Here is a 71571-nt window from a genome sequence, read left to right as displayed (position 1 = left end):
TATGATGCCCGCTGCTTTGCTCTTGTTAGTACATGTTGTCCTGTATCACTGTACTTGCACACATACTGGTTCATTATGTCACAGCAGTATGCATGATAGCTTGCTTATCAATTATTTGCTCCAAATTATTTGATCTGTATGAATGGTTACATTAGTGTAGAATATATCCAATGCCAATGTTTTTTTAGCTCTGCATTGTTCTTGTAAGTACATGCTGTCCTTTATCAGTGTACTTATAATGATAGGTAGTTGTTCATGTACCATCACTCTGCAGCTTATTTTCCTTTGCCCTCCATTTTCTACACATCAGATCTATATTTACTCTTACCATAAGGTTGGTACTGAAGAAGTTTAGCTGTGCATTGCTCTTAGCTGTACCTTTTGCCTGTATCGCTGCACTTACATTTATAGCTACTTGGTTATGTAGCATCACTCTTCATCTTATCTTAAATATTCTCCATTTTTCGTATATTATTACATCTATATTTACTCTTAACAAAATGTAGAATAAAGGCAATGCTTTTGAAGAAGATTCTGTGGTAAACTTCTTGAATTGCCCCCCCCCCATCAGCATGGACAAGGCCTTTATAGAGCCTGTCTTCACCAATAATGTAAGTTTGTCCATCTCAAGCCTTCAAACTTTGTTGTATATATTTGGTTAGGCATGACTGCAATAGCTGTTTATTTTTGGTGTTTGCATCAAATTGCTTGTTTAAAGTTTATTATATGTAGTTCATAAACAAAAGTTCATCCTTTCTCAATTTAAGTTTTCAGTTGTACAACCAAGTTCCTTCTTCATACCATGTAAATTAAACTATACATAGCAAGTGATCTTCTTTTGCACTGCATGTATTCTTCTGTTCTTCATCTGTAATCCAGTGGTGTGGTGAACCTACCCACTACAGCACAATGTCATATTCTGCAATGTCTTGACTATGAAAAATGTCATATCATTCTACTATTATTTAAACCGTCTCTTTATTTGCCAATCTGAAATGGTATAAATTGACAGCACACTAACCATTGATACTTATGAGTTCTTGATCTATAATCCAGTGGTGTCGTGAAGCTGCCAACTCCTTCACAATGTCATTTCCTGCCATGTCTTGACCTGAACAATACCATATTGTGTTAATGCAAATTTAAACTATGCCACTTTATTCGTTAGTAAGAAATGTGATGAATTGTCAGCACTGATACTTTTATGTGCAAAACCTGTCATCTGTCTGCTTGTTTATCTTTCAGAGTGAGGAAGATATAAGTGTTGAACAAGCGCAGTCTCATCATCTTGCTCAGCTGCTTGTGCTGCAGCTCCCCAGCAGGGCTAACCTTTCTTGAACTCTATTAAAGTGCTGTCGGTTTTGTATATTATTTTGTCGGCATGTTTATTTGCACTGGTGGTGATCTTTGATGCCCAGTGTATGTAATCTGTTGTCTGCTTGTGCTTTATTATCATAGTGGCGAACTTTGATGCCCAGTGGATGTAATATGCCGTAATTTCTTTATTGTATAGTATATGTTTTTTCTTATTCACGATGCTACAGTTATTTTACTGTATATATATCCTGTCTTCGCAGTAAACCGGCCAAACCGTAAAATTACGGTACATAATCGGGCCGTCATGCAATCACGATGTAGGTTGGGCCTGAAACGTGCCGATCAGCTCACGGGCCGGCAGCAGCCCGAAATGAACGCTGGCCCATGATTGTGCGAATCAAATCACGGGCTTTTAACAGGCCAAAAAATTGTCTCGGTCCTTGTTTGGCCCGATCAGATATCGGCTGCGAGCAGGCCGGATGCAAACCGGGCCGTAGTTAGGCCCAGCTATATGACGGGCTTTTAACAGGCTCAAATTAATATAGGGCCGAAATGTTAAGCGGGCCCTTAACAGGACAAAACTAATATCAGGCCGAATTAATAAGTGGGCCTTTAGCAAGTGGGCCCAAAAGCATAGTGTCCAGTTGACGGGCCGAATCTGATATGGGCCATAATTAGGCCCAAAACCTCTTAAAGGGCCGGACCTGATCTGGGCCGTAATTTGGCCCAGAACGTGGTAGGCTTTTAACGGGCCGGATCTCATATGGGCCACTATTAGGCCGGAGTGTGGCAGGCCATTAATAGACCGTATCAAATATGGGCCGGCATTTGGCCCAAAACATGGCAGCCAGTTAACGGGCCGGCCTACTAGGGTCCTCAAAATCTTGTGGGCCTATAGCTGGGCCGGCCCATTAATGTCGGCAAAATCTCATGGGCCTTTAGCTGGGCCAACCCATTATGATCCGCAAGAATTTTGTGGGCCTTTACCTGGGCCGGCCTATTATGACACACAAAAATCTTGTGGGCCTGTACCTGGGCCGGCCCATTATGGCCCGCGAAATCTTGTGGGCCTTTAGCTGGTCCAGCCCATTATGGTCCGCAAAATCTCGTGGGCCTTTAGCTGGGCCGGCCCATTATGGTCCGCAAAATCTTGTGGGCCTTTAGCTGGGCCGGCCCATTTAAACTTGTTGGGTCGTACCACGTGTCGACGTATCATAGGCGCCTTCTGTCCAGTGAGTGGATGACATCTGTCACGACGATGAGCCGACACATGTTTCCTCTAGCCAATGATGATTTTACACGTGGAAAATCCCCATTGGTCGGGGTTGTTAATGGGTTATCGGATCCAAAACCCAACCCGATAGCTTAACGGCGTTCCGTTACGGTGGATGCCACGTGTCGGTCACCCTTGACAAAAGCACTTATGTGATGCGCGATTTATCGTCATGGAAGTGGACACTTCCGTGTTGATAATTTTGGTAATGTCATGGAACACTTCTATGACAACACAGGTATGACTATCTTGATTCTGTCATAAATTTGTCATGGATGTACATGCATGACAAAAAAAGCGACCTATTGTGACAAACACGTATCATCATGGAAGTGTATTTTTTGTAGTGCTTCTTCACAAAAAGAACACCACAACCCCATGGAGAAGAACTTGGTCGGATGAGACCCATACGCTCTTGAATATCGAGTTGTTTCTTCAGCTCTTTCAACTCTTCAGGTCCAAGCTTGTAAGGACGTTTGCAAACAGGTTCCGTGCCAGGCTCAAGATCGATGACGAATTCAACTGGCCGGTGCGGAGGCATTCCTGGAAGCCCTTCTGGAAAGACGTCTTGATATTCGCAAACAACCGGAATCTGCGAGATGGCATCCAGCTCGCCCTTCTCATTGAGAGAAAATAGTCGAATGGTATCATCCCTTGCGGCAAAGACAATTACATCCTCAGACGAATGAGTCAATTGAATCTGCCTGGCAGCACAATCAAGCTGAGCCTTGTGCTTAGAAAGCCAGTCCATTCCAAGAATAAGATCGATATCCGAGTTACCAAGGACCACTGGAGAGGATAGAAACTTATAGTCGCCCAACATGATAGTAACATCCGTGACGCAATTGTTAGATGTCATTTGCTTGCCCGGGGACACAATCTTCAACGGGAAAGGAATCTTTTCGGTCACAAATTCATGCTTGGCAACAAATGGTGTAGAAATAAAAGAAAGCGATGCACCAGTGTCAAAGAGAACTTTTGCAGGAACATCGTTAACAGGAAGGTTACCCAAAATGACATCTGACAAGTCCTCTGCCTGAGCTGCGTTCATCATGTTGACCTTGGCGTGCTTGGGATTATGCTTGACCACTGCGTTGCTAGCAGATCTCACAGGAGGAGGTGGAGGAAGATGCCTCTGATTGAAGCATTTGTTGGCATAGTGACCCTTCTACTGACATTTGTTGCACGTGACCTCCGAGAGCGGACGGTGATACGGAGCACTTGATCTTGGAGCTTGAGACAAAGTCTTGTTCTGAAAGCCAGGGTTGGGTGGGTGGGAAGATCCATTGCCACCTTTGCTCTTCTGCTGATAAGGGTGACGGAACGGAGGAGGAGGCAGCCAATACTTTTGCTGCTTAGCCACTTGAGTTGAGGAAGAAGGAGTAGCATCTCTGACTCGCATCTTGGAAGCATCGCACTTGAGTTGATCAGTCTCTTGCTTCATTGCCATATTGTAGAACTCATCGTACTTCTTCGGCTCAAACAGGATGAGAGCTAGTTGGAGATCTTCTCAGAGGCCACCCCTGAACTGATAAATCATGCTCTTCTCGTCAGGGACGTCTTGCTTGGCGAAACGAGCGAGCCTCTGGAACAGAATGTTATACTGGTAAAAAGACAAGCTGCCTTGCTTCAAGTTGCGGAATTCCTCATGCTTGCTCTCAACAACACTCTGAGGAATGTGATGAGCTTTGAAGTCTTGACGGAATTCATCCCAGGTAATCACACGGCCTCCTCTGGAATCTTTGTATTGCTGAAACCATTCTGCAGCTTGGTCTTTGAGTTGGAAGGAGGCAAACTTGACAAAGTCCTCAGGCCTGACGTTGCTGCACTCAAAATGCTTGCAGATATCCACGAGCCAATCATTAGCGTCTGAGGCCTCGACACAGTTGCTGAAGGTCTTTGGCTAGTTAGCGAGGAACTGGTTGAGTGTAGCAAACTGATTCTGATTGTTGCCATGGCCATGATTCCCTTGGTTGCGCTCTTGCAAGAGCTGCATGATCAGCTGCGTGTTTGCATTGGTAGCGGCCATCATAGCTTACCATGCCTCCGAAGGTGGAGGTGGTGGTGGCGGATCAGGATTCAGAGTCGTGCGCGTTGGAGGAGCCATCCTGGAGAGGGTGACATCCATTAGCATCTTGACAGACAAATATTCAAGCTGAAACAAATGGATCAAAATTGCAACATATAGTCTTCACATCCGAACAAAATGAACGAATGCATTCCAATCGACATGGTCACACTTCCATAAATTGAGAAGCCACTTAGATAGAGGTAGAAGAAATAAAGCAACAAGGTACGGACAAGAGCAAATACTTGGTAAGGATTACCCAATCACAAACCAAATATCCATGGAAGAAATACTAGAGCTACATGAATTCCCACCTATGAAACTCCCGAACCTTTCCGGTTATGCAATAAGGTGTTGGGGATACAGGGGAAGCATAATATCTCACCCAAAGCTAGCAAATCCTACATCCAGCTGTATCCATCCTTCAACACATAACCAAGAAAACTTCGGAAACCATTTACCTCAACCTTCGAAAAGCATCCATTATACGAGTTATGGCAATACTCCCGAACTCCCGCCCCTGTACTGGGTGGCGTCGAGGTTATCTCACCAACAACTGCATAAAAGAGATTTTCGATATCGGCGAAACTTAGGTATTCCAGAATCTCAACGATAAAATTGTGACGACAACACCTCGGAGCTCAACTCCCCGGGACACTGCCACAACCCCTAAATGTCAGGAGGCACCAAGAACAATGTTCTCGTCACAAAACCATCAGAACGATTCCAAGATACCCGTGTGATCCTAAATTTTTTTTAGTGAAATTTGAGAAGAGAAGGGTCAAAACTCTACATCAGGATGCCTCACCAGAGCGATGAAGGGACTGAGGAGTAAAAAGAAGTCCTACTCTCCGATATATATAAATCCTAAATGTCTCAAAACATTTTTCTAGACTCAGCAACGCTAACAATTCGATCAAGCAAGGAGCTCCTAAGGTCGGGGAAGGCTCTGATTACCAACTTGTAACGCCCTCGATGCGACTATATCTCCCACGTGTCGAAGCACGACATAGAGGCATAACCGCATTGAAAGCAATGTCACAAGTGAGGTAATCTTCACAACAACCCATGTAATACATAAGGGAAAGAGATACATAGTTGGCTTACACTCGCCATGTCACACAATGCATAAATATCATTACATTCATCCAAATACACTCCAGGTCCGACTACGGAACCAAAATGAAGATAAACCCCAATGCAACATAGTCCCCGATCGCCCCAACTGGGCACCACTACTGATCATCTGGGAAAGACACATAGTAACGACGAGAGTCTTCATTGAACTCCCACTTGAGCTCAGTCATATCATCTGGAGCGGTATCATCGGTCCCTGCATCTAGTTTTGGAAGTAAAATGTGAGTCACGGGGACTCAGCAATCTCACACCCTCGCGATCAAGACTATTTAAGCTTATAGGAAGAGTAAAAGGTATGATGTGGAGCTGCAGCAAGCGACTAGCATATATGGTGGCTAACATACGCAAATGAGAGTGAGAAGAGACGGCAAAAGCACGGTCGAACAACTATGATCAAGAAGTGATCCTAGAACAACCTACGTCAAGCATTACTCCAACACCGTGTTCACTTCTCGGACTACGCCGAGAAGAGACCATCACGGTTACACACGCGGTTGGTGCATTTTAATTAAGTTAAGTTTCAGTTTATCTACAACCGGACATTAACAAATTCCCATCTGCCCATAACCGTGGGCACGGCTTTCGAAAGTTCAAATCCCTGCAGGGGAGTCCCAACTTAGCCCATCACAAGCTCTCACGGTCAATGAAGGATATTCCTTCTCCCAAGACAATCCGATCAGACTCGGCATCCCGGTTACAAGACATCTCGACAATGGTAAAACAAGTCCAGCAACACCGCCTGAATGTGCCGACAAATCCCGATAGGAGCTGCACATATCTCGTTCTCAGGGCACACTCATATGAACACTACGTACAACTAAAACCAACCCTCAAGTTTCCCCGAGGTGGTGCTGCAAGTGGCTCTGTTTTGGACCAACACTCAAAGGAGCACTGGCCCGGGGGGTTTAATAAAGATGACCCTTGGGCTCCGGAAACCCAAGCGAAAAAGAGGCTAGGTGGCGAATGGTAAAACCAATGTTGGGCATTGCTGGAGGAGTTTTATTCAAGGCGAACTATCAAGGGGTTCCCATTATAACCCAATCGTGTAAGGAACGCAAAATCCGGGAACATAACACCAATATGATGGAAACTAGGGCGGCAAGAGTGGAACAAAACACCAGGCATAAGGCCGAGCCTTCCACCCTTTACCAAGTATATAGGTGCATTAAGATAAACAAGATAATATGATGATATCCCAATAATAAACAAGTTCCAACAAGGAACGATCTCCAATCTTCACCTGCAACTAGCAACGCTATAAGAGGGGCTGAGCAAAGCGGTAACATAGCCAAACAATGGTTTGCTAGGACAAGGTGGGTTAGAGGTTGACATGGCAATATGGGAGACATGATAAGCAAGTGGTAGGTCTCGTAGCATAGGCATAGCAAAAGAGCGAGCATCTAGCAAGCAAAGATAGAAGTGATTTCGAGGGTATGGTCATCTTGCCTGCAAAGTTCTCAGAGTTTCCTTGATCCTTGTAAACGTACTCAACGGGCTCCTCGATCACGTACTCGTCTCCCGACTCTACCCAAGCAAGAACAAAAAGCAAAAGGAACACAATCAACCACGTGCAATGCTCAAACAACATGATGCAAACATAGTATGATATGCGGGATGCGTTATGCGATGCATATGCATGATTTGGAAAGGAATGATTGAACCTGGACTCAACTTGGAAAACAAAGAGTGCCACTAGAAATAGGAGTTGATTTCGGTTGAAATCGATATAAAGATCATCGGAATCGGATGCACGGCTTGGAAATGGCAAGCAAAACAAATATGGCACTGGTCTGCGATTTACAGCAAGTAGTCTTCTAAATGCATCAAGAACAACATGCTACAGCACTACAACATGACAACAAAATACATGGCAGGGATCCACCCATGATGCTTGACAAAAGATGAACACTTAGCTACGGCTAATTCACTCAATAGCAAGCTCAAACAAGCATGGCAAAAGTGCAAAAGATTACTGGTTTCAGACTTAGTGAAATTATCAACAAGTCAGGAATTTAACATCAGGAAACAATGTTTAGAGCATGAAAACTACATGCTACAGGAACTTATCATGGCAAAGCAAGGCATGGCATGAAGCTACTCAAAGCATACAACAAAAGTCCCTTAGTGACCATGAGCCAAAAGGGATCAGAAAATACAATCGCAAGCATGTGAACATAGCAAAAACATAAACAGATTCAGACTTAGTGAAAAACTGGAACATGGCAAACAGATAACAAGTAGGCATGTTTACAAGCTCGATGCACTCACTACGAGGCATTGCATGAAAAACTAAGCATACACCCAGCAAGTAGACATGGCATGGAAGCTAGACATGGCAAGAACAACAACATAGCATGCACGGATCAACAACAACAAGCTCGGCAAAATCGCTAAACATGTTAACAAGCTGCCAGGAACATTTTATAGCAAAAGTAGAGCTCGATTGAGTCAAGCTAGGGTGCTCTATAAATGCAAACAAAGACATGGATGGATAGAGAACAACATTATCTACAAAACATCCTTACTGATCATGCTCAAAAGAGGCACGGATCACTAGGAAACAACATGAACATGTGGCATAAAAATAATGACAGGGCAAGGACTTGGTAAAATTCCAAGTCCCTGAAATCAGCATCATTGAGTAAGCTACTTTGCATGCTTGTGCTAGTCACCACAAAGATCACAAAAATACATGGCATACACCCCTGTAAAGATGACATGGCATACTTCAAAACACATTTAGAGCCCAGGATCATAGCATGCACACATTAATCATGGCAAAAATGACAAAAGTGCATTTGCTGAACTAGATCTGAAACTAACATCACATAGCCCTCTTCCAACAGCATTTTGGGCATCAAGATGAGCTCAAATGAAAATGAAGCAATGAGGTGAAATGATGTACTCGTCGAGACGAACATTTTGATATGCTACACGCACGAATCAGAGCTACAATGATGAAGTTATGATGCGTCAAAGAATGCAAAAAGTTAAAGAGCGAGAGGGAAAAGTCAACCGAGTGGACTAGGGTTTTCCAGATCGGATCGGGCCGGAACTGTAGCTGGCGCACAGAGATCGAGGATGGTTGGCCTTCCTCGCCGGAACAGGAGCTGCTAGCCGGAGAGGGGGTTGGATCCGGCCGGCCGAGGCGCTCCGGCGACGGGGGAGGGCACCGGACGACGAGGCGCGGCTCCCGCGGTGGTCGGCATTGGCGCCTGCGGTCGTCGGCACACGGGGCGGCGGGCTTCGATGGCGGCCGCAGCGGTTGATAATGGCGGCGGCGGTGGTCGTCGCCGGCGAACTGGGTGGAGCAGGCGGCGGCTCGGGCGGAGAGGAGAGGCGGCGGGGCGCGGCGCCGCGCGGGCCGGGAGGGCCAGATGCGGGCTGCGGCGGCGATGTGGGCGCGCCCACCACGTGGCGCTCGGGGATTGGCTGCGGTCGCCGGTGCGGGCATGTCCGGCCGAAACGGACACGTCCGGCGGCGCGGAGGACGAATTTTTAGGGTTTGGGGGAGAAGACCCGGGATTTGGGGAAGAGGGACCTATATATAGAGGTAGAGGGAGCTAGGAAGCTCCAAATGAGGTGCGGTTTGCGGCCACGCGATCGTGATCGAACGGCCTAGGTGATGGAGGAGGTTTAGGTGGGTTTTGGGCCACTTTGGAGGGGTCTTGGGCTGCAACACACACGAGGCCTTTTCGGTCCCTCGGTTAATCGTTGGAGTATCAAACGAAGTCCAAATGGTATGAAACTTGACAGGCGGTCTACCGGTAGTAAACAAGGCCGCATGGCAAGTCTTGGTCCAATCCAAAAATGTTTAACACCCGCACACGAAAAGAGGTAGAAAGGGACACGGGGGGACATAGGAGCGCCGGAATGCAAAACGGACAACAGGGAAAATGCTCGAATGCATGAGACGAACACGTATGCAAATGCAATGCACATGATGACATGATATGAGATGCATGACAAAGACATAAACACACGGAGACAAAAACCCGACAACGAGGAAATAGAATAACTTAGAACCAGAAATGGCAAGAGTTGGAATACAAATAAGGTAGTTACATCCAGGGTGTTACAGTCCGAGACAAGTGGACCGACTCCTGCCTGCATCTACTACTATTACTCCACTCATCGACCGCTATCCAGCATGCATCTAGAGTATTAAGTTAAAAACAGAGTAATGCCTTAAGCAAGATGACATGATGTAGAGGGCTAGAGTCATGCAATATGAAGAAAACCCCATCTTGTTATCCTCGATGGCAACAATACAATACGTGCCTTGTTGCCCCTACTGTCACTGGGAAAGGACACCGTACGATTGAACCCAAAGCTAAGCACTTCTCACATTGCAAGAAAGATCTATCTAGTAGGCCAAACCAAACTAATAATTCGAAGAGACTTGCAAAGATAACCAATCATACATAAAAGAATTTATAGAAGATTCAAATATTATTCATAGATAGACTTGATCATAAACCCACAATTCATCGGTCTCAACAAACACACCGCAAAAAGAAGATTACATCGAATAGTTCTCCACAAGAGAGGGGGAGAACATTGTATTTAGATCCAAAAAAGAGAAGAAGCCATCAAGCTACTAACTATGGACCCATAGGTCTGAGGTAAACTACTCACACTTCATCGGAGAGGCTATTGTGTTGATGTAGAAGCCTTCCGTGATCGATGCCCCCTCCGACGGAGCTCCGGAACAGGCCCCAAGATGGGATCTCGTGGATACAGAAAGTCACGGCGGTGGAATTAGGGTTTTGGCTCCGTATCTGATCGTTTGGGGATACGTGGATATATATATAGGAGGAAGGAGTACGTCGGTGGAGCAACAGGGGGCCCACGAGGGTGGAGGGCGCGCCTGGTGGGGGTGGGCGCGCCCCCTACCTCGTGGCCTCATGTTTCCTTTCTTAACGTAGGGTCCAAGTCTCCCGGGTCTTGTTTGTTGAGAAAATCACGTTCCCGAAGGTTTCATTCCGTTTGGACTCCGTTTGATATTCCTTTTCTTCGAAACCCTAAAATAGGCAAAAAACAACGATTCTGGGCTGGGCGTCCGGTTAATAGGTTAGTCCCAAAAAATATAAAAGTGGATAATAAAGCCAATAATGTCCAAAATAATAGATAATATAGTATGGAGCAATCAAAAATTATAGATATGTTGGAGACGTATCAGCCCACGCCGTCTCGCGCGCACACACCAATCGCTCCCGCCGCGGGCCGCGCCCCTGCACCGCGGTCGCCGCGCTCGACTGCCCGCCTTGCGCGTCCAGGCCGTGCCTTGGTTGCGCGCCCCGCGCACCAGGCCACGCCTCCCCGCTCACAAGCTGCCGCCGCTGCAGCTGCGTTGCCGCTACCGCATGCTGCTGCCGTCGCACTTCACCCTCATCGTTGTTGCGCGTTGCTGCTCCGCTGCTAGCCCTGGCCGCCGGCGCCCCTCCATGCCCGGCCGCCCGTCGCTGCTTCCAGCGGCTCTGGCGAGCCACCCCGCGCGCATCGCCACCGTGGCCGCCAGCACCCACGCCCGCGTGCCCCTGGGCGTGCGCCCGAATGGGGCGCGCCCGTAACCCGTCGCCCGCGCCCTGTATGGCCTTTGGCCAATGACACATGGGGCCCAACCCCACCCCCCAGAACGAAATTTAAAAAAGAATTAAAAAGAAAGAAATAATTAATTAATTAATTAATTAATTAATTAACTTAATTAATTCTGATTAGATTAACTAATTATGATTAATTAACCTAATGACTAATTAACCTAATTAACTACTGTTAATTAACTAAACAGTCTATGACCAGTGGGACCCACCTGTCAGGATGACCAGGTCAACTGCTGACGTCATGATGATGTCAGCAAACACTATTCTGGATAATGTTGATTTAAATAAATCCTAAAAATGATTTAAATCTTTTAAAATTAATATAAGATAAACCGTAGCTCGGATGAAAAAACTTTGTACATGAAAGTTGCTTAGAACAACGAGACGTATCCGGATGCGCGGCCCATTCGTCCGCCACGCATCCCTAGCATAGTGAACACGCAACTTTCCCCCTCTGATTCATTTGTTCGAAAATGCGAAACACCGAGTATATTTTCCCGGATGTTTCCCCCCTTCACCGGTATCACCTCATACTGCGTTAGGTCACCCCTAGAACCGCGCATTGCCATGTTATGCTTTGTGTTGCTTTGCTTGCTCTGCTATTTATTGTGTTCCCCCTCCGTTACTTCTTTCCGGTAGACCCCGAGACGCTGCCGGTACCCCCGATCGACTACGGTGTTGACGACCCCTCCTTGCCAGAGCAACCAGGCAAGCCCCCCCCCCCCCTTGATCTCTAGATACCGCCTATTCTTCTCTCTACTGCTTGCATTAGAGTAGTGTAGCATGTTACTGCTTTTCATTAATCCTATTCTGATGCATAGCCTATCCTTGCTACTATTGTTGATACCTTACATGCAATCCTAAATGCTTAGTATAGGATGCTAGTTTATCATTAGTGGCCCTACATTCTTGTCCGTCTGCCATGCTATACTATCGGGCCGTGATCACTCGGGAGGTGATCACGGGTACATTCTCACATACTATACAGGTGGTGACTAAAGCCGGGTCGGCTCGTAAAGTACCCGCATGTGATTCTGATGAGGGGGCTGAAAGGACAGGTGGCTCCATCCAGGTAGTGGTGGGCCTGAGTTCCCAACGGCCCCCGACTGTTACTTTGTGGCGGAGCGACAGGGCAGCTTGAGACCACCTAGGAGAGAGGTGGGCCTAGCCCTGGTCGGTGTTCGCGGTTACTTCAAGATAACACGCTTAACGAGATCTTGGTATTTGATCTGAGTCTGGCTACTGGCCTATACGCACTAACCAACTACGCAGGAACAGTTATGGGCACTCGACGTCATGGTATCAGTTGAAGCCTTCGTGACGTCAGCGATTGAGCGGCGTGCATCGGGTTGGACCGCGTAACGCAACTTCCTTTGTAATGGAGGTTGCTAGGTCTGCTCTCCGGCCGCCCACGCAACGTGCAGGTGTGCAATGGGCGATGGGCCCAGACCCCTACGTGCATAGGATTTAGACCGGCATGCTGACCTTTCTGGTGTGCCTAGGTGGGGCTGCGACGTGTTGATCTTCCGAGGCCGGGCATGACCCAGGAAAGTGTGTCCAGACAAAGGGGATCGAGCGTGTTGGGAAACGTGGTGCACCCCTGCAGGGAAGTTAATCCATTCAAATAGCCGTGATCTTCGGTAACAGGACGACTTGGAGTTGTACCTTGACCTTATGACAACTAGAACCGGATACTTAATAAAACACACCCTTCCAAGTGCTAGATACAACCGGTGATCGCTCTCTCACAGGGCGACGAGGGGAGGATCATCGGTTAGGATTATGCTATGCGATGTTACTTGGTGAACTTACCATCTACTCTCTTCTACATGCTGCAAGATGGAGATTGCCAGAAGCATAGTCTTCGACAGGACTAGCTATCCCCCTCTTATACCGGCATTCTGTAGTTCAGTCCACATATGAGACCCCCTTTTCCATTTGATACCAATGCATACATTTGTAATGTAGCTCCTTGCTTGCGAGTACTTTGGATGAGTACTCACGGTTGCTTTGCTCCCTCTTTTCCCCCTTTCTATACCCATTTGATGCGACCAGACGATGGAGTCCAGGAGCCAGACACCACCGTCGACGACGACTCCTACTACACTGGAGGTGCCTACTACTACGTGCAGCCCGCTGACGACGACCAGGAGTAGTTTAGGAGGATCCCAGGCAGGAGGCCTGCGCCTCTTTCGATCTGTATCCCAGTTTGTGCTAGCCTTCTTAAGGCAAACTTGTTTACTTATGTCTGTACTCAGATATTGTTGCTTCTGCTAACTCGTCTATGATCAAGCTCTTGTATTCGAGCCCTCGAGGACCCTGGCTTGTAATATGATGCTTGTATGACTTATTTTATTTGAAGAGTTGGGTTGTGATATCTTCCTATGAGTCCCTAATCTTGCTCGTACATGTTTGCATGTATGATTAGTGTACGGTCCAATTGGGGGCGTCACAATAAGCAACATAGAAGTAACTTCCAAAGGTTTGATAATAAACAGGTGAATAGGTACTACCTCATCTACTTCCCAAAACCCACATATTAATCAGATCCTAATCATGCAATTGTTTGAGGATTGATCTAATGCAATAAAACTGGGTAGTAAAGGGGTATGATCAAAGTGTTACTTGCCTTGCTGATGACCCGTGAAACCTAGAGACTCATAGTAGCACGCTTCGCACTCCGGGTACTCTATCACAATCAAACAAACATACAATAAGTAATCAAGCAAAGATGCCCGGGCGTTCGCTAAATAAGTAAACCGAAAAAACCGGTCTAAAATAAATAAACCGGAAAAAAACCAATCTAAAATTAAAAAACGCATCTAGGTTTTTACCGAAAAAATGAACCGGTCAAAGGAAACCGGCGGCAGCGAACTCCGGCGGCTCCGGTAAACTCCGGCGAGGTGGCGAGGCGGCGGCGCGGCTCCGGCGGGTCGGCAGCGGGCGGCGGCGGCAGGCTGGTGCGGCTAGGGTTTTGGCGGGGCGGGCTGGTGGGCTGCGGGGCTGCGGCCTCGGTGGCTTAGGCTGCGGCTTATAAAGCCCCGGCCGAAGGAATCCGGCTCGGGCACGGCCCGTAGGTCGGTTGATTTAAAAAAAATCCGTGTAGAAAAATAAGGAAAGGAAATACTAAACGGACTCCAAAAATCCTAAAATAAAATTTCCCCGTCCTCTAAAAATATGCCGGACAAGGTGAACATTTATTTGGGCCTCTAATGCAATTTCAAAAAACGCATATTTTTCCTAATTCAAATAAAATAGCGATAAAAATCCGAATAAAACTCTTATTTGATTTTAACATTAAATCTCCAATATTTATTTATTTTGAGGAAGTCATTTTATCCCCTCTCTTTTATTTTCATAAAAGAAATATTCAAAGAGAAATTAATTAAAATCAAACGATCCTCTTTTCAAAATTCGAGAAAACTCAAATATGAAAATAACGAAATCCCCAACTCTCTCCGTGGGTCCTTGAGTTGCGTAGAATTTCTAGGATCAAGCCAAAATGTAATAAAATATGATATGCTAAGATGACCTAATGTATAACATTCCAAATTGAAAATTTGGGATGTTACAAACCTACCCCCCTTAAGATGAATCTCGTCCTTGAGATTCAGGTTGGCTAGGAAATAGGTGAGGGTGATCTTTCCGTAGGTCTTCCTCTCGTTCCCAGGTGGCTTCATCTTCAGTATGGTGGCTCCACTGAACTTTACAGAACTTGATAACTTTGCTGCGTGTAACTCGGCTGGCAAACTCGAGAATCTTGACTGGCTTCTCCTCGTAGGTCAAATCACTATCCAATTGTATCGCTTCTAGTGGCACTGTATCTCTCAGAGGGATATCAGCCATCTCTGCATGGCACTTCTTCAACTAAGAAACGTGGAACACATCGTGAACTCCTGACAATCCTTCAGGCAATTCCAACTTGTAAGCAACTTCTCCCATATGTTCCAAAACTTTATATGGCCCCACAAAACATGGTACTAACTTTTCCTTAACTCCAAAGCGCTTCACTCCTCGAAGGGGTGATACACGAAGATACACTCTGTCTCTGACTTTGTAAATTGTCTCCTTGCGTTTAGAATCCGCATAGCTCTTTTTCCTGGACTGGGCTACCTTGAGTCTATCGCGAATCAGCTTAACCTTCTCTTCAGACTCTTTAATCAAATCTGGTCCAAACAACTATCGGTCTCCAACTTCATCCCACAACAACGGTGTCCTGCACCTCCTTTCGTACAATGCTTCGAAAGGGGCCATCTTCAAGCTGGCTTGATAGCTGTTGTTGTAAGAGAACTCTGCATAAGGCAAATTATCGTCCCAACTAGATCCATAATCTAGTGCACAAGCTCTCAACATGTCCTCCAGAATTTGATTGACTCTCTCAGTTTGTCCATCTGTCTGCGGGTTAAAAACTGTACTGAACTTTAGCCTGGTTCCCAAAGTTTCATGCAACTGATTCCAAAACTTTGAGGTAAACTGGGTTCCTCTATCTAATACAATGGTCTTTGGAACTCCATGCAAACATACGATCCTGGTCATGTATATCTTTGCTAACTTAGCACTGGAGTAAGTGGTCTTCACTGGGATGAAATGAGCTATTTTCGTCAAACGATCGACTATAACCCATATCGAGTCATAGCCTGAATGAGTCCTGGGCAATCCCGTGATAAAATCCATACCTAGGTTGTCCCACTTCCATTCGGGTATCGGCAATGGTTGTAGAAATCCTGCTGGCTTCTGATGCTCTGCCTTCACTCTCTGACATACATCACAAACTACTACATACTCTGCAATATCCTTCTTCATTCCGGTCCACTAGAAACTATCCTTCAAATCCAGGTGCATTTTAGTATTTCCTGGGTGAATCGAATATGGCGAATCATGGGCCTCCTGCAAAATCAGCTTCCTGATCTCCCGATCATTTGGTACATATACGCGGTCCTCGAACCATAAGGTATCATGCTCATCCTCACGAAATCCTTTAGCCTTTCCTTTGCTCATCCTTTCCTTTATCTCGGCAATCTCCTTGTCCATATTCTGAGCTTCTCCGATCTTATCCATCAAAGTAGACTGAATCTCCAATGCTGCTACATAGCCTCTCGGAACTATCTCCAAACATAGCTCGCGAAGATACTCTGCTAACTCCTTGGGTAACTCTCCAGTCATGAGTGTATTGACATGACTCTTGTGGCTCAACGCATCGGCTACTACGTTAGCCTTTCCGGGATGATAGTGCAACTTCATGTCATAATCCTTAATGAGTTCCAACCATCTCCTCTGCCTGAGATTCAACTCCTTCTGCGTGAAGATATACTTCAAACTCTTGTGATCCGTGTATACCTCACAATGTTTTTCAATGAGAAAATGTCTCCAAGTCTTCAACGCATGCACTACGGCTGCTAACTCCAAATCATGCGTAGCATAATTTAACTGATGGGGTTTAAGCTGTCGTGAGGCATATGAAACAACTCTTCCTTCCTGCATAAGCACTGCTCCAAGTCCTTGACGAGAAGCATCGCAATACACCTCATAATCCTTGCGTTGATCTGGCAGGATCAACACTGGTGATGTAACCAAGCGTTTCTTCAACTCCTGAAAACTGGCCTCACATTCCTCAGTCCATTTGAACTTGGTGTCCTTTTTTAACAACTCCGTCATAGGCTTTGCAATCTTCGAGAAATTCTCAATGAACCTCCGGTAGTATCATGCGAGTCCAAGAAAACTCCGGATCTCTCCAACTGACGTGGGTGCCTCCCAATTTGTCATAGTGACAACTTTGGCGGGGTCTACCGCTATTCCTTCTTCGGATATAACATGTCCAAGGAATCCAACTTCCTTCAACCAAAACTCACACTTGCTGAACTTGGCGTATAGGCGATGTTCTCTAAGCTTCCCAAGTACTAATCGCAAATGCTCTTTATGCTCCTCTTCATTCTTCGAGTAGACCAGAATATCATCAATGAACACCACAACAAACTTATCCAAAAACTCCATAAACACCTTGTTCATCATGTTCATGAAATAGGCAGGTGTGTTAGTGAGGCCAAATGACATAACGGTATACTCATATAGCCCGTACCTCGTGGTAAAAGCTGTCTTAGGTATGTCCTGCTCTCGAATCTTCAGCTGGTGGTACCCTGATCATAGATCGATCTTGGAAAACACCTTAGCTCCTTGCAGCTGATCAAACAAATCATTGATCATTGGCAGTGGGTACTTGTTCTTGATCATCACCTCATTCAATCCTCGATAATCAACAACCATCCTCAGCGATCCATCCTTCTTCTCCACTAGAATTACTGGTGATCCCCAAGGTGATGAGCTTGGGCGAATATATCATTTATCCAGTAACTCCTTAATCTTCTTAATTTCCTCTAAATCCTGTGCAGGCATCCTATACGGTCTCTTAAATATTGGGCCTGTGCCTGGCAAAAGCTCAATCAAAAACTCGATGTCTCTATCCGGTGGCATGCCTGGCAACTCTTCTGGAAATACATCTGGAAAATCCCTCACCACTGGTAGTTCCTCATGTACAACTCCTGATAAGGAATTTACTTGAGTCCTAATCGGCACATGTCGGGATACATACTTGATCCTTCTTCCTTCTGGGGTGGTGAGCAAAATCGACTTACTAGCGCAATCGATGTTTCCTCCATACACCGATAGCCAATCCATACCCAGAATCACATCCAAACCTTGCAACTCCAAAATTATCAGATCCGAGGGGAAAACATGCCTACCTATGGTCAATGGCATCTGAAAACATCCTTGGCTTGCCATATACTCTGCTCCTGGCGAGCTCACTAACATAGGTGTACTAAGAACTTTGGTGGGCAGCTTATACTTATCCACAAATCCCCTTGATATGTATGAATGCGATGCACCAGTATCAAAAAGAACGACTGCAGTAATGACTTAACCAAAAACTTACCTATTACTGCATCTGGCTGGGCTTCAATCTCCTCGATGTTAACATGGTTCACTTGTCCCCTGTTGAAAGGGTTGGGCTTCTTCCCAGAATTTCCATTGCCATTTCCATGCTTAGCTTCAAGACATTCATTGGCGTAATGTCCGGTCTTCTGGCACTTGTAGTAAGTAACGTGGCTTAGATCTTTCTTGGCGGGGGTTGCTGGGTTGGAGCGGTTCTGTCTGTTGCTTCCTCCATTACCATTCCCGTTCTTGGAGCCACTATGGTTGTGCAAACTCCCTCTAGTGTGACTGTGACCTCCATGGTTATGCTGAAGGGGTCCTCCCGAGTTCCGGGTAAAACGGGGTTTCTGCTGAGCTCCAGAATTATACTTCCCTTGTCCATACTTCCTCTTGCGGTTATCAATCTGCTGCTGCTTCCCTTCAATCATGAGAGCTCTATCTACTAACTCCTGGTAGTTATTGAAATTTGCCACCATCAACTGCATGCTCAGCTCATCATTCAGTCCTTCTAGAAACTTCTCCTACTTAGCTGCATCTGTAGCAACGTCATCTGGGGCATAACATGCTAGCTTACTAAAATCATCAACATACTGGCCAACTATGCGTCCTCCTTGGCGTAAGTTGCGAAACTCATGCTTCTTCATGGCCATAGCTCCTACTGATACATGGGCAGTGCGAAAGGTCTGCTAGAACTGGTCCCATGTAACATTGGCTATAGGATAGGTGATAGTGTAATTTTCCCACCATGAGGCCGCTGGTTCATCCAATTGGTGCGCGGAAAAACACACCTTCTCAGCATATGTGCATCCTGCAGTGGTTAACTCCCTTCCAATCCTGCGGAGCCAATCATCTGCCACTATCGGCTCGGTGCTAATGGAAAACACTGGCGGCTGCAACCTCAGAAAACGGGCTAAGTTGTCAACTAGGGGTGGTGGTGGTGGGTTGTTGTTGTTGTTGTTGTTGTTGTTGTTGCCTTGGTTCTGAACTAACAACCGCATCAAGGTATTCTGCTGCTGGATCAACTGAGTGAGCTCCGGTGGAAAGGTAAATCCGGGGTCATGTCTCAGAGGCATCTGAGGGTTTAGAGGGAAGAGAATAGAATAGAATGAGGTCTAGTGAGAAAACACTACCCATATGCACATGAGACAAGCACAATCATATCACTCAATCAATCAAGCAAGGGCATACAATCGGTCTAGAACTATCGTTACAAAAGTGCTCAGACTATACTATATACATGGTGGGATACTACTACTGATATGGTGGTCGACTAGAAAAATTGATCGGTGGAAGACTCCATAATATCCGCTCCAGCTTCATCAACATAGTCATCATCGCTATCGTCGGGGTCCGAGTCGGTGTCGTCGATGATGATGTAGTTCTCCGGGCAAGTAGAATCATCGTCTTATCCTCCTGGCGCGGGGTCTCCCATGAATATTCCTAGCTTCCTTGTCAGATCATCATTCATCTCCACTAGTATCGTCATTTCCTCCTCGTATCCATCGCGTGTAGACTCGAGTTCTTCCTCCAGCTCCGTGATCCTGGTCATCGCCTTCTTCAGATCTATCATGCCTGCGCACATCCGGTTCTCCTGGCGACGAATGTGCTGGTTTAACTCCTGGATGAAAGCTGCAATGGATCTATCCTTCCTGGTGCTAATCATATCCCATTACTCATCTCGATGCCCACAAATCTGGTAGATAGTATCCTTGAGATCCTTGTGGTAAACTTCTCCAATGCGTCCCATGGTGATGTGGGCTGCCATACTCTTTCCTAGACTCCGGGTTGGTGCATCAAAGGAAAACTCTATGAGCTTACTGACTGGCGTAAATGTCCTTCCTGGAACTTGAACTTGAATCATCCAGTGCTCCTCTTCTGGTAAAGTGGCGTTGTAAGTCCCGGTGAAGCTTGGTATTCCGATGTTCAGGTACCTAGTGATTTCCTTCAAGTGGCGTCCAAAAGGTGTGTCTTCATCTGGTTGTGCAAACTTGTTCCTTGTGTCCGCCATCCTAAAGAGTAGAAAATGGAGAGGAGTCAGAAATGAGAAGAGAGTAGTGATCTAGGGCTTTAGCTTAGTGGTCGTGTCCTATAGTCAACGTGTGCTATGACACCATCTTGTAGTGACCAGACCTCAAACGGTCTGATCTCTGTGCATCAGTGTCATCCCTGGATCGGTAATACTGACACGCACAGTACTTGAGGATTTATAATAGAGTAGCAATCACACACTTATTACATCGAATGTCTCAAAAGAGAGCTTATTACAATAAATATGGCTTAAGGCCATCTAATACGATAACAGTGGAAGGCTTGGAAGATAAAGTGAGTCCATCAACTCCAACGGCATCACTGAGTGAAAGACCACGCCCTAAGGCTCCTTACTCATCTTCTGAAAAGTCTGCAACATGATACGTTGCAGCCCGAAACGGGTCAGCACATGGAATATGCTGGCAATGTAACACAAGAGAGTAATGAATAGAATAATGCTATCACCACATGCATATATGGCTGGTGGAGGCTGTATGGTTAATATGTTTTGCGGAAAGCTAGTTTTTCCCTACAACAAAGGAATAAATTTTATTTAACTATCATGGTGGTTGTTAAACATTGAGAAGGTTCACCCAACTCAATCCCAATTAAGCATCATCATTAAACCCAATCAAATTATATTAAGAGTGATGAGATCCACATGATAATCCAAGAACTAGATACTCAAGATGTCCATAACCGGGGACACGGCTAACCATGATTAGTTTGTACACTCTGCAGAGGTTTGCGCACTTTTTTCCACAAGACTCGATCTCCTCTGTTGAATTTCTCTCACTACATGATGTTTGAGAAACGGATGACCGAGACACAGTCTTTCCAAAGAGGTCCCCTTAACCGATAGATAGGCCTGTACACCTACAATCCCCTACATCTGCTAGCCCATCATGGAAAGGTTTCCCACCACTTACTCAACTATGCCAGAGCCCATAATGGCATGTGGCTGCACACGGAAGTTTCTATCATGAATAATCTTATGATCCCTTTGAGCCTGGGTGGCAGTCCATAGGAGAATCACACGGTACCCCAGGATTTCCAAAAATACAGGCAACATTGGGTTCCCCAGGTGCCTCAATCCACCCAGATGTGTATTAAAGTTGCCACCTTAAGTTAACCATTAATTAACAATACTCACATCTGTCATGAATACACTCAAACCCAAACCACGTCTACGAGCATAGCGTAGTAATATAAGCAACGTAGAAGTAACTCCCAAAGGTTTGATAATAAACAGGTGAATAGGTACTACATCATCTACTTTCCAAAACCCACATATTCAGATCCAAATCATGCAATTGTTTGAGGATTGATCTAATGCAATAAAACTGGGTAGTAAAGGGGTATGATCAAAGTGTTACTTTCCTTGCTGATGATCCGTGAAACCTAGAGACTCGTAGTAGCACGCTTGACACTCCGTGTACTCTATCGCAATCAAACAAGCATACAATAAGCAATCAAGCAAAGATGCACGGGTAAAACTCAAATAAGAAGATCTAACCAGAAAGTTCAACTTAAGAACTCCGGTTTGCAAAAAGAATCGAAACAAATGAAGCAACAAAACTCAAACTGCGAAAGAAACAAGCTTCGATTACTAATCTGGACTAAAGTCAAATTTTACAGTAGCAAAAACTTATTTAAGTTGATTAAATAGAAAGAGGGCTTCGAGACAAAACTCTAGGCGCTTGAATCGCCTGATTCAGATAAACAAGCGAAAAGTTAAACTAAAATGAAAATCGGATCAGAAATCGCGATCGAAAATAATCACGAAAAATCTGAGAAAAAGAAAAACTGACGAACAGACTAACGAATGAACGTTCGCTGTCTGCGGTTAAACGGTGAAAACCGTTCATTAAAACGAACGAACGAACGGGCGTTCGCTAAATAAATAAACCAAAAAACTGGTCTAAAATAAAAAAACGGATCTAGGTTTTTACCGAAAAACTGAACCAGTCAAAGGAAACCGGCGGCGGTGGCGGCGAACTCCGGCGGCTCAGGCGAACTCCGGCGACGGCGGCGAGGTGGCGAGGCGGCGGCGCGGCTCCGGCGGGTCGGCGACGGGGCGGCGCGGTGCGGCGGCGCTTGGCGCGGGCGGCGGCGGTGGGCTGGCGCGGCTAGGGTTTCGGCGGGGCGGGCTGGTGGGCTACGGGGTTGCGGCCTCGGCGGCTTAGGCTGCGGCTTATAAAGCCCCCGGCCGAAGGAATTCGGCTCGGGCACGGCCCGTAGGTCGGTTGATTTTTAAAAAAAAAAATCCGCACAGAAAAACAAGGAAAAGAAATACTAAACGGACTCCAAAAATCCTGAAATAAAATTTCCCCGTCCTCTAAAAATATGCCGGACAAGGTGAACATTTATTTGGGCCTCTAATGCAATTTTGAAAAACACATATTTTTCCTAATTCAAATAAAATAGCGATAAAAATCCGAATAAAACTCTTATTTGATTTTAACATTAAATCTCCAATATTTCTTTATTTTGAGAAGTCATTTTATCCCCTCTCTTTTATTTTCATAAAAGAAATATTCGAAGAGAAATTAATTAAAATCAAACGATCCTCTTTTCAAAATTCGAGAAAACTCAAATATGAAAATAACAAAATCCCCAACTCTCTCTGTTGGTCCTTGAGTTGCGTAGAATTTCTAGGATCAAGCCAAAATGCAATAAAATATGATATGCTAAGATGACCTAATGTATAACATTCCAAATTGAAAATTTGGGATGTTACATACTGCTTGCCACCAATGTCTTATTTTGATTCGGCGGTATTGTGGGATGAAGCGGCCTTGACCAACCTTACATGTCCACGCACATGAGACCGGTTTCACCGACTGACATGCCACTAGTTTTGCATAAAGGTGGGTGGCGGGTGTCTGTTTCTCCTAATTTAGTTGAATCGAATTTGACTGCGACCGGTCCTTGAAGAAGGTTAAAACAGTAAACTTGATGAAACACTGTTGTGGTTTTATGCGTAGGTAAGAATGGTTCTGGCTAGAAGCCTGTAGCAACCATGTAAAACTTTCAACAACAAAGTATAGGACGTCTAACTTGTTTTTGCAGAGCATGTTGTGATGTGATTGTTGGGGAACGTAGTATTTCAAAAAAAAAATCCTACGATCACGCAAGATCTATCTAGGAGAGCATAGCAACGAGCGGGGAGACTGTGTCCACGTACCCTCGTAGACTAAAAGCTAAAGCGTTAAGTAACGTGGTTGATGTAGTCGAACGTCTTCGCGATCCAACCGATCAAGCACCGAACGCACGACACCTTCGTGATCTGCACACGTACAGCTCGATGACGTCCCTCGTACTCTTGATCCAGCTGAGGCCAAGGGAGAGTTTCGTCAGCACGATGGCGTGAGACGGTGATGATGAAGTTACCGGCGTAGGGCTTTGTCTAAGCACTGCAACGATATGACCGAGGTGTGTTTCTGTGAAGGGGGGCACCGCACACAGCTAAGAAATTAACTTGTGTGTCTATGGGGTGCCCCCCTCCCCCGTATATAAAGGAGGGGAGGAGGAGAAGGGCCGGCCTCAAGGGACGCGCCCAAGGGGGGTTTCTACTCCTAGTAGGAGTAGGTTTCCCCCTTTCCTATTCCAAGTAGGAGAAGAAGGAAGGAGAGGGAGAGGGAGAAGGAAAGAGGGGGGCGCCGCCCCCTCCTAGTCCAATTCGGACCAGCCCATGGGGGGGCACTGCCTCCCCTTGTGGCCCTTCTTTCCTTTCCACTAAAGCCCAATAAGGCCCAATACTTCCCTCGGTGAATTCCCATAACTCCCCGGTTCTCCGAAAAATACCCGAATCACTCGAAACCTTTCCGATGTCCGAATATAGCCTTCCAATATATGAATCTTTACCTCTCGACCATTTCGAGACTCCTCGTCATGTCTGTGATCTCATTCAGGACTCTGAACAAACTTCAGTCATCAAATCACATAACTCATAATACAAATCGTCATCGAACATTAAGCGTGCGGACCCTACGGGTTCGAGAACTATGTAGACATGACCGAGACACATCTCCGGTCAATAACCAATAGTGGAACCTGGATTCTCATATTGGCTCCTACATATTCTACGAAGATCTTTATCGACCAAACCGCATAACACCATACATTGTTCCCTTTGTCATCGGTATGTTACTTGCTCGAGATTCGATCGTCGGTATCATCATACCTAGTTCAATCTCGTCACCGGCAAGTCTCTTTACTCGTTCCGTAATGCATCATCCCACAACTAACTCATTAGTTACATTGCATGCAAGGCTTATAGTGATGTGCATTACCGAGAGGGCCTAGAGATACCTCTCCGAAACACAGAGTGACAAATCCTAATCTCGATCTATGCCAACTCAAAAAACACCATCGGAGACACCTGTAGAGCATCTTTATAATTATCCAGTTACGTTGTGACGTTTGATAGCACACAAGGTGTTCCTCCATTATTCGGGAGTTGCATAATCTCATAGTCATAGGAACATGTATAAGTCATGAAGAAAGCAATAGCAACATACTAAACGATTAAGTGGTAAGCTAACGGAATGGGTCAAGTCAATCACATCATTCTCCTAATGATGTGATCCCGTTAATCAAATGACAACTCATGTCTATGGCTAGGAAACATAACCATCTTTGATCAATGAGCTAGTCAAGTAGAGGCATACTAGGGACACTCTGTTTGTCTATGTATCCACACATGTACTAAGTTTTCGGTTAATACATTTCTAGCATGAATAATAAACATTTATCATGATATAAGGAAAAATAAATAACAACTTTATTATTGCCTCTAGGGAATTTTTCCTTCAATGATATGGTCAGGACATGATGTGATAAACGTTATTGTATGAGATGTTCATGTTTTGTAAGATATCTGGCAACCGGCAGGAGCCTTATGGTTGTCTCTTTATTGTATGAAATGCAAACGCCATGTAATTGCTTTACTTTATCACTATGCGTTAGCGATAGTTGTAGAAGCAATAGTTGGCGAGACGATCACAACGCTACGATGGAGATCAAGGTGTCGAGCCGGTGACGATGGAGATCATAATGATGCTTTGGAGATGGAGATCAAAAGCACAAGATGACGATGGCCATATCATGTCACATATTTTGATTGCATGTGATGTTTATCTTTTATGCATATTATTTTGCTTAGTACGGCAGTAGCATTATAAGATCATCCCTTAACTAAATTTCAAGGTATAAGTGTTCTCCCTTAGTATGCATCGTTGCGACAGTTCGTCGTGCTGGGACACCACGTGATGATCGGGTGTGATAGACTCTACGTTCACATACAACGGGTGCAAGACAGTTTTGCACATGTGGAATACTCGGGTTAAACTTGACGAGCCTGGCATGTACAGACGTGGCCTCGGAACACTAGAGACCGAAAGGTCGAACGTGAATCATATAGTAGATATGATCAACATAGAGATGTTCTTCATTGATGACTACTCCATCTCACATGATGATCAGACATGGTTTAGTTGATTTGGATCACGTATCATTTAGAGGACTTGAGGGATGTCTATCTAAGTGGGAGTTCTTACGTAATTTGATTAATTGAACTTAATTTATCATGAACTTAGTCCTGATAGTATTTGCATATCTATGTTGTAGATCAATAGCTCGCGATATAGCTCCTATATATTTTTGATATGTTCCTAGAGAAAAGTTGAAAGATGATAGTAGGAATGATATGGACGGGGTCCGTGATCTAAGAATTATCCTCATTGCTGCATAGAAGAATTATGTCCTTAATGCACCGCTAAGTGACAGACCTATTGCAGGACAGATGCAGACGTTATGAACGTTTGACAAGCTCATAGGATGACTACTTGATAGTTTAGTGCGCCATGCTTTATGGCTTAGAACCGGGATTTCAAAAACGTTTTGAACATCACGGAGCATATGAGATGTTCCAAGAGTTGAAATTGGTATTTCAGACTCATGCCCATGTCGAGAGGTACGAGACCTCTGACAAGTACTTTGCCTACAAGATGGAGGAGAATATCTCAGCTAGTGAGCATGTGCTCAGAATGTCTGGGTACTACAATCGCTTAAATCAAGTGGGAGTTAATTTTCCAGATAAGATAGTGATTGACAGAGTTCTCTAGTCACTATCACAAAGTTACTAGAACTTCGTGATGAAGTATAATATGCAAGGGATGACGAAAAACGATTCCCAAGCTCTTCGCGATGCTAAAATCAACGAAGCTAGAAATCAAGAAATAACAAGAGTTGATGGTTAACAAGACCACTAGTTTCAAGAAAAAGGGCAATGGAACTTCAAGAAAAATGGCAAGCAAGTTTCCACTCCTGTGAAGAAGCCCAAACCTGAAACTGAGTGCTCCTATTGCAAAGGAAATGGTCACTGGAAGTGGAACTGCCCCAAAAACTTAGCGGATAAAAAGGATGTCAAAGTGAACAAAGGTATATTTGATATACATATTATTAATGTGTACTTTACTAGTGTTTGTAGCAATCTCTAGGTATTTGATACTGATTTAATTGCTAAGATTAGTAACTCAAAACGAGAGTTGTAGAATGAACATAGACTAGTTAAAAGCGAGGCGACGATGGGTGTTGGAAATGATTCCAAGGTTGATATGATCACCATCGCACACTCCCTCTACCTTCGGGATTAGTGTTGAGCCTAAATAAATATTATTTGGTGTTTGCGTTCAACATCAATATGATTAGACTATGTTTATTGCAATACGATTATTCATTTAAGTTAGAGAATAATTGTTATTCTATTTACATGAATAAAACTTTCTATGATCATACACCCAATGTGAATGGTTTATTGAATCTCGATCATAGTGATACACATATTCATAATATTGATGCCAAAAGATGCACAGTTGATAATGATAGTGCAACATACTTGCGGCACTGTCGTTTAGGTCATATTGGTGTAAAGCACATGAAGAAACTCCAATGGACTTTTGAAATCACTTGATTATGAATCATTTGATACTTGTGAATCATGCCTCATGGGCAAGATGAATAAAACTCCATTCTTCGGAACAATAGAGCAAGCTAATAACTTATTGGAAATAATACACACCGATGTATGCGGTCCAATGAGTGTTGAAGCACGCGACGGGTATCATTATTTACTGATCTTCACAAATGATTGAGCAGATATGGGTATATCTACTTAATGAAATACAAGTGTGAAATATTTGTAAAGTTCAAAGAATTTCAGAGTGAAGTGGAGAATCATCGTAACAAGTAAATAAAGTTTCTATGATCTGATCGCGGAGGCGAATATTTGAGTTACGAGTTTGGCCTTCATTTATAATATTGTGGAATAGTTTCACAACTCACGCCACTTGGAACACCACAGCGTAATGGTGTGTCCGAACATCGTAAGTTCGTAATTGTACTTTATTAGATATGATGCGATCTATAATGTCTCTTACTGTTTTACCACTATCATTTTGAGGTTATACACTAAAGACAGTTGCATTCACATTAAATAGGGCACCGTCTAAACCCGTTGAGACGACACCGTATGAACTGTGGTTTGGCAAGAAACCTAAGCTATCGTTTCTTAAAGTTTGGTGTTGCGACACTTATGCCAAAAGGCTTCAGCCTAATAAGCTCGAACCCAAATCGGAGAAGTGCGTCTTCATAGGATATCTTAAGGAAACAATTGGGTACACCTTCTACCACAGATTCGAAGGCAAAATCTTTGTTGCCAAGAATGGAACATTTTTAGAGAAGGATTTCTCTCGAAAGAAGTGAGTGCGAGGAAAGTAGAACTTGATAAGGTAATTGTACCTTCTCTCGAATTGGAAAGTAGCTCATTAGAGAAGTCCGTTTCCGTGATGCCTATACCAACTAGAGAGGAAGCTAATGATGATGATCATGAAACTTCAGATCAAGTTACTACTGGACCTCGTAGGTCGAACAAAGCATGCTCCGCACCAAAGTGGTAAGATAATCCTATTCAGAAAGTCATGTTACTAGACCATGACGAACCTACGAACTATGAAAAGCTATGATGAGCCCAGATTCTGACAGATGGCTTGAAGCCATGAAATCTGAGATAGGATCCATGAAGGAGAACAAAGTGTAGACTTTGGTGGACTTGTCCGATGATCGGCAAGCCATTGAGAATAAATGGATTTTCAAGAGGAAGACGGACGCTGATGGTAGTGTTACTATCTACAAAGCTTGAGTTGTCGCAAAAAGGTTTTTCGATAAGTTCAAGGTATTGACTACGATGAGATTTTCTCACTCGTAGCGATGCTTAAGTCTGTCCGAATCATGTTAGCAATTGCCATATTTTATGAAATCTGCAAGTGGATATAAAAATGCATTCCTTAGCGGATTTCTTAAAAAAGAGTTGTATATAATACAACCAGAAGGTTTTTGTCGATCCTAAAGGTGCTAACGAAGTGTGCAAACTCCGGCGATTCATCTATGGACTGGTGCAAGCATCTGGGAGTTGGAATATACGCTTTGATGAGGTGATCAAAGCATATGGTTTTATACAGACTTATGATGAAGTCTGTATTTACAAAAAAAACGAGTGAGAGCTTTGTAGCATTTCTGATATTATATGTGGATGCCATATTATTGATCGGGAATAATATATAATTTTTAGATAGCATAAAATGATAGTTGAATAAGAATTTTTCAATTAAAGACCTCACTGAAACTACTTACATATCGGGCATCAAGATCTATAGGGATAGATCGAAACGCTTAATATGACTTTTACAAAGTATATACATTTGCAAAATTTTGAAGAAGTTCAAAATAGATCAGTCAAAGAAAGGGTTCTTGTTTGTGTTGCAAGGTGTGAAGTTGAGTAAGACTTAAAACTCGACAACGACAGAAGATAAAGAGAGAATGAAAGTCATTCCCTATGTCTCAGCCATAGATTCTATAAAGTATGACATGCTGTGTACCAGACATATTATGTACCTTGCCATGAATTTGGCGAGGGGTACAATTAGGGCTGAAAAAAAAGCTCGAAACTCGTGAGCTAAACGAGTAGCTCATGAGTCAGCTCGAATCGACTCGAACTCGAAGAATAACGAGTCGAGTCGAGCTTTAGTTTAAGATCGTTTATAAACCAAGTTAAATGAGCCAATCTCACGAGTACTCATGTAACTCGTTAGGCTCGGTACAAAAGATCAGTCACTCCCAATACAAAAAAAGATCAGCCACTCAGCGCCCTATGTCCCATGCGCACAACACAAGGGTTGGTCGTTGAAGGCCTAGTCACCTAGGAGACTCATGTGTTACAAGAAAATTGCTATTGTTTAGTGATATATATATATATATATATATGTGTGTGTGTGTGTGTGTGTGTGTGTGTGTGTGTGTGTGTTTAATATATACATAACCAATTTTCATAATATTTGACAGTTTTATGTTCATATTTTTAACAAGCTAAACGAGTCAGCTCGCAAGTTAAATGAGTCGAGCCAATCTTGAATTTGAGCTCGTTATAATAACGAGTCGAGCTAGCTCGTTAGCGACACGAGCTCTAGCGAGTCGGGCCGAGCTGGCTTGACTCAGCTCGAATTCCAGCCCTAGTTACAATGGTGATCCAGAGTAGATCACAGAACAGCGGTCAAAATTATCCTTAGTTATTCAAGAGAATTAAGAAAATGTTTCTCAGTTACGGAGGTGATAAAGAGTTCATCGTAAAGAGTTACGTCGATGCAAGCTTTGACACTAATCCGGATGACTTTAAGTCTCGATCCGGATGACTAAAGTATAAATAAGTATTTTTTTATTTCAAAATAAGTGTCTCAAATTTAGTATAACTTTGTATAAATAAATAAGTGTCTCAAGTTTAGTATAATTTTGTACTAAGTTTATTTTGGGACGGAGAGAGTATATATTAATATATAGAAAAATACGAAAGCCTGGCTCTGGCTCTTAACCGTTGGATTTGCTTGATCGGGCGGGGTATAATTAATGTGAGACGGTGTGGCCTCATTAGACACCAAAATACTGTAGCTCGTGGGACCACATGTAAGCCCTCTTCTCTTCCCTGCACTCTTCCTCGTCTCTCGCTTCGACGCTTTCCATGGCCGCCTCCCTCTCCTCCCCTCCCTCCTTCCATCTCCTCCCCGCCCCCGCGCCCCGCCTCTTCCCCAACCCCACAGCCACTCCCCGAGCAAAGCGCAAGAGCAATTGCAGGAAGCCTCGTCCCTTGTCCTGCTCCGCTGCCACATCCCCGTCCCCTTCCGCTTCACTCACCGCCACCGCCGGTGCGGCCAAGGCCGGTTCATGGAGGGACCTATGCAGCCTCAACGCCTGGGTGGTGGGCGACTACTACCGCCTCGTCTCCGCCGTCAACGCACTCGAGCCGCCTCTTCGGAGGCTTTCCGACGAACAGGTGGCGTGCCGCGTGGAACACCCCGCCCACGATTCCTGGTTCCCGATTGCTTTTCGTTGTGTGGGTGATGGATTTATGTGTTCGTGCAGCTGAAGGGGAAGACGGCGGAGTTCCGCGCGCGCCTGGGTCGCGGGGAGACGCTCGCCGACGTTCAGGCAGGTTGGTCTCCTTGCTGTTCCTGTTACTGTTAGTGTTGCACTGCAGCGTTCCCTTCGAGTTGTCGTCTGAGATGCGTTAGTGTGTGTTTGCTTCTGTCCAGAGGCGTTCTCTGTGGTGAGGGAGGCGGCAAGGAGGACGCTCGGCATGCGGCACTTCGATGTTCAGGTATACTAGCTTTGCTCTGTTAGGATGTTCAAGCAATGCACTAGTCTGTTTGGGGGTGATTGAGCTTCGTTTAATTGATGTTTTTGTGTTAGATTGTTGGTGGCGCTGTGCTCCATGACGGGTGCATTGCCGAGATGAAGACCGGCGAGGGGAAGACACTCGTGTCGACCTTGGCAGCTTATCTCAATGCACTGACTGGGGATGGAGTTCATGGTACTGTATGCATTTAGATTATTTGCGTTTTGCCAATCAAAAGTTCTGAGTTAAACTGTACCATTGAGTCTATCATGGCATTGTGCATGGATGAGCGCAATGCATATGCTCGTTCTTTTGTTCTTAAATACCACCATATTCCCCACCGTAGTTTGCTAAAATCATACTATTAAATAATTTATGCATGAGTATATATAAGATATTTTTGTTACTCGGATTATAAACTCTTGCCTGTGTTTGTTGATCCAAACAAAGATGTTTATTCAAGGTTGGTTTGTTGATATTATACATTGATTTGATCCACTTTCCACATTTCCATTGTTAAACCCTAAACAGGCATCCATGTCCTTGGTCCCACTTCTTCACATTTATAAGCACTGTAAACCTTTTTCAGTGGTGACTGTAAATGATTATTTGGCACAGCGAGATGCTGAATGGATGGGTCGTGTTCATCGTTTTCTTGGTCTAACTGTCGGTCTAATTCAGGTATACTTCTACATAATGCTGTTGTCATACTTTCTAGACTCCCTCATCGTTCTGGCTTGGAACCAGTCAGTTTTTGCGCTGTTACAGTATTTTTAGAGAAACGTATGATCGAAGGCAAACATTTAACCTTCTTTCACTCTTTCATCTGTGGCATATGCATAGGCGGGTATGAAGTCTGATGAGAGGAGAGCCAACTATATGTGTGACATTACATACACTAATAACTCGGTAAGATGCTCAGTAGAACAACAACTTTTAGATAGTTCTATAGTGGCTATTCATCTGAGGACCTTTCTTCTTGTAACTTGGTATTATATGTTAAAGTTGTCTTCATTTCAGATTTAAAGTAATACTAAAATAAGTTGTCTTTGAATCTTCTACGAGAATCTGCCTGTGAGCTGCAGCCATACTTGTTAATGAATCCTTTACCTGCTTATCTTGGTTATGTAGTACTTTATGGTGATATCCCAATATATATAGGTTCTCAAAGACTGCTCATAACCTACAGGAGCTTGGATTTGATTATCTTCGTGACAACTTGTCACGTAAGAAAGAACAGTTAGTCATGAGATGGTACATTCGAGGCTGTCCTCTCTCACTTTTTCAGAACTGTGATTTGTTTATTTGTTAATTTTCTGCGTAATACACGATTTGATAGGCCAAGACCATTCCATTTTTCTATCGTGGATGAAGTGGACTCAGTGCTTATCGATGAAGGAAGAAACCCATTGTTAATAAGTGGAGAGGTTTTCCTCGCTATTTTTTTGCTAACCTTGTCCCTCCTATGTCTGGCCTGTCAAAATGCAAGATGTTCACCAGCCTTTCTATCCTATATTAGGATAATAGAGAAGCAGCACGGTATCCAGTTGCTGCTAAAGTTGCAGATCTTCTCATGGAGGGTGCTGTGAGTATTTTCATGTTGCTTGAATTAAAGTTACAATGGTCATGGTTTACTAATATTTCCCACTAATAATCATTGTTTTGATTTATTTCTGCAGCATTATACTGTAGAACTGAAGGGCAATAATATAGATCTAACAGAAGATGGAGTTACTTATGCTGAGATGATTCTTGGGACCAATGATCTGTGGGATGAGAATGATCCGTGGGCAAGGTGCCATCACTGTATTTCTTTTCTAGCTTTTGTCTGCAAGGTGCCATCACTGTTTATTTATTTTGTAGCTTTCTGATCGGTGTAGTTATTCTGCTCTATGGATTTATTGACAGTCAACTCAGCATTTAATATACAGTTCTGTTCAAGTATTAAAATTGCCACGGGAGAGATGGCAACAACTGTGCCCATGAATTAGCCAAGCAAACCCAGATTAGTGGTAGGGGGGCTGTCTATATGGGCCAACTACCACGGGATTTGGCACTGCTGGTGCTATCTGATTGTAATGACCGTGATGATATTTTAATATAAATGCAATCTTTCTCCTCATTTTTTTTGCCTATCAGCAACCCAGAAACATCACAGTTCTTCCATGGTAGTCTTTCCATTTGGTTGCTTGTCACTTGTGCACGTTCTTTCCCCCTTTCACTGTATATCCAAATGGTTGTTTAGAATTAGTGTTACATTATGCAACCGCATGTGAGGTGCGACCAACTTACTAGCAACTTCGACATGCGACATGACTCTGACCCTAAACTTGTTGAGTGCTTCAGATTTGTGACGAATGCATTGAAGGCCAAAGAGTTCTACCGCAGGGATGTACAGTACATTGTCAGGAATGGAAAAGCTCTCATAATTAACGAGGTACTACTATATCAATTTCAAAATTGCTTATTTGCCATATAGGGTGACTTTTTTTTTGAACTTATATAGGGTGACTTGGTTCATTTCTTTTTAAATAGTAGACTGAAACGGACATTCCATGTTTTATTTGAGATCCAAAACCATTTTTCTGTTGATAATTATACAAGTAAGCTTATGGTCAGCTTCACAGCAGTTTGTTTTTGCTACAACATATCTTCTGTCGGTGCACTAGTCAATCATAATCCTTGATTACTAACCCCACCCCACCTACTGACTCCTTGAAAACCCGATAGAACATAGGAACATATGGTAGTCCTCTTCTTAGCTTCAGTTCACAATTTCAGTGGATCATGCTATCCTTGAAACCAGATAGAACATCGAAAAATATGGCATTCCTTACTTGGCTTCAGTCCACTAGCTATTAAATGGATCCAGTGCATGCTATTCTGTTTTGGGGTAAACTATGTAAGGCTATTACCATGGTCACATGAAGCTGAAATACGATGTACTCCCTCCGTCCGGAAATACTTGTCAGAGGAATGGATGTATCTAGACATATTTTAGTTTTAGATGCATCCATTTGCATCCATTTTTGCGACAAGTATTTTCGGACGGAGGGAGTACTCAATTTTTCCCGTGTTTAATAAATCATTTTTGCACCTGACTAAGGTCCATTCTTTTTATCATTCTGATCCTGCTGGGTTGCACTATTTCAATTTAGGGCCTGTTCGGATCTCCTCCAACTTCACAAAACTCCTCAAATCCAGCTTCTCTTCTCGTCTTCTCACTTCACGCAGCGATCTCGTTCCGTTCGGCAGCTAAATCAGCTTCCCATCGCGATTTTGGGCTGGGAGCAGTTGTTGGGCTGTCTAGGACCATATTGGGCCGGCTAGAACAAGCCCAAACGCCTGGCGAGGGGAGATATTCCTAGCGATGCGTGGCTCTTGAGGGCTGAATCGTTTTCTTTTGCGTGGCTGAGCGAACCGTTATGTTTGGCGGTGGCATTTCAGCTGTAATATGGGGGAACTCCAGATTCTGGTTTTGGTGGAGCTGGGTCTTCCTCGCTCCAGATTTTTACACTACAATCGATCGCTACTTCTCGAAGCTAGCTTCTGGCGGATATTTTGTTCGGCTTGGCTCCGCTCCAGAATTTGGTGAAGTGTGGAGCGGGAGGAGGTCCGAACAGTGCAAAGTTCTTCATGATCCTATATTTGACACTGCCTATTAGTCCATTACAATTGCACATTGGCATATTTGGGAAGACTTTGTTCTGAAACTATATTCCTAATTTTTTTTCCTCCAGCTTACTGGTCGAGTCGAACCCAAAAGGAGGTGGTCCGATGGTATTCATCAAGCAGTAGAAGCAAAAGAAGGCCTCAAAATCCAGGCAATCATTGACTTGCCCATTGTCAATTTGTACATATGAACTAATATAATTTTTCTTTTATTAGTCTTGTCATTGTTTGCGAAAGTGTTTGACAGTTTCTTGTATGCAATGCTAATTGCAATTCATCAGGCAGACTCAGTAATTGTGGCTCAGATTACGTATCAGTCTCTGTTTAAGCTTTATCCTAAGCTTTCCGGGATGACAGGTACTGCTAAGACAGAGGTACGATATCTACTTGGCCACTTCCTGGATAGTTTCTATGTTCATATTATTTATGCTCCGTTAATATTATCATATACTGGTTCTGCAGGAAAAGGAATTTCTGAAGATGTTTAAGATGCCAGTTATTGAGGTGCCCACGAATCTGCCAAATATACGGGTGGACTTACCTATCCAAGCTTTTGCGGTAAGGCTTCTGAGAAGTGAGATCATACCCAGTATTTTCCTTTGTTTATGATGACAAAACATTTGATGTCTACTATTACGTTTTGTAGACTTTAAGGGGTAAATGGCAATATGTCCGGGAAGAGGTAGAGTCTATGTTTCAATTGGGCCGTCCTGTTTTGGTTGGAACTACCAGGTATATTTTCCTTGCAACCTAGAAGAAATGCACTGCATTGCATATTACCAAACATAATACTCCCTCTATTCCCAGAAGGAGGGCGTGACATTTTCTGTGCAAAGAACAAGGTCCAAGGCAGCCTCGTGCTTAGCAAATTTGCCGATAGCCGGACACTTTTGCCCCCGGTAAATCGCCATTCGTTTGAGAACTTAATAGCACGCTGCGAACACCCGTAATCTTCTCATGAGTCGGGCTGCAACTAGGTCTCCCCGTTGTGTTTATTAGCAGAGTCAGGCATGCAAACATCCCCGCACGGGCTCGCTTTCCCCCTCCCGTGCGCTTGCCACACCATGCAAACAGATTCACACGCCCGTAATTTTGAGAGGAATTTCAGTTTCTGCAACCCTCGTACAGATACCCACTCCTCGTGAACACATCACTCCCAGCACCCCACCCCCTTCGATCAATCCACGCGCGTCCATGTTGCTGGTATCACTGAATGAGGAGAAGCTGCACAGGTACGGACTAAGAGCAACTCCAATAGCTCCGTATCCTTTAAAAAAACTACAGTTTACGAGAAGTTGAGGCAAAAAAAGGCCCCTCCAACAGCTCCCTTAAACCCGATTTTTTACGGGATCCCGTATAATTGCGCCCAACTTCCCTCACGTTTATGGGAAGATGACCTTCCTGTATAATTTTGGCAGGCAGGAAACTGCCTGAAACTTCACGAGTGGAACGACGGGCTGCCGCGGCGCCGGCCATCACCTCCGACGTCGGTGCACCACCGCTAGCTCCTATCCAGTCGCTGGACCCCACCGCCTCCGCGCCCGCACCCGTTGGCACCGCCGATTGCCGCCCTTCTCCACCGTGACCGGCCACCGTCGCTCCTCTCCTCCTCCGCCACCAGCTCGCCGTTCAGGCCACAACCACTGCGGCCAACGCCATGTCCGCTCCTGCACGACCAGCAGCCAACGTCTCCATGTTCGGCCGACCCCGCTGCTGCCGCGCTTCCCATGTCCCGCACCACTCTGGCGCTGTCGCCACGCCCCCCATCACCGTGTCACTGACATGCGGGCCCAGCTCTGTTTAATGGGAAACAGGAAAAAAAAGATTTTAGGGGAAGAAATTCTACAGGAACTGAGAAAAGTTGGTGTTAGACAACTTCCCCTAAATTTTACGGTCACCCCATAAAACGACTTTTACAGGAAGTTTTTTACAGGAGCTATTGGAGTTGCTCTAAACAGTGGAGAGATGCCAGTAGCATATTGTCACTGGGAGCAGCGATGCTGAAAACAGAGGTTCCTGCTGAAGTGCCTGTGGGCCTGATGGCAAAGCGGCATGCTTTGCTTGTGTCGCTTTATGCTGACGCCATTTTTCCCAAAGTGTCCTGCGTGTCAATCATTGTGCCATTGTGTTGTTAGTCGGCCATTATCTTGACACTGTCGGCCTCTATCAAAGCTAGCAACTTTCGCAGCAAAAGTCATTGTGTAATTGTCTGCTTGGGTATGGACCGGGCCTGATCGAGGTGTCCTTGAATCAAGTAGGCTGGGAGCACCATAGGGGCAGGGAGAAATAATCTATTATCTCAGGAACTTGGGTTTATTTTTTGCTTGCTTAGTAATGGTAATGATGCTCTCCTTATGAAGTGGACACGTAACAATACAGATATAATCAATCGCAATAATAACCTATCTAAACTGTACTCTCTTACGAAATGTAGGGTGCATTTTAACTATCCAATCCATGCTTTGACTAACAATTAAGCCAACAATGCATTAGGTATGTTATATAAACTTGATAACATTGGATTTGTATTAGAAAAAAACACTTTCTTGTGATTGTGATTCTGTAGCTATCAATAAAATAGTGTACAGAATTTACGGTCAAAGTTCAAAATTGATCAGTCAACATACGACCCTACATTTTGCAGAGGGAGTGGATAGGATACCAATCAATGAATCTTTTTCATAGGAGCAAAAATATTCATGAAAACATATTACTTGTCTGGGAGGAAAATCTGTCTAAATCTTCGATGGGGGCTGTCGCTATAATTACCTCGCCCGTTGGTACCATTCATGGGCATGGACACTTGATTTTACAGTAATTTCTGCATGTGGTATGTTTGTGGCATTTGGAATTAATGGCATATATACCTGTTGCAGTGTTGAGAGTTCAGAATACCTGTCGGATCTTCTTAAGTCTCGTAATATTCCTCACAATGTACTTAATGCAAGACCAAAGGTATGTATGTAAACTCCTGATTTAGTTTAACTTATTCTTCCATGTTTGGAGCTAATCGAATCGTTCTCGGCAGTATGCTGCGAGAGAAGCTGAGATAATTGCACAAGCTGGAAGGAAACATGCAATTACAATTTCAACGAACATGGCAGGCAGAGGGACAGACATCATTTTAGGTGGCAACCCTAAGGTTAGTATTTAATCTCTTCTCCTTTTTTTGGGTATTTAATCTCATCTCTTGATAGCTCTCTTCGTGTATATATATGTGAAAGCAGAAAGCTAGCAGAGACTTTTCTCTCCAGGGCTTGATCAGTTCATTTTTCTGTTCTTGGTAGATGCTTGCAAAAGAAATCGTAGAAGACAATGTACTTCCATTTCTGTCGCACGACACCCCAGATGTCGAAACTGAGGGGGAGTCCACATCCCACAAGGTGATTATTTTTGTGATTTTTTAGCCATCCTAAGACTCCAAAGGTGTTTCTCACTGTCACCTTTCGTTTTTTGGCAGGGTCTTTCCAAGATAAAACTCGGGCCATCGTCACTAGCTCTGCTTGCCAAAGCTGCAATCATGGGTTAGTAATAAGTGTTGGACTATCAGTGGTTGTATGTTCTATAACCTGTAACGAGGTTTTTTATTGCGTGGCTCACTCCCCCATGTATTCTTGTAGCAAAATATGTTCACAAAAGTGAGAGCAATGAATGGTCTTTTCAGAAGGCAAAATCCACTATTATGGAGTCAATTGAAATGAGTAATACAATTGGGTTGGAAAAACTACAAGAGTGTGTGGCTGAAGTGACTGAGATGTACCCTCTTTGTGATGCAATAGCACTTGCTTATGCCACTGTTCTAAAGGATTGCGAAATTCATTGTTTTGACGAGGGAGCTGAGGTGAAGACATTAGGTGGGCTTCATGTAATAGGAACTTCTTTGCATGAGTCGCGCCGAATTGATAACCAAGTAAGACACTCTTGATGCTGCAGGGTACACTCTGTTAGGCATGATGCTTAGGCTTGTTTGTCAGATGTGATTTGAAACTAAGTAAGTTTTAGCTACCAGGTCTTTGGGGGAAATAATTTCAATAAGCTGCTTAACGTGGGCACATAAATGTAGAATCAACTGGCATTAAATTACAAACAGAATCTATTAAGTTCTGTCTTATTCCGTTCTGTTAATTACATACATTTTACTGTAAATAAATTCAATTTTCATTTTATTTGTGCGCTGTTTCTATCTCTTTCATGGCTGCCAGAGTTCTTCAAAAGCATCACATGCAAACTTTGTGCTTTTGATGCAATATGTTGTCTGTCTTATTGAATTAGTGGATTTTGTCAATTCTTTGAATAAAAACTTGCTGAGAATATAGTTCTGTGTGATGAAATTTGTACTGCCACAGTTGCATAAAATCTGCAAGTTTTTTTCCGCAGTTACGTGGTAGAGCTGGCAGACAAGGTGATCCTGGTTCCACACGGTTTATGGTGAGGTATGTCTGTTCCTGAACAAAAAACACTTGTGTAACACTAAACTATTGTAGCTATTGTAGCATCTGATGATCCTTTTGCTTGCCAAATCTAACTGTCTCTAACTTTGGTCAACTAGCTTACAAGATGAAATGTTCCGGAAGTTTAATTTGGACACAGAATGGGCCGTGAGACTTATATCAAGGATAACAAATGGCGAAGACATAGCGATCGAGAGCAATGCTGTTGTAAAACAGGTCAGATTACATTTGTTGATGTGCTAAACATCGATACCTTTAGTTTTGGGATCACAGTGTATTGTCTTGTACTCTTGTTTACATGCATTACTTCTCAAAATGCAGCTTCTAGGCCTTCAAATCAATGCAGAGAAGTATTATTTTGGCATAAGGAAAAACCTTGTTGAGTTTGATGAAGTCTTGGAGGTATATAATTTCTCTCGGCCGCTATACTTCTATACTGTTGTTTCATTCCCTGACCGTTATGCTAAATTCCAGCTATTTTTTTTGTTTTGTTTTTTATAAAGTTTTAGTGGTCACCACAGAATACAGTTCATATTAAGGCCCTTTGATTCATTTAAACCATTATGTTTGTATCTAAATGAAAAAGGTTACTGTTTCTATTGTTCTTAGTTCTTAGTGCCGCAGCTTAATTTTCATACACGTGAGGGTTTAAATACTGAATTGGTTAATGTAATTTCTCCATTTCTTGAATTCCCTTGTTCATGGAGTATCATTCATATTTATAGGTCCAAAGAAAGCACATCTATAGCCTTAGGCAGGTGATATTATCAGGTGACTCTGAAAGCTGCAGTGAACAAATTTTCCAGTAAGTTTGGCATCCTTAATTTGAAATTTATTTAATAAAAAAATTTCAAATGAGAGGTAACGGACATATTCTAAGATACAACATTATTTTAGATAATATCTTAAGAGTAGAAATAATACATTATTGCTTATGCGGATTTAGGGTAACTTGTCAGAAGCATATTATCAAGTAGTAGATGATATGCTGATATTTAATTGTGAGTTTTTAGGAGTTCAGGATTTCTTTATCATGCTTGTACTCTGTTCCGTCCTTGTTGCTACCTTGTGTGTGTGTGTGTGCGCGGTGTGAACCTGATGGATTCGTGCTCTGGTGGTTTGCTTTATTTATAAAGCGGGGCGAAAGCCTTTTTCGGTACTTATCATGCTTGTTCTCCTGTGAACATGACATGCATTGATGCTCGAGCACTGCCCTGATAGGTCATAATTTCTTTGCTTGCATGCTCGCTTTTGTCTTAATTGTGAGTTTTTAGGAGTTCAGGAAATATTGATCTTGTTCAGAATGTTCACCTTTTACTTCATCATTATCACTAGCCAGCTATCTATTCCTCTTTATACAAAATGATTCAGTTTTTAAACTTAAATCATTTATCTCTGAAAGTTTTTACCCCACCAATTACATGCCTTCAATTGAAATGCTACTAGGTACATGCAAGCTGTAGTTGATGAAATTATTCTGGGAAATGTTGATCCCCAGAAGGTACTTTATCTTGCCCTGCTTTTTATATATCATTTTTAGAATTTCCTTTTGGTGTGCTATATGTCAGCTGTTCTGATTGCATTTCATTTCAGCCACCTAAAACGTGGGATTTGGCAAAGCTTTTGGATGAGTTTGCCAGTCTAGGCGGAAATTTGCTGACAGGTAATAAGCCTAAATATATAGTGAATTCATGTTCTTATGCAGTTAATTCTTCTGACTTTGAGATACTCTGCAGAAACATTCAAGGAGACCCAAGAGGAAGACCTACAATCATCACTTGAGCAAATACTTAGATATGGCTCTGTGGAGGTCGACAATTTTGTTCTCCCAAACATGCCAGTGCCACCTAATTCATTCAGGGGAATTCGTAAGAAAACATCTTCAGCAATGCGATGGTTTGCCATGTGTGTTGATGATACAACAAAGTAAGTTGTGATATAATCCCATATATGTTTTTCTTCAACATGGAGTTACACATTCGCCTCAGGGTATTCATTGTTTCTCTATACTTCATCTATGTGATAAAAATCCAGGAAAGGGAGATATACAAACATTATCAATCTTCTTCGGAAATATTTTGGGGATTTTCTAATAGCTACCTACCTGGAAGTGCTGCAAGAGTCCCGTTATCATGATGCGTACATTAGGGGAATTGAGGTTTGCTTCTCTTACGAATATGTTTGTGTTCTGTGTGGAGGTCAAGGTCATATTCTTTCTTGGGTACTTTGCAAGTGATGTTGCAATGTGCATAGCATTTACTCTGTTCTTATTTCAAGTTCCCATTCATTTTTATCCTGTGAAATTCTGTTTGTGAAAGCATATTATTTACCAACTAGCATAAGATTATAGTTAAAAATAAAGGATCTTGATTGTGGCCTCGTGGGAATGCATAATGGATGTAACTTCGGCATTACTTGACAAGTTATATGTTTCGTCACGACCATTTTATCTTTCTCTCAAGTCAACGCGTATTCTTATGTAATCATGCAACTCTGTTGAATTGAAGAGGGAAGCACTTCTGAAGACACTCGATATGTTGTGGAAGGACCATTTAGTTAACATGAACAAGCTTAGTTCTGCGGTAATTTCAATCTTTCCCTTTAGACTCCTTGATCACCAGTTTTCTGTCATTGACTCAGATTTTATAACTTTTTACTAGGTGAATGTCCGGAGCTTTGGGCACAGAAATCCTTTGGAGGAGTATAAGATTGATGGCTGTCGGTTCTTCATCTCAATGTTGAGTGCCACACGACGATTGACAGTTGAAGCCCTACTCCGTTACTGGTCATCTCCAATGGAATCTGAAGAGATCTTCAACACTGCGGATCAATAGCAGAGTAACATCACATCTGATGAATCTTTTTTCCAAAAGAGACTGCACACCCAGATACTTCTGATCCATGGCCAGTGCAATCTCATATTGTTGGAAGGTGTTTCCTGTCTAGATTGCTGGCTTGGTTCCTCATCAGTGGGGAAGTCTCTTAACACAGGCTTGATTGGGATGGCAGCCAGGTGACATTAGACTTTCTGCTTTCGTATGGATGGCCTCCCCCCGGAGTCTTAGATATAGGTTAGAAGACAATAGACATTAACCACTATCTAGCACGAGTAGATTACTCCAGCAATGAGTTAACTCTGTAGAAAACGCAACTTGATATAGATGAAGTGCAGACAGGGGATGTATATTACATAACTGGATCCAGGTGATGACGCACACATGAAGTGCTCATCAGTTTTTGCCCGTGACAATCAGAGCTTTATTATATGTTACAACTCCCAGGTAAAATACAGATTCGCGCACATTGTGTTGTCGTATCACACATATATTTCTGTCCAGTCTGTACTATTTTGTGAGTGAAACCTTTACCAAACAACTCATGTAGTGACACACTAGGCCTAAGGCCTCTCACTTGGCTATCATCTCTTGTCAAGTATGAATTGCATGCATGCGGGGTATCTGGCTTGTGGACACGGAACTCTTGAGGCTGTCCTAATGGGCAGGCAGCATTTGACATTTTGTCAAGTCGCTGCTTTCGATGATGATGACAAGGCAATCAAACCGAACCCACGGCAAATATTTCAACTCTCCAGATACTTTGCATGATAGAATCACTGTCAACATTAGTATATCGGCATGAGCTATTTGCGCATTGGCTACCCCCGAGGGTATTCGGCTTCCTTACATTCCGCATATTCCCTCTGGCATTCTATATTGCAAGTGTCGCGCGAGCAAGTATGGAGGTGGTTGGCACGAGTGACGCCGCATGATGGTAACGCAACGTGTCACGGGATCACGTATACGCAGCTACGCTGTCTTCTCTACTTTGGATCTTCCCGGCGTAGCTATCAGGCATGTGTTCATTTCACATAGAAAAAAGCAGTAGCAGAGTAGAGTACATATTTTCTTACCTTACACGCGTTTCATTCATTCGCGTGGGCGGCCTCTTCTCTTCCCCTTTTCCAGCATCGCTCTCAGGACGCGAGATGATCTCACGCCCTCGAGAATGCGTGTGACGTCAGAGGTGACGCGCGCGTGCGCCTCCCCTGTTGCGTGCGCGTCGTCTCAGTAACGCCTGGGTGTCATCCAACTTTATTTTCGATTTTTCTTTCTAGGATGGGATATTGGGATGGAATGAATGGGGTGATCCTGTCGCGTGTCATTCGTGTTGGATGGCAAGTGCCACTCATCTGTCCATCTGAATCTGACCAGCTATATCAGAGTAGTAGCGGCTGGGGGCAAATTTGCAAATTTGACCTGTGAACAAAATCAAATCACAGAATGAACTGCTCGTGAAACTATTTCACGCGGCTGACCTTTTTGTGTGACGCCCGATACGAAAGTGTCACACTACATTGTGCAACGCCTCACAGATAGGCGCTACACGCCTGGCCAACGTTGCACCCCAAACTGCCTAAAAATTGCTAAGTCATTGTGCAGAGTCTACGAGCTAGGCGCTGCACTGTATAGTGTGGCGCCTAACTCTCAGATGCTGCACTAGCTAGGCGCTGCACTATACAGTGTGGCGCCTAGCTCTCAGGCGCTGCACACTGACTTAGTAATTTTCGGATCACATGGGTGCGACGCTGGCCAGGCGTGTAGCGCTTATCTGCGAGGCGTTGCACAGTGTAGTGTGACGCCTTCGTGTCGGGCGTCACATAAAAAGGTCAGCCGCGTGAAATAATTTCACGGGCAGTTCATTCTGTTATTTGATTTCGTCCATAGGTTAAATTTGTCAATTTTACCGCGGCTGGGTTACCTTGCCGTCGGGGAATTTATTGCACCCACAATATATGTGTGGTCTGTGGTGTTGCAGCCACAGAGCATGGTGAAGAATCTGCACCGCAGTGGACTTGGACCGAGACCGGCCTGACCGATCGTGTCCTGGCGCTGGGGCACACGACTACTACTGTACTACTCCTATATATCATCAGACCCATCATCACTCGTGCCGCCTAGTACAGTGTACTCGTAGTATGTTTTATCATTCAAATAAATAATACGGCATACACTTATTCTCGGGCCACTCGGCCACGAATGAGTTCACTTCTATATACAGTATGCACATAGCCCGCGATCATGTGTGCCCCACCCGCAAAAGAAATGAAAAAGAAAGATCTTGGTTTGAATTTTCCACGTCGACTTATCTTGTGGTCTTCGCCGAGGCTGGCGCATCAGTAGCTGCTGAACGAAGACCACGACCGCATACATATGGTCAAATACTTTGACATTCCCCCACGACTAGTAGTTTCCCCTTGCTCAACTCAACTGAAGTGAACTGGGCATTTACGTTAGGCTCTGGTTTAATCCTTCTTCTCTTCTTTATTTAGAGAAGAATGGTGTTTTTATTTGAGATATACAGGAGATACATAGATGTTGACGCAAATGCATATACACTCATCTATTGCAAACGCATGCATGGATATCCTATCACTCGTCCATGAATGGTATCGACGAAGTCACCACAGATACCTCGCTATCGACAAGAATGTCGCCTCCCACTGAAAAAATAAACCGCTTTAGCTTTAGGAGACACACATACGTCAAACATGAAGTTTGATCCTTGGTGGGTTGGGGGTACAACCACCTTCCTAACCATCCAACCACATGTTGAAAGAGTACTCCTACTTTGTGAAAACCCTACTTTAAAATATCATGGTCAATTGGAGAACTACCTCGTAGTGAGTATAGCTACAAGTACCAAGAAAACACTTCGTCCCTCCCATCGCTCCCGCTAGCGGCAGGAGGGAACCTAGCCGCCGCCTAGCTCTCCCCTCCTCCATCGCATCTCCTCGCCGTTGCCGGTTCGCGTCATCGGGCGAGTCTGACCAACTTGGGCGACGGCAGGGCCCCTTCTTCCTTCTGCGGGGATGAGGTGGCATGGGCACAACATTGTGTGGGGCTCTGCGGCGTGACGGCGACCACACTACAGTGATGGCGGTGGCAGGTGGCGGCAATGAGGAGGCTGCGTGATGGTGGTGTGGGACTGGTGGCGACGACTACACGTATCTAGTGGTTGTGCTCCTGCAAGCAACGCGGGGTGACGGTTGTGGCCTCCTTTCTTATGGGTTCAAGCTGGCGGCACACGGGGCTAGGCGGGTGCCGACCATGGTGCCTGTTGCACGCGCGTAGGCAGTGACTCTGGCCTTGGGCTCGCGCTAAGGGCATGGCCAATGCATAGCCCCAGGGTGATGCCTCACATGCCATGTAGGATCAGATAACAGAAAAAGTAGGTTCGGATGGGGAAGCAGGATCCTCTTCAGGAGGCGGGTGCTTAGAGAGAAAAAGTGTGGTCCGGTGCATAAAGTTGAAGTGGAGAGGAGGGATGCATGTGTAGTGATAGTCATTTTCTATTCTTTGATGAGGTCCACTAATAGTAGCTTGCATTGGAGAGAAAAAAATCAACACATATGCCTCAAATTACTTTTTGTCATGAGGCACCTGTATTCATATGCCACCATTGTACGTGCCCTAAGGGCGTGTCAGATCTAGGCTCTGGGTGAGTCAGGGATTTAGTTCCGGATAGGTGAGGTAAGGCCCAGCCCGGGTGGTGCACATGGGCGGTTAGGTGCTTCTTTGTCCCTCTTGTCGCTTCCCCGAGCGAAAGGAGGGAACCCTAGCCGCTGTCGTCTAGCTCTCTCCTCTTCCTTCCCTTCTCATTGTCGCCATCGATGCACGTCATCAGGTAAATACTGACTGACGTGGGTGGGGCCCCTTCTCCCTTTATGTGTGAGGTGGGGTGGTGCGGGGCGGCTACTTAAGACGGGGGCACGACCTTGCGTCGGGAGTTGCGGTGCATCAGCTACCGTGCTTTGGCAATGACGGTGGCAGGTGACAGCGAGGCGGTGGGCTGCAAGATGGCGGTGCGGGCCTATGCTGGCGATAATTGCATGGATTTTGCGTCCGTGCTTCTGCAAGCGGGGTAGTTGGCGATAGTGGGTGACAGCGAGGCGGTGGGCTGCAAGATGACGGTGCGGGCCTATGCTGGCGATAATTGCATGGATTTTGCGTCCGTGCTTCTGCAAGCGGCGTAGTTGGCAATGGCGGCCTCGCCTTTTCTTCTGGGTTTAAGCCAGTGGCGGGTGAGGCTGGGTGGGTGCTGGCCGTAGTGCCCACTACACGCACTTCGGTGGTAGCTTTGACCTAGGGCTCACGCTCGGGATGGGCCAGATCTTTGCCCAAGGCGGGTTGTGCTGTAGCTGTTGGTAGGTCATTTTGGTCCCGGTCCGGGTCGTGCACGAGGGTGGTGAGGTGCCTCTTCGTCCCTCCCATCACTTCTACAAGTGGCAGGAGGGAACCCTAGCAGTCGTTGTCTAGCTCTCTCCTCTTCCTTCCCTTATCGCCGTCGTTGGAGCGCGTCATCGAGCGGATCCCGATCAGTGTGGGTGGCGGTGGGGCTCCTTCCCCTTTCCACGCAGAGTGGGGTGGCATGGGATAGCTACTTCACATGGGGGCACAACGATGTGTGGGGCACCGTGGCGCGATGGCGACCGTGCTTTGGCAACGATGATGTCAGGTGGCAGTGACGCCAAGTGCCGCTTGACAATGATGTGCGCATGTGCTGGCAACGGCTACACTGATCTAGCGGTCATGCTCATGCATGAGGCGCATGGTGGCGGTGGCGGCCTTCTTTCTTCCGAGTTCAAGCCGGCGGTGCGTGGGGTTGGGCGGGTGCCGGCCATGGTACCTGCTGCATGCACGACAACGATTCTGACCTAAGGCTAACACTTTGGTGGGCCAGATTTGGGCCCAAGGTGGGTTGGGGCTGTAGCTCTGGGTAGGCGAGATTGTGCTCGGTGCGGGTGGTGCACGGAGGCGGTGGGGTGCCTCTTCTCACGGGGCGCGATGACTTCATGATGGAGTTTGGGCAGCGGCCCGCGATACGGGACATCACGATCGAGGCCGCTGAAGTGGCTGGAGGTGTCAGCTACCTGGAGGGGCCTCATCAAGATCTAGAGTTGCCAAATCTGATGGGACGCCGATCACTGCTCTCTTTGGTGGTGCTTGCCTACAGTTTGTCAGCGACACGAACCCTGTCGCCGATGTAGTGGTGGGGTGTTGCCCCTCTATCCGGGTCTGGATCTCCCCACGCGTGGGCTGATGCCCCTTCACCGGGCGGCCGTGTCGGTGACTTTGGCCTCCATCCGGTCTCATGTCATGGTGGGGGCTCAGAGGTTGGGTGGGAAGTGTTTGCTTCCCTTCCTGGTAGGTGGCGTTAGCGTGTTTTGGCGGTGAGTGGTGCGACTTAGGATGCGAGGACGTTGGCCTCGGATGGCTGGCTACCCGACGGCTCTTCGTCAGGCTCCATGGTGGTAGTGGTGGCTTCGTCTCTTGGTCGTGTGCGCGGCAAGGGGCCAAACGACTGGTGGCCCTGGCTCGTTCTCTTTCGCTGGAAGTGGCGACACCCAAATCTGATTTGGATGTGCTGGACTTTATCGCAACGGTGACCAAGGTGCTTTGGCACTGGAGCCGGCGTTGATCTCCCGAGCTATGGGTGAAAATCCTTGTCGGCCAGACTTGATAGAGGCAATGCTTCCCATAGTTACCGTCTTCGGGTGTTGTTGTGGAGCTCAGGCCCGCCGATTGGGTCGCGACTATTTATTCAAAAAAAAAATATGTGTTTGTTTGGCGGCGTCTTTGTCTCGTTTTAGTGCCTTTGTTCATCTTTTCTGGTGTGATTTCTTCTATTGTTCGATGTTCTTGATCAATCTTTTAGGGCTTCCTCTTTACTATGTTTCGTCCAGCCATGTACTTTAATTATTGCTTTATATATAAACATGACAAAGGCCTAGTTTGAGAGTATAGATAGAAGTAGTGGATTATGATCCCACCCACCGTTGGTTCATATTCTTGTGCTCAATTACCCCCACTATTCAAAACACCAATCTAAGGAAGGATCATTTTTTTCGCGAATACGCAAAGTTTGCGTATCATTGCATTGATAGAAGGAATAGAATGAGTACAACGGGGGTACAACACATAACACGAACGCAGACATGCGTGAAATGGTGCCCGGAGCACAAGGAGAGGGGTGCTCGGCCCAAACAAAAAAGGAACAACACAACTAGAACCAACCCAACCCAGGCCAAGAGCGACAATGCCGAACCAGCGATAAGCCTCAACATCGCCAAGCCAACACTGGGGACACCACGAGCGAGCAAGATAGCGCCTTCAAGAAGGAAGACGATGCCGAGACGTCTTCGCCATCCGGTCCAGAGCAACCGAACCTAGAGTTTCCCCCGAGCTTGAAGAGGGACGCAGCTGAAGGCCATGACAGCCCCTTCAAGAAGGAAAAATGACATCCACGAGTGCCGTTGCTGCCAGCACCGGCATGCCGAGCAAAGATTTCTCCCTGGCCTGAAGCTGAGCAATCCCATAGCCGCCATGTGTGGAATCTTGAATGAGGAAGTGTCGGGTGGTAGGTGCGATATATGCCAACGGGTGGCTTATCATTGTGGGAGCCAGTAAGACGTCGCCGGTGCCTGGAAGCGGGATGAGGCGAAGACATGCACGCCGGCAAATTTTACCCAGCTTCAGGGCTCTCCATGGAGATAACACCCCTACTGCTGCTCTGTGGGGTCTCCGCATGATCACTAGATGAATGAGTGGCTACAAGATGCTCCTTGAGCTGTTTGGCGAGAAGAAGAAGAAGGGCACGGCTAGCTCTCCTCTCCTCTCTATGTGGTGTCTAAAACTAGCTCAGATCAACCCTTTGCATGGGTGCCCCGGGGGGTTTATATAGGCCCACCCCCCGGGGGTACAATGGTAATCCGGCTGGGCGTGGGCCCCAGCCGTCTGTGTCTACGCTCGCCGGCTTCTGCGCCGGCTGCTGGGTCCCGCCGGCTGGTGGGTCCCGCCGGCTGTCGACTCCTTGGTCGACAGGCAGGCCCCACTTTCAAGGGCCTTGTCGGTGGCTGGTTACTGTTGCCTCAAGCCTGGTGACGAGGGCTTCGCCGAGGTAAGCGTGGCTACAGTGCCGCCGCCCGGTGGGCGATCGCTGTACCTCACCTCGTCTTGTCTCTTTAATGGGGCGTCTCCTTCGAGGGAGGAAGCAAGCCGGCTGTGGGGAGCCGGCCCTGTCTTGGGCCGACTGGGGGAGGCCTAGCCGCCTTCGGGTGTCTCTCTGCCTGAAGGGGCCCACCGCCCATGGGCCGCGCTGACAGCCCGTCGTGGGTGACATCAGGGTCAACATGGCAACAGTGTTGCGCCGGACGGGTCATGGCCACCCCGTACGGCGCACTGTGCTAGGCGTGCTCCGGGATTCGGGGGTGACAGGCTTTACTGTAGCCACGCCCCGCCACATCGCCGTTATGTGGACGCAGACTTCGAGGGTACGATCTTGACCGCTTTGTGGGAGTCGGCTTCTCGCGGCGGCTTTCTTCGTGAGGGCTAAAGCCGGGCCACCTTCCGATAGTCGGCCTGGGAGACAGCCGGCAAGGGGAAGGCGGCCCCACGTCTTGGATTCTTGAGGGCCGGATCGGCTCGCAATTTTTTCAGAAGGGCCAGGGGGAGCCGACTAGGCTACCCGTGGTCGTTTACTCCGACAGTAGTCCCCGAAGCTGATCAAGCTCTAAGGCTGACAAAGGGACGAGAAGCTTGGTCAGCTTCCTATCCTGAGGAGCCGGCTTTGCTTATGCGCGCCGTCTTTGGAAAGCTCCGTATCTTGTAGGCGGGAACGTGGGTCGGCCTGCGAGCTGACCGCGCGCCACCCTGCGGGCCACGTGGCAAGGAAAGCCTACCAACGCACGGGCGCGATGGGACGCCGCCGCAGGCCTGGGCCCGCCACTTCTAGGACTCGACCCAAGCGCGGATCTTCTGCGGCCCACAACGGACCGCTCGCCTTCCCGCGGCGGTTTCATTTCGTCATCAGGGCGCAATAATCATGGGACGTGGGGGAGTGGGCGCAGTTGATCCCACGTTCCCCCACACCACGCCTCCTCGGCTCCGCCGCGCGGGTCTATAAGTAGGGGGAGGAGAGGGAGCGGCAGAGGCTCACATGCTCTCCCTCGCTCCACCCTTTCTCACCTTCCTTCTCCTTCCTTCTGCCGCCGCAGCGACCCATTGCCGCGCCGCGCCGCCGTCGGACCTCTCGGTTCCTTCGGTCCCGCCGTAGCGGGGTTGTGCGCGTCTCCGCCGTCGCATCGCCTTGTTCCTCGCCGCGTCGCTCCCATGGCGTTGTCGAGCTCGTGGGACGGCTCCAACGTCCACGAGGACCACGTTGAGTTCCTCCGCCGGACGCGGCGTCTGCCGGGCGAGAACTACGTGCGGGTTCGTCGTGCGCCGGCGAGGGAGATTTCACCGGCACTGGAGGAGGGTGAGCGGGTAATCTTCCGCTTGCACAGCCTGCGCGGCTTCGGCCTCCCGGTGAGCGGATTCCTTTGCGCTTTTCTTGAGTTTTACCACCTCCAGCCGCATCACCTCACACCCAACGCGGTGATGCTGCTGTCGGCTTTCGTCACCCTGTGCAAGGGCTTTCTTGGGGTTCTCCCCACTCTCGAGCTCTGGGGAGAATTCTTCCAGTGCAAGCTCGGCACCATTGTCGCGGGCGTGCCCGCCCCCTGCGGAGCCTTCATCGCCATGAGGCGGACGGGCGAGAACAATCCGTTCCCGCCCATCCCGCTGATCCAGTCGGTGAAGCTCTGGCGGAAGTCCTATTTTTATGTGAAGAACGTCGCCCAGCAAGGCGACTTCGTCAACCTGCCGGCTTACGTAGTCGGCCCGCCGGCTGGGAGGCAACCCTCGTGGGGCTACCGGGCCAGGTCGTTGTCTCAGGCCGGGAACACAGCCGTCGCCCGGCTCCGGGTGATGATCCAGTCGGAGGGCCTGACCAGAACCGACCTGGTGGCCGCCTTCGTGGAGCGCTGAGTACTTCCACTCCAGGGCCGGCCTCACATGATTTGTCAGATGAGCGGCCGCTTCGAGCCGTGCCGGCTGAGCACCAGGGAGATGCCTCATGTCGAAGTGTCTTACATGGTGAATTACATCTCCAGCTGCAAGCTCGCCGAGGATTGGCGATACAGCAAGGGGCCGTATTCTCGCGCCAACCCTCCGCCTGCTGTAAGTTTTTCTTCTTTTCTTCCTTTTTGTAGCCGGCCTCATGATGGTCGACTACTGATCAATTGGTTTGTCCTCAGCAGAACCCTCTTCTTCCGCCGATGGCCGGGGCCGCAGGGGTAGAGCGCCAGCTCCTCCCCGACCGCATGGTGGACGACGTCGATGATCCGGATCTGGGAGCGGCCGCCATGGAAGATGCCATCGTGGGGGAAGGCCACGAGGCAGGCGGCGCGGGGCTCGGGGCCAGCCTCGAGGACTGGGCGGATGATGACGAGGTCGAAGTCGTTCCGCACCGCCAGCTGGCGCTTGATCATCAAGGCGCGGGCCCGTCTGCCGCGCCGGCTGCCCGTGGCGGCGCGCAGAAACGCCGGGCCGCGTCGACCTACTTCGGTAGCCGGCCGAAGAAATCCAAGGGTTCGACGGCGGCGACCAAGCGGGATGAGGCGGCCATGAAGGCGGCCCGCTTCCGCAAGGCGGTGAAACAGCCACAGGCGATCTCGGCGTAAGCGTTAAACGTCTTGTATTTTTTGTTGTCCTCTTTGATTGAGGCTCTTCTAAACTTTTCTTTGCTCGCCGGACAAGGCACCGCTTTCCCTCGAGTGAGGTCCTGGCGGCTCCGTAGTTGGGCCGACTGAAGGGTCCTCAGGCTCCCGCCGCGTGGATCCCCGTGCCGACCTCATGGAGGCCACGGAGCGGAACGCACGGGAGGCGCGGGAGGAGCGGGAGGCGGCAGAGCGAAGGACCGCCCAGGCGGCGAAGGAGCAGGCCGACACGGCGGCCAAGGCCCGGGCGGAGGCGGCGGCCGCGGAGAAGGAGGCGGAGGCCTTGCGCAACCAGCCTCCACGGCTCGTCGTTCCCCTCCGCGCCGTGGGCCCCGACATCCCCGTGCCCCCGTCGGAGGAGGTCGACCGAGACCCACCGATGATGGAGAGGAGGGAGGACCACGTGGTCTTCGTGGAGGAGGCGCCGCAGACGGCGCCGACCGGAGCCGGCCAAAGCGGCCAACCAGCCGCGGCGCCAGAGCAGCCGGCCGGGGGCGAGCCGGAGGCAGGGGCCGGCCTCGAGGTGTAGCCGGCATTTCGCCGACGCGCAGGGGGAGCTACCTCCGCGCCGGAGCCGCACAGAGCTGCGGGCGCTAGTCAAACGGCAAAGGCCCTGGAGGCGGCCAGCGCCAGCACGTTTGAGTGGATGCCCAGCGGGGGGACGGCCGAGCTGAACACGGCGGCCCAGGAGGTCCAGAACCGGCTTCAAGCCCAGGCCGCTTCACTGCAGCGATATACCCAAGAGTTCCTCACGACGCGGGCCGTCATCCGGGTGAGCCTTCTGGCCTTGGTTGTTTTGCTTTTTTGATTTCTTCCGTGGGGGCGCGTCAGCGCACCCACTGGGTGTAGTCCCCAAGTTCCGAGTCGGCTGCTGAGCAGGCGGCTTGGAACTTACTAGGTCCTGACAGCTATCTTATTCTTGCATCCTGTCTGATCTTCCAGGAATACCATAACCTCCGTGCTGCTGCCTTCAACTCCCAAGCTCAGGAGCTGGGCCAGAAAACCGAGGACCTGACCAACAGCCGGAGTGTGTGCTTTGTCTCGTTCATCTCCTGTGGGGGCGCGTCAGCGCACCCATTGGGTGTAGTCCCCGAGATTCGGGCCGACTGCTGAGCAGTCGGGTCGGATCTTCCCTGACGACTTCTTCCTTATTGATTTTTCCTTTGTCTTCATGCTTGCAGGAGCCAATGCCGACTTGAGGGAGCAGCTCAGCGGGGCCCAGACCGCCCTTCGTGCCAAGGAAGTCGAGTGCAACGCCTTAGTCCTGGAGCGTGACCGCCTGGCCAAGAAGTTGGCCGACCAGGAGGAGAGCCACAAGGCAGCCCTGAAGAAGGTGCAGGACAGAAAGGACGCCCTCAAAGCTGAGTTCGAGACCGAAGCGGCGGGCTGGGCTGAGGCAAAACAAGCGCTAAGCGAGGGCTACGGCCGGGTTGAGGATCTGATCGATGGTAAGCCGCCTTCCTCACTCCTTGCTTGCCCCTTGCCCCCTGATTTGTGTTCTGACTTGTGCTGCTTTTTGTTCTTTGTGCAGACTACTTCCCCGGCTACTCCGTCATTGCCACCCAGACCATCGAGGCCCACCGCGAGGCGCGCCGGCAGGCGGGGGCTGAAATCGCGCCGGACGCGAGCCGGACGCTTGAGGAGCAACTCTTGGCGGTCCAAGCCCGGCTGCAGCCGGCTCACTGCATGCTCCGCCGCCTCCAGCGCGCCGGGGCGCAGGTGTTGGTCGCCCTCTGGCCAGGCGAAGCGATTCCCCGTACCCCGAGTCAAACTGCCGACTGGCTGGAGGTTGCGGTTGGCCGCTTCGAGGCCTGGAAGGCATCGGCAGCCCGGCTTGGAGCTGGGCGGGCGCTGGAGTTTGTCCGAGCCTGGTATCCCGGGCTGAACCTGGACCAGCTGCACACCTGGCGGCTGGAAGCCGACCAGGAGATGGAGGAGGTGCGGCCGGCTATCGCTCAGCGTGCCTCGACGATCGCCGAGTGCACTGACATCAGCGCCTTTGCTCCTGAGATAAATGACGACGGCGTTGCCCAGCCGGAGGAATGGTTCGGGCTGGACCCGGCAGAGGGTGAGGACTCGGCGGAGGAGATCGCTTCCAGCGATGAAGGTGAAGACGACGAAGGAGAGGAAGGCAAAGACGTCGAGCCGGCCGGTGAAGCGGCCAGCCAGCCTCAGCTTGACCGTGCCTCCAGCAACGAGGCGCGTGCTAGCGCGCCCTCTGCGGGAGGTGGTGATCATGCCGAGGCTCGCCAGCCGGCCACTCCTCCAGCCAGCACTGCCGTCTCTACCGACCTGCCCGACTCGCCAGTCGTTCCCTTGGCTTAATCTGCCGTCCTTGCTTTTCCTGCTTGTTACTCTTTGAACAATTTTTATTAAACTTGCGCAGTTCCACCCACTGGGGGTGTATTCAAACTATGTTGAATGCTGGCCTTTCGAAGGTCTTTTGTATAAATATGATCGTGTGTGTGTTTGGCTTCCATTCGCGTATGCTTTTTATCCTTAGGCTGTTTCCTTTGCCGCCTTCCCCTAGCTGCTACCTTCCCAACCGGCAGCTGCTCTGCAGCCTGTGGCTAGGGAAGAACTTGGCTATATTTTTTGGGGGGGGAAGGCAAGTACTCGAGCTTTCTTAGATTGAAGCGAGGTGAATGGAAGCCGGCCGGCCGGCTACTCTGGTAGTCGGTCGGTGGCGGGAGAAAACCGGCTTTTGTTATCTTAGTCCGTTAGTCCCTAGCCGTTTTTCATGTGGGCGTCCTTTCCTGCCTTTAACTCTTGCCAGCCGGACAGCCGGTTCTTCGAACTGCGACTTTTGGCAAGAGAAGGCTTGGGTGCCGGCACACTACTTGTCTGACCGCGGGTAGGACTTCTAATATAACTCAAGGCGGCCAGTCCCCGGGCCGACTAGTCGAACCCGGTGCCGGACGAAAAAAGTGAATGTAACGACATAATTATAAGCATGATACTCTTCACTCATAGATAAAAGATGGCAGTCCCCGAGTTCTCCTCGGGGGGCCTATTGTCTCGTACTTAGTACAAAAGTTAGCGTGATACATACTGCATTTCAACTGTAAAATCTTCGGAGGAGGTTGGCGTTCCATGGTCGTTCCGACTCCTTGCCGGAGTCGTCTCTCTTTCGTACCTTCGGCTTCTGTGCGTCGATCAGGTAGTAGGAGTCATTTCCCAGCGCTCTGCTGATGACAAAGGGGCCTTCCCAAGGGGCCGAGAGCTTGTGCTGGCCGGCTGTTCGCTGGATCAGCCGGAGCACGAGGTCGCCCTCTTGGAAAGATCTTGGTCTGACCTTCCGGCTGTGGTAGCGGCGCAAGCCCTGCTGGTAGATGGCGGACCGGCTGAGGGCTAACAGCCGGCCTTCTTCCAGCAGGTCGACGCCGTCTTCTCGTGCTTCCTTGGCCTCCGCCTCCGTGTACATGGTTACCCGAGGCGAGTCGAACTCGATGTCAGTTGGGATGACCGCCTCGGCACCATACACGAGGAAGAAAGGAGTGAAGCCGGTTGACTTGTTTGGGGTAGTGCGCAGACTCCAGAGGACGGCCGGCAGCTCATCGAGCCAACAGCCGGCCGAACGTTCCAGTGGTACGACCAGTCGGGGCTTGATGCCGGAAAGGATGAGGCCGTTGGCTCGCTCGACTTGGCCGTTTGACTGCGGGTGGGCAACGGACGCTAAGTCCAACCGGATGCCCTGCGTCGCGCAGAAACGTGCCAATGCTCCCTTGGCGAAATTCGTGCCGTTGTCGGTGATGATGTTGTGTGGCACGCCGTACCGAGTTGTTATATCTGCGATGAATGTCACGGCAGTCGGCCCATTCAGCTTCTTGATCGGCTTTGCCTCAATCCATTTGGTGAATTTGTCCACGGCGACAAGCAGATGTGTCATGCCGCCGCGCGCCGTCTTGAATGGGCCCACCATGTCCAGTCCCCAAACGGCGAAGGGCCAAGTGAGGGGAATGGTCTTGAGTGCCGAAGCCGGCATGTGTTGCTTGGAGCTGAAGACTTGGCACCCTTTGCAATGTTTAACTAACTCCTTGGCGTCATCCAAAGCAGTCGGCCAAAAGAACCCATGGCGGAAAGCTTTGGCGACGAGTGATCTTGAGGCCGCATGGTGGCCGCATTCTCCTTGGTGGATGTCTCTGAGGATTGCAATGCCCTTCTCTTGCTCGACGCATCGCTGGAAGACTCCAGTGACACTGCGCCTGACGAGCTCTCTGTTGACGATTGTGTATGCTCCGGCTCGGCGTTGGACTTGTCTTGCCTCTGTTTCGTCAGCCGGCAGATCTTGGTTTATTAGGAAGTTGAGGATGGACTGGGCCCATGATGGAGCTGCGACTTCTTCTATTGCCAACACGGCTACTGCGACCAGGGCGGGCGGGCTGGGTGGTGAAATGCTGGAGTCGGCCGCCGCCTGTTGTGTTGGTGCAGTCCCCGGGCCGACTACCGCAGTCCCCGAGCCGGGTGTGGCAGTCCCCGGGTCGGGCGTAACTACGGAAGTCCCCGAGCCGCCTACTGACGTCCCCGGGCCGACTATCGAAGTCCCCGGGTCACCTGCTTGGTTCTTCGAGCCGGACCCGGCTGCGTCGGGGTCAGGCGGCATGAAGATGGAATCGGACTCTGGAGACGGCTTGATAGACGGCTTGAGGAGGCGTTGCAGAGAGACACCGGTTGGTATTGCCTGACGAGTGGAGCCTATTCGAGCCAAGGTATCAGCTGGCTCATTGTCGGCTCGCGGTACGTGGAGGAACTTGCATCCTTCAAAGTACCCGCTGATCTGCTGAACGAGGAAGCGGTAGCTTGCCATATTTGCGTCCTTGGCGTCCCAGTCGCCGGATGATTGCTGGACTATCAAGTCCGAGTCGCCATAACATAGGATTCGGCGTATGCCGAGCTCTTTGGCAAGCCGGAGCCCGTGTATGAGCGCCTCGTACTCGGCCATGTTGTTGGAGGCGTCAAAGTGAATTTGCAGCATGTATCTGAGCTTGTCGCCTTTGGGAAAGGTGAGGATGACGCCGGCTCCCAAGCCGGTGCGCATCTTGGACCCGTCGAAGTGCATGCGCCAATGAGTGGAGTCGGGAGCTGGCGACAGGTACTGGGTCTCGGCCCAGTCGACAAGGAAGTCGGCCAATGCTTGGGACTTGATGGCGGTGCGAGGCTGGTAGAAGATCGTGTAGGGGGCCAGCTCGATGGCCCATTTCGCCACCCGGCTGGATGCATCCCGGCTGCCTATGATCTCGGCAAGCAGGGAGGTGCATACGACCGTGATGGGGTGCTCTTGGAAGTAGGGCTTCAGCTTCTTGGCGGCGAAGTACACACCATAGCACATCTTCTGGTAGTGCGGGTAGTTCTGCTTCGAGGTAGACATCACCTCACTCAAATAGTATACCGGCCTCTAGACCGGCTGGGCTCGGCCCTCTTCTGGGCGCTGGAATACGATGACGGTGCTGACCACCCAGCTGGTTGCAGCAATGTAGAGGAGCATGGGCTCTTTCTCAGTCGGCGCCGCCAGGACAGGCGGCGTGGCCAGCATCTTCTTCAGCTCGTGAAAAGCTTGGTCGGCTTGGTCGTTCCACTCGAAGTGAGTGGTCTTCTTCATGAGGCGGTAGAGGGGGAGAGCTTTCTCTCCGAGCCGGCTGATGAAGCGGTTCAAGGAGGCCAAGCACCCGGTGAACTTCTGGACGTCTCAATGTTTGGTGGGAATCACCATTCTCTCAATGGCCTTGATCTTTACTGGGTTGCATTCGATGCCGCATTCGGAGACCAGGAAGCCTAGGAGCTGGCCGGCTGGCACTCCGAACACGCATTTCTCGGGGTTGAGCTTGATCTGGAACCGGCGCAGGTTCTCGAATGTTTTCTTGAGGTCTTCCAGCAAGGTGTCGCGCTTCTCCGTCTTCACCACAATGTCGTCTACGTAGACGTGGGCATTTCTGCCGAGCTGCTCGAGGAGGCACTTCTGCATGCAACGCTGAAAAGTGGCACCGGCATTTCTTAAGCCGAATGTCATAGTCAGGTAGCAGAAAGCTCCGAATGGCGTGATGAAGGCGGTCTTCAGGCGGTCAACCGGATCTAGCTTTATCTGGTGGTATCCTGAGTAAGCATCCAAGAAACTCAACAGCTCGCATCCGGCCGTGGAGTCTATCACTTGATCAATCCTCGGCAGGGCAAAGGGATCTTTGGGGCAGGCCTTGTTGAGGCTCGTGTACTCTATGCACATGCGCCACTTGTTGTTCTTCTTTAGCACGAGGGCCAGGTTGGCGAGCCACTCTGGAAAGAAAACCTCCATAATGAAGCCGGCTGCCAGAAGCCGAGCTATCTCTTCTCCTACAATCTTTCTTTTCTTCGGCAATCACAAGGGACTCGGCCAGCCGGCTGCTGGCTGCTGCGCACTCGGAAGATTTCTTGTAATCGCCGGCTATGGTGATGATGCCCTTGGCACTCGACATCTTCATCTTGAGGTAAGCATAGTGGGGAACAGCCATGAACCTGGCCAAGGCAGGACGGCCAAGCAATGCATGGTAGGGGCTCTCCAAGTCCACCACTTTAAACCAGATCGCTTCCCGGCGGAAATTATCCTTGTCCCCAAAGAGAACATCAATCTTGATCTTGCCAATGGGGGCGCAGGACAGGCCAGGTACAATGCCATGGAACACAGTCCGAGTAGGCATGAGTTGCTTCGTCTTGACGTTCAACTTCTCCAGGGTGTCACGGTATAGGATGTTGATGCTGCTCCCGCTGTCTATCAGCATGCGGGAGAAACGGGCGGCGCGTCTGTCTGTTGCAAGGGTGGCATCCAAAACCAACGCATAAGAGCCGGGAGATGGCATCACCTCTGGGTGGTCAGCCCGGCTCCAGCTGATAGGCTTTTCTGACCAGTGCATGTGCTCGGCGGGGTTGGTAGCGACCACGTTGACTTCCTGGTGCTCTCGGCGTCTGCTGCGCCGGCCTTCGGGCTGGCTTGTAAAGACGACATAGGCGGCATGCTCGTCGGGGAACTCATCGTGCACAGCTCCGACTGCTGGCCAAGCGGTCGGCAGCTGCGGAGCCGGAGGCGGCGGACCAGCAGGCGGAGGCGGTGCGAGCCCTTCGCCTTTGGAGATTCGGGTGAGCCAGTGGCACTTCCAGGTTGTGTAGTTGGACGGCTTCGCGCCGCTGTGGAACTTGCATGGGGCGTCGAGAGTTTGTTCGTAGGAGAAGGCCGGCTGCCAAGCCGGCCTGCCGCCCCTCTACTTCTTGGGTGCGTGCCGCCCTTCGGGCTGCTCGTCTTTGACTGTGGCCACCTGCCGACTGGCGGAGAGCGGCACGGGGCCCTTGCGCTTGTGGTCGTTCTGGTACGGGCGTCGGCCGGAGTCCCCAGCCGGCGTTTTGGGCGCCGGGTTGAGTACCTTCCCGGACGCGTCTACCCGGAGTTCAGTCTTCATTGAGGAGTCGGCCGTGGCGTACTTGTTCGCTATGAGGAGCTTGTGCTTGAGGAGGGTGCCTTCTCGGCACCCGGCAGTGAAGTATTCTATGGCTTGCACCTCGTGCACCCCTTCGCAAGAGTTGCGGAGCTCGGCCCAATGCGTGAGGTAGTCGCGAGTGGATTCAGCGGGGCCTTGTACGCACAAGGAGAGCTGTCTGGGCTTGGGAGCCTGCTTGTAGGTGCTGGTGAAGTTGCGGACGAAGGCTTCTGTGAAGTCTAGCCAGCTGTTGATGTTGTATGGCCTAAGGCTGTTGAGCCAGGTCCGCGTCGTGCCTTGCAGCATGAGGGGCACGTACTTCACGGCAATGTGCCTGTTGCCATTTGCTATGCGAACCGCTCTGGAGTAGTCGATCAACCAATCTTCTGGCTTCACGGAGCCGTTATACTTGGGCGTGTCTCTTGGGAGCGAGAACCCTTTGGGGAAAGGCTCGTCGCGGATGCGGGGGCCGAAGCAAGGCGGGCCGACATCATCATCTTCTTCTAGCACCAGGGATCGCGCTAGGCGGTCAATCTGATGGCGGGCGTCGTTCTCGCCGACTCCTTCACGGCGACCTAGTCGGCCGCTGAGAGTCGGATGCGTGACAGGCGGTGGGGTGGGATATCTCTCCCCACGAGGCGGAAGCGGAGGCGGGTTGCCCCGCTGCTCCACGGCCTGGGGACGGCCTTCTGCGTCTCGCTCGATGGAGATCCGGGTTCGGCTTCGGCTGGCAGCCGGCTCTTTCTCGTGTCGCGTGCGGGTTTTACCTGCAGTCGGCGTCCGGGATGTCGCGCCGTGCTCTCGACGCAGGGGAGGGCTTTCCGCGCGGGCGTCGGCTTCGTGCCGCTGTGCGGCTGTATCGATTAGTTGCTAGATGCGTCTAGTCATGTGGGGGAGTTCTTCGGGCCCCAGTCCGTCTAGCTCGTCTACGGCTGACTGGGCGGCGCACAGGTTCTCGAGTGCAGTGGCGTAGACTGGGCGGTCGACTCCTAGCGTGTCGGCGAGGGCAGCGCCGCGCTGTCTGACAACGCCGGCTCGGCTTGGCCCGCCTGGGGGCAGCGTGCCAAAGGCGGCGCGGTCGGCTTCGCGCTGGTGGGCCTCAGTGAGGCGTCTCATGGAAGCCAACTTCCGGCCCTCCGCAAGGAGGGCGAGGCGGCGAGCCTCCAGTGCTTCGGCGTCGACATCGGCCGGGAGGGGGATGGACAAGTCGTGGACCGCCGCATGCGGGGCGTTGAGGGCGTTCTCGCCAGAAGCGCCGCCATGGCCGATGACCATCACCTCGGTGGTGGCACCATCGCAGCCATCGGCCCGGGGAAGCGGGTCGTTATAGATCGCGACGTCGGTGGGGAAAGCGTCGAGCGAGGCCGTGTCGGAGTCGACATGCATCGGATCGGTGGAGCCAACAGACTCCAAGTCCACAGCAGGCTCGCCGGAGACGTGGAGCTGGCCGAGGAGGTTGACAAGGTGGTCGGTGCCCGCGTCAGAGGCGGGCTCGTCGGAGATGAGGGTCTCATCAAGGAGATCGGCGAGGCTGCTCGCTGCGCAGACGTTGGTGACGCCTTGCAGCGCGTCATGGCAAGCGCCATCGGGCGCGCCGGGCTGGCTACGCTCGCTGGGGAGGAAGAGGGTTCCCGTCCAGAACAGGTCTCCGAACAACGGTGCACCTGGCCCCACGGTGGGCGCCAAATGTCGGGTGGTAGATGCGACATATGCCAACGGGTGGCTTATCATTGTGGGAGCCAGTAAGACGTCGCCGGTGCCTGGAAGCGGGATGAGGCGAAGACATGCACGCCGGCGAATCTTACCCAGCTTCAGGGCTCTCCGTGGAGATAACAGCCCTACTGCTGCTCTGCGGGGTCTCCACATGATCACTAGATGAATGAGTGGCTACAAGATGCTCCTTGAGCTGTTTGGCGAGAAGAAGAAGAAGGGCACGGCTAGCTCTCCTCTCCTCTCTATGTGGTGTTTAAAACTAGCTCAGATCAACCCTTTTGTCGGAGTAAATAGCCATGGGTAGCCTAGCCGGCTTCCCCTGGCCCTTCTGAAAAAATTACGAGCCCGTCCGGCTCTCAAGAATCCAAGACATGGGGCCGCCTTTCCCTTACTGGCTGTCACCCAGGCCGGCTTTCGGAAGGCGGTCCGACTTTAGCCCTCATGAAGAAAGCCACGGGAGGGCCGGCTTTGAGAAGCCGGCCGCGAGAAGGCCGACTCCAAGAAGCCAGCTCCCATAAAGCGGTCGAGACCGTACCCTCAAAGTTTGCATCCACCTAGCGGCGATGAGACGGGGCGTGGCTACAGTAAAGCCTGCCATCCCCAAATCCCGGAGCACGATCGGCACAGTGCGCCGTACGGGTGACCATGACCCGCCCGGCGCAACACTGTTGCCATGCCGACCCTGACGCCATCCACGATGGACTACCAGCGCGGCCCACGGGCGGTGGGCCCCTTTGGGCAGAGAGACACCCAAAGGCGGCCACGCCTCCCCCAGTCAGCCCAAGACAGAGCCGGCTCCCCGTAGCCGGCTTGCCGCCTCCCTCGAAGGAGACGCCCCATTAAGGAGACAAGACGCGGTGAGGCTACAGCGATCGCCCGCCGGGCGGCGGCACTGTAGCCACACCTACCTCAACGAAGCCCACGTCACCAAGATAGAGCAACAGTAACCAGCCGCCGACCAGGTCCTGGACAGTGGGGCCTGCCTGTCGACCAAGGGGCCGGCAGCCGGCGGGACCCACCAGTCGGCGGGCCCCAGCAGCCGGCGCAGAAGCCGGCGAGCGCAGTCACAGACGGCTGGGCCCCGCGCCCAGTCGGATTACCATTGTACCCCCGGGGGGTAGGCCTATATAAACCCCCCGGGGCACCCATGCAAAGGGTTGGACCCCAGCTAGTTTTAGACACCACACAATGAGAAGAAGCAAGCTAGCCGTGCCCTTCTTCCTCCTCCCACCGAACAACTCAAGGAGCATTGTGTAGCTACTTGTCCATCTAGTGATCATGCGGAGACCCCACAGAGCAGCAGTAGGGGTGTTATCTCCACGGAGAGCCCCGAAGCTGGGTAAGATTCGCCGGCGTGCATGTCTTCACCTCATCCCGTTTCCAGGCACCGGCGACGTCTTACTGGCTCCCACAATGATAAGCCACCCGTTGGCATATGTGGCACCTACCACCCGACATTTGGCGCCCACCGTGGGGCCAGGTGCACCGTCGTTCGGAGACCTGTTCTGGATGGGAACCCTCTTCCTCCCCAGCGAGCGTAGCCAGCCCGGCACGCCCGATGGCGCTTGCCATGACGCGCTGCAAGGCGTCACCAGCATCTGCGCGGCGAGCAGCCTCGCCCATCTCCTCGACGAAACCCTCACCTCCGACGAGCTCGCCTCCGATGCGGGCACCAACCACCTCGCCAACCTCCTTCGAAGATTTTACAGTTGAAATGCAGTATGTATCACGCTAACTTTTGTACTAAATACGAGACAATAGGCCCCCCGAGGAGGGCTCGGGACAGCCATCTTTTATCTATGAGTGAAAAGTATCATGCTTATGACCTTGTCATTTCATTTACTTGTTCCGTCCGGCACCGGGTTCGACTAGTCGGTCCGGGGACTGGCCGACTGGAGTTATATTAGAAGTCCTACCCACGGTCAGACAAGTAGTATGCCGACACCCAGGCTTAGCTCTTGCCAAAGTCGCAGTTCGAAGAACTGGCTGTCCGGCTGGCAAGAGTCAAAAGCAGGAAAGGATGCCCACACGAAAAATGGCCAGGGACCAACGGACTAATATAACGAAAGCCGGTTTGCCGCCTACCACCGACCGACTACCAAAGTAGCCGGCCGGCCGGTTTCCATTCACTTCACTTCAATCCAAGAAAGCTCGAGTACTTGCCTCCCCAAAGAGGGAAGGTGGCAAAGGAAAAATCCTAAGGATAAAAAGCATACGCGAATGGAAACCAAACATGCACATAATAATATTTACATAAAAGACCTCCAAGAGGCCAGCATTCAACATAGTTTGGATACACCCCTAGTGGGTGGAACTGCGAAAACTTAATAAAGATTGTTCAAAAGACAACAAGCAGGAAAAATAAGGACGACAGGTCAAGCCGGCGGAGCGACCGACGAGCCGGGCTGGTCGGCGGAGACGGTTGTGCCGGCTGAAGGAGTGGCCGGCTGGCGAACCTCGGCTTGATCACCGCCTCCCGCAGAGGGCGCGCTTCCACGCGCCTCGTTGCTGGAGGCACGGTCAGCCTGAGGCCGGCCGGTTGTTCCACTAGCCGGCTCGACGTCTTCACCGTCCTCTTCTTCGTCATCCTCGCCCTCATCGTTGGAGGCGATCTCCTCTGCCGAGTCCTCGCCCACCGCCGGGTTCAGCCCGAACCACTCCTCCGGCTGGGCAACACCGTCATCATTGATTTCAGGTGCAAAAACGCTGATGTCGGTGCACTCGGCGATCGTCGAAGCACGCTGGGCGATAGCCGGCCGCACCTCCTCCAGCTCCGCGTCGGCCTCCAGCCGCCAAGTGCGCAGCTGGTCCAGGTTCAGCCCTGGGTACCAAGCTCGAACGAACTCCAACGCCCGCCCGGCTCCAAGACGGGCCGCCGACGCCTTCCAAGCTTCAAAGCGACCGACTGCGACCTCCAGCCAGTCGGCAGTCCGGCTTGGGGTGCGGGGGATCGTCTCGCCGGGCCAGAGGGCGGCCAACACCTGCGCCCCGGCACGTTGGAGCCGGCGAAGCATCCGGTGAGCCGGCTGCAGCCGCGCTTGGACAGCCAAGAGCTGCTCCTCAAGCGTCCGATTCGCGTCCGGCGCGATGTTGACCCCCGCCTGACGGCGCGCCTCGCGATGGGCCTCGATGGTTTGGGCGGCGAAGGCGGAGTAGCCGGGAAAGTAGTCTGCACAAGAAAATAGGCAGCAGCACAAGTCAGGCCAAAAACCAGGCGGCAAGGGGCAGGAGAGGAGCGAGGAAGGCGGCTTACCGTCGATCAAGTCCTCGATGCGGCCGAAGCCTTCATCCAGCGCTCGCCGGGTCTCAGCCCAGCTCGCCGCCTCGGTCTCAAACTCTGCCTTCAGGGCGGCCTCGCTATCCCTGCGCTTTCTGCAGGGCCGCCTTGTGGCTCTCCTCTTGGTCAGCCAGCTTCTTGGCCAGGCGGTCACGCTCCTGGACCAAGGCAGCGTACTCAGCATCCTTGGTACGAAGGGCGGCCTGCGCTTCGCTGAGCTCCCTCCTCAAGTCGGCGTTGGCCCCTGAAAGCACGAAAGACGAAAGAAAAAAAACCAATAAGGAAAAAGTCGTCAAGGAAGATCCGACCCGACTGCTCAGCAGTCGGCCCGAATCTCGGGGACTACACCCAGTGGGTGCGCTGACGCGCCCCCACAGGAGACAGACAAGATCAAGCACTTACTTCGGCTGTTGGCCAGGTCGTCGGTCTTCCGACCCAACTCCTGAGCCTGGGAGTTGAAGGCGGCAGCACGGGAGTTATGATATTCCTGGAAGTTCAGACAGGAAGCAAAAATAAGGTAGTCGTCAAGAAAGATCCGACCTGACTGCTCAGCAGTCGGCCCGAATCTCGGGGACTACACCCAGTGGGTGCGCTGACGCGCCCCCACGGAAGAAATCAAGAGACCAAAGCGGCCAAGAATGAAAGACTCACCCGGATGGCGGCCCGCGTCGACAGGAACTCCTGGGTGTACTGCTGCAGCAGGGCGGCCTGAGCTTGAAGCCGGCTCCGGACCTCTTGAGCCGCCACATTCAGCTCGCCAGTCCCCCCGCTGGGAGTCCACTCGGACGTGGCGGTGCTGGCCGCCTCCAGAGCCTCCGCCGACTGGCCGGCGCCCGCAACTCGGCGCGACTCCGGCGGAGCGGCGCCTCCCCCTGCGCGCCGACGCGTCACCGGCTGCACCTCGAAGCCGGCTCCGTCCTCCGGCTCACCCCCGGCCGGCTCCTCTGGCGCCGCTGACGATTGGCCGCCTTGGCCCGCTCCGGTTGGCGCTGCCGGCGGCGCTCTCCCCGCGAAGACCACGAGGTCCTCCCTCCTCTCCATCAGCGGCGGGTCTTGGACGATTTCCTCCGCCAGGGGCAATGGGGTGTCAGGGGCCACGGCTCGGAGGGGAATGGCGAGCAGCGGAGGCTGGTTACGCGAACCCTCCGCCTCCGTTTCCGCGGTCGCCGCCTCCGCCTGGGCCTTGGCTGCCGCGTCGGCCTGCTCCCTCGCCGCCTGGGCGGCCGCTTTTTCCGCCGCCTCACGCTCCTCCCGCGCCTCACGGGCGTTCCGCTCCGTGGCCTCCCTGAGGTCGGCGCGGGGGTCCACGCGGCGGGAGCCCGAAGACCCTCCAGTCGGCCCAACTACGGAGCCGCCCGGACCCCGCTCAAGGGAAAGCGGCGCCCTGTCCAGCGAGCGGGAAAAGGTTAGGAAGAATGTTCGAACAGGAGAGAACGATGAAAAGCATGCGACCAGGCAATCGACGACTTACGCTGAGACCGCCTGAGGCTGCTTCACCGCCTTGCGGAAGCGGGCCGCTTTCGCGGCCGCCTCATCTCGTTTGGTCGCCGCGGTGGAGGCTTTGGACTTCTTCGGCCGACTGCCGAAGAGGGTTGACGCGGCCCGGCGCTTCTGTGCGCCGCCGCTGGCAGCCGGCGCGGTGGACAAGCCCGCGCCCTGATGGTCGGCCGCCGGCTGGCGACGCGGGGCGACTTCGGCTTCGGCATCATCCGGCCAGTCCTCGAAGCTGGCGGTAAGCCCTGTGCCTCCGGGCTCGGCGTCGTCCCCCACGACGGCGTCTTCCATGGCGGCCGCCCCCAAATCCGGGTCGTCGACGTCGTCCACCGTGCGGTCGGGGACGTACTGGCGTTCTATCCCTGCTGCCCCGGTCGTCGGCGGAAGAAGGGGGTTCTGCTAAGAAGAACCGACCGATCAGAAGCCGGCCATCATAAAGCCGGCTACCAACAAAAAGAAGAAAGAGAGGAAAGCTTACCACGGGCGGAGGGTTGGCGCGAGAATACGGCACCTTGCCGTATCGCCAGTCCTCGGCGAGCTTGCAATTGGAGATATGATTTACCATGTACGACACCTCCGCATGAGGCATCTCCCTGGTGCTCAGCCGGCTTGGGTCGAAGCGGCCGCTCATCTGACACATCATGTGGGGCCGGCTTTGGAGAGGAAGTATCCGGCGCTCCACGAAGGCGGCCACCAAGTCGGCCCCGCTCAGGCCTTCCGACTGGATCATCACCCGAAGCCGGGAGACGGCAGCGTTCCCGGCCTGAGACAGTGACCTGGACCGGAAACTCCATGAGGGCTGCCTCCCAGCCGGCGGGCCGGCTACGTAAGCCGGCAGGTTGACGTGGTCTCCTTGCTGGGCGACGTTCTTCACGTAGAAGTACGACTTCTGCCAGATCTTCACCGACTGGATCAGGGGGATGGACGGGAACGGGTTGTTCTCGCCCGACCTCCTCATGGCGATGTAGGCCCCGCAGGGGGCGGGCACGCCTGCGACGACGGTGCCGAGTTTGCTCTGGAAGAATTCCCCCCAGAGCTCCAGCGTGGGGAGCAGCCCCAAGAAACCTTCGCAGAGAGAGACGAAGGCCGACAGCAGCATCACCGCGTTGGGCGTGAGGTGATGCGGCTGAAGATTGTAGAACTCGAGGAAGGAGCGCAGGAATCCGCTCGCCGGAAGGCCGAAGCCGCGCAGGAAGTGCGAGCGGAAGACGACCCGCTCGCCCTCCTCCGGTGCCGGCGAGATCTCCGTCTCTGGCGCCAGGCGGACCCGCACGAGGTTGGCGTCGGGCAGGCGCCGAGTCTGGCGGAGGAACTCAACATGGTCCTCATGGACGTTGGAGCCATCCCACGAGCTCGACAGCGCCATGGGAGCAAGACGATGTGGCGGCGCGGCGGCGCTGAGACGGGAGGCTGCGGCGGCAACGAGAGGAAGAAAGGAGGACGAGAAGGGGCGGAGCGAGAGAGAGCGTGCGAACCTCTGTCTCTCCCCCTCCTCCCCCTACTTATAGGCTCGCGTGGCGGAGCCGAGGAGGCGCGGCGTGGGGAAACGTGGGGATCGATCGTGCCCACTCCCCCACGTCCCGCGTTTATTGCGCCCTAACGGCGAAATAAAATCGCCACGGGAAGGCGAGCGGTCCACCTGGGCCGCAGAAGATCAGCGTTCGGGCCGAGGCCTAGGAGTGGCGGGCCCGGGCCTGCGGCGGCGTCCCGTCGCGCGCGTGCGCTGGCAGGGTCTCGCTGCCACGTGGCCCGCGGGAGGGCCCGCGGTCAGCACGCGGGTCGACCACTTTCCCGCCTGCAAGACGCAGGGCTCCCCGAAATCGGCATACACCAGCAAAGCCGGCTCTTCAGGGTAGGAAGCTGACCAAGCTTCTCGTCCCTTTGTCCGCCTCGAAGCTCGATCAGCTTCGGGGACTACTGTCGGAGTAAATAGCCATGGGTAGCCTAGCCGGCTTCCCCTGGCCCTTCTGAAAAAATTACGAGCCCGTCCGGCTCTCAAGAATCCAAGACATGGGGCCGCCTTCCCCTTGCTGGCTGTCACCCAGGCCGGCTTTCGGAAGGCGGCCCGACTTTAGCCCTCATGAAGAAAGCCACGGGAGGGCCGGCTTCGAGAAGCCGGCTGCGAGAAGGCCGACTCCAAGAAGCCAGCTCCCATAAAGCGGTCGAGACCGTACCCTCAAAGTTTGCATCCACCTAGCGGCGATGAGACGGGGCGTGGCTACAGTAAAGCCTGCCACCCCCAAATCCCGGAGCACGATCGGCACAGTGCGCCGTACGGATGACCATGACCCGCCCGGCGCAACACTGTTGCCATGCCGACCCTAACGCCATCCACGACGGACTACCAGCGCGGCCCACGGGTGGTGGGCCCCTTCGGGCAGAGAGACACCCGAAGGCGGCCACGCCTCCCCCAGTCGGCCCAAGACAGAGCCGGCTCCCCGCAGCCGGCTTGCCGCCTCCCTCGAAGGAGACGCCCCATTAAGGAGACAAGACGCGGTGAGGCTACAGTGATCGCCCGCCGGGCGGCGGCACTGTAGCCACGCCTACCTCGACGAAGCCCACGTCACCAAGATAGAGCAACAGTAACCAGCCGCCGACCAGGTCCTGGACAGTGGGGCCTGCCTGTCGACCAAGGGGCCGGCAGCCGGCGGGACCCACCAGTCGGCGGGCCCCAGCAGCCGGCGCAGAAGCCGGCGAGCGCAGTCACAGACGGCTGGGCCCCGCGCCCAGTCGGATTACCATTGTACCCCCGGGGGGTAGGCCTATATAAACCCCCCGGGGCACCCATGCAAAGGGTTGGACCCCCAGCTAGTTTTAGACACCACACAAGGAGAAGAAGCAAGCTAGCCGTGCCCTTCTTCCTCCTCCCACCGAACAGCTCAAGGAGCATTGTGTAGCTACTTGTCCATCTAGCGATCATGCGGAGACCCCGCAGAGCAGCAGTAGGGGTGTTATCTCCACGGAGAGCCCCGAAGCTGGGTAAGATTCGCCGGCGTGCATGTCTTCGCCTCATCCCGTTTCCAGGCACCGGCGACGTCTTACTGGCTCCCACAATGATAAGCCACCCATTGGCATATGTCGCACCTACCACCCTGACGCCTTTGCATGGGTGCCCCGGGGGGTTTATATAGGCCCACCCCCAAGGGGTACAATGGTAATCCGGCTGGGCGTGGGCCCTAGCCGTCTGTGTCTACGCTCGCCGGCTTCTGCGCGGGCTGCAGGGGCCCGCCAGCTGGTGGGTCCCGCCGGCTGCCGGCTCCTTGGTCGATAGGCAGGCCCCACTGTCAAGGGCCTTGTCAGTGGCTGGTTACTGTTGCCTCAAGCCTGGTGACGAGGGCTTCGCCGAGGTAAGCGTGGCTACAGTGCCGCCGCCCGGCGGGCGATCGCTGTAGCCTCACCTCGTCTTGTCTCCTTAATGGGGCGTCTCCTTCGAGGGAGGAAGCAAGCCGGCTATGGGGAGCCGGCCCTATCTTGGGCCGACTGGGGGAGGCCTGGCCGCCTTCGGGTGTCTCTCTGCCTGAAGGGGCCCACCGCCCATGGGCCGCGCTGACAGCCCGTCGTGGGTGGCATCAGGGTCAACATGGCAACAGTGCCGCGCCGGACGGGTCATGGCCACCCCGTATGGCGCACTGTGCTAGGCGTGCTCCGGGATTCGGGGGTGGCAGGCTTTACTATAGCCACGCCCCGCCACATCGCCGTTATGTGGATGCAGACTTCGAGGGTATGATCTTGACCGCTTTGTGGGAGTCGGCTTCTCGCGGCCGGCTTCTTGGAGCCAGCCCTCCCGCGGCTTTCTTCGTGAGGGCTAAAGCCGGGCCGCCTTCCGATAGTCGGCCTGGGAGACAGCCGGCAAGGGGAAGGCGGCCCCACGTCTTGGATTCTTGAGGGCCGGATCGGCTCATAATTTTTTCAGAAGGGCCAGGGGGAGCCGGCTAGGCTACCCGTGGTCGTTTACTCCGACAGGAAGCTAATGCTGGCCGAATCCACCAGGCTGGAAGGGGGTAGGTGGTGCTGCACCTGCCGCCGGAGGGGAGGGCACCGCCTCAGGGCCTACGAGCATCGGATCTGACAAAAGGAGGAGGCTTTAAGGCATACAGGGTAGGCTCGACGACGAAGCAAATACCACCGCGAGGGAAGGCGACGGCGACCGGCAACGCCGACAGCTAGGACTGGAGAGACGCAGCCCCAAGCTACCGTGGCCGAAGCCGTCGGGACATCAGCGAGCCAACGAGCTGGAAGAGACGTAGTCGTTGGTCGCCGAGGCTGCGGCCGCCCGACAGAGAACGCCGACAACCCTCGGACACCGGAAAACGCGGGTACGAGGCCGCCGGTGCCGGAGCAGCGCCAGGAAGGACTCATCGCGAGGAGCGCCGTGCCTACCAGTACCACTGACGCCTCGCCACCGCCGCACGAGAGCCATCACGTCCGCACGGGGAGGAGGAGGTGCCGCCGGAGGAGGGGATGGGGCGTCTGCACGGGACAGGCCGCACGCATCCCACAACCCGGCGCAAGTCCCGCGCCCAGCCGCGGACGGCAGCAGCACCAGGCCGCGCCGCCGGTGGGAGGGGGAGCTGCAAGGATAGGTGCCCATGGCCGCGGCCATGGCACCACGCATCCACCACCGGACCGGCAGGGGGCGGGGGCAATAGCTGGATGGGGGGGGAGGTGGGGGCGCCCGCGACTGCTATGGAGGAGCTCGGCGACGGGGGGAAGCGCGGCAGGCCCGAGCCGCGCGGGGGCAGGCCGATGAGGGGAGGCCGGATCCGGCCGCCTGGCACAGCCAGGGCTCGCCTGCAGCCCCGCCGGACCAGCAGACAACCGCGTCGGGGGGGAGGGGGGGAGGGCGAGGTGGAGCGCGCGGGAGGCTAGATCCGCCCCGCCGCCACCTTCATGGGGTCCGGACGGCGCCCTCTGGCGGCGGCGATGCGGGGGAGGGCGGCGGAGGTTACCTCTACCGGCTGCGGCTAGGGTTCCCCCGTGTCGCCAGAGGAGGGCGACGCGGGGGGGGGGGGGGGGGGGATATCAGTGGTTCCTTGCGAATTGTTGAATCTATGTTGATTTTGATCTCAAGGAAGGATCTTCGGACTGAAATGATAAGGTTATGCCCACGCTCTTGATGACGATGGTGCAATCGCATGATGGAAGCAATTTTTCATATGTATCCACACCTGAAAAAGGAGCAAGAAACAACAAAAAACAGACAGAGGAATACAATACGAGACAGGCAAGTTGTTAGTAGCTAGGTCCACAGATTAAATAGCATTTGATGCAGCAACTGTCAGGTATGCCTGTGTCCTCTCGACTCTTTAATTAGACCGCTACTCGCCTGGTACATCAACCAGTATCATCTAGAAGGTAGAATGATTTGTACTAGTACGTTTGAACCGAACTAAACAAACAATTAAAGAAACTGATTTAATCAAATGAAATTTTGCAAATGCTCCCGATTTAAGCAAAAGCTTGCTACTAGTTGCTCTTGATTTGTACTCCCTCCGTCCTAAAATGTAAGATGCTTTTCACACTATTATAGTATCAGAAAAAAAACGTTTTATGTTTCGAGACGGAGGGTGTACTTCCTTTGTCGATGAACACCGGGTGCCTACCTTGGAATAGTAAAATGGAGTGACGAAACAGCATCGCGTTGCTGAATTTGTTCTACCCCGCATTAGTTAACTACCGGTAGATGGTCGCGTAACGCGTATGATCGTTGCGTCACTCTACGCTGGAGACTTTGCGCATACCGATGAGTTATTTAAAAGACACCGAATATATACATTAAGCATGTGAGCCCACACCAGGAGCTAGCTTAATTAGCCACGTATTATAGTGACCTGCTAACCTTTCATCAGTG

The 71571-nt window shown here is 50.4% G+C and overlaps 1 protein-coding gene across 2 annotated transcripts; it reads left to right on the top strand.

The window, feature by feature from the left end:
• Positions 1-30410: 30410 nt before the first annotated feature.
• LOC123086652 (protein translocase subunit SECA2, chloroplastic) lies at positions 30411-42491 on the top strand. 2 transcript variants are annotated; one of them, XM_044508431.1, is made up of 30 exons: positions 30411-30737; positions 30827-30896; positions 30997-31061; positions 31154-31274; positions 31669-31760; positions 31923-31988; positions 32269-32333; positions 32419-32506; positions 32599-32664; positions 32759-32874; positions 33426-33516; positions 34820-34903; positions 35033-35125; positions 35214-35309; positions 35398-35483; positions 37628-37706; positions 37780-37893; positions 38039-38134; positions 38212-38275; positions 38372-38661; positions 39129-39184; positions 39301-39418; positions 39524-39604; positions 39928-40007; positions 40649-40703; positions 40796-40865; positions 40939-41128; positions 41237-41360; positions 41710-41784; positions 41863-42491. In XM_044508431.1, exons 1-30 carry the CDS (start codon positions 30426-30428, stop codon positions 42034-42036), a joined length of 3177 nt encoding a protein of 1058 aa, XP_044364366.1. In that variant the 5' UTR covers positions 30411-30425; the 3' UTR covers positions 42037-42491. The 2 variants fall into 2 exon arrangements, with proteins under 2 accessions (XP_044364366.1, XP_044364367.1); XM_044508432.1 differs by having other exon boundaries at positions 30620-30737; positions 31611-31760.
• The last annotated feature ends 29080 nt before the right edge of the window (positions 42492-71571 follow it).

The sequence above is a fragment of the Triticum aestivum genome, chromosome 4A (genome assembly GCF_018294505.1).
Source record: "Triticum aestivum cultivar Chinese Spring chromosome 4A, IWGSC CS RefSeq v2.1, whole genome shotgun sequence".
Classification (NCBI taxonomy): domain Eukaryota; kingdom Viridiplantae; phylum Streptophyta; class Magnoliopsida; order Poales; family Poaceae; genus Triticum; species Triticum aestivum.
The sequence above is the reverse complement of the archived record's forward strand: the minus strand, read 5'-3'. Positions and strand labels throughout refer to the sequence as shown.

Excerpts from the sequence above, each read along its gene's own strand:
- LOC123086652 (XM_044508431.1), top strand. The coding sequence starts at position 30,426 with ATGGCCGCCTCCCTCTCCTCCCCTCCCTCCTTCCATCTCCTCCCCGCC. Across the intron at positions 35,126-35,213 it reads CAGGTACTGCTAAGACAGAG|GAAAAGGAATTTCTGAAGAT; the intron begins GTACGATATCTA and ends CTGGTTCTGCAG. Across the intron at positions 35,310-35,397 it reads TACCTATCCAAGCTTTTGCG|ACTTTAAGGGGTAAATGGCA; the intron begins GTAAGGCTTCTG and ends TACGTTTTGTAG.